Source organism: Marmota monax, unplaced genomic scaffold (genome assembly GCF_021218885.2).
Source record: "Marmota monax isolate L192 unplaced genomic scaffold, Marmota_monax_Labrador192_F-V1.1 WCK01_AAM20220418_F8-fsc00206, whole genome shotgun sequence".
Classification (NCBI taxonomy): domain Eukaryota; kingdom Metazoa; phylum Chordata; class Mammalia; order Rodentia; family Sciuridae; genus Marmota; species Marmota monax.
In genome coordinates, this window is record NW_026694490.1 from 1,045,519 (window position 1) to 1,117,607 (window position 72,089).

The following is a 72,089-nucleotide window of genomic DNA, read 5'->3' on the forward strand; positions in this document are numbered from 1 at the left end:
AACATTTTATTATCTTCATAACAAAACAAACGATGAAGCTTAGAACTGGATCACTTGGCCCTGTAATGAAACAGAAAAAAAAATGTTGAGTTTTGTATTTTGGAAAGAACCACCACTCCATCAATAATATCTTTTCTAAGAGATAATCATGCTATGTATGTTGAAGCAAGTTTCCTCATTCTTCCTTTCCTACTTACAGCAAAACCAACACCAAAAATCTTACACTGAAATCTGAAACTTTCTAAGTATGATACTTAACAAGTGTTAGATTTCAAATACTGGGTTTAAGGATGCTCAACCAGTTAAATCTATGTAAATATTCCCAAATCTAAAAAAAATTTCTGGTCCTAAGCATTTCAGACAAGGGATACATAACCTGTACTGTCAGCTATGGATAAACATAATAGAGCTATAAATAAGATTATTATACCTTTCTCTTCTTATCTCCTCCCAGTTCAAAATGCTTGCATCTCTTAATAGCCAGCATTCTTTTAGATCTGCAGTTAGGCTCAACACACTCAAGCCTCAGCACAATCTTCTTTGTAGTTTTAGCCTGGAAAAAAAGCCAGATCATTCATAAATCATTGCAGAACATCACTTTCTGGCTAGGTATGGTGGCACACACCTATAATCATCACAACTTGGGAGGCTGAGACTATAGGATTTCGAGTTCCAGAATAGCCTCAGCAACTCAGCAAGACCCTGTCTCAAATTTTTTAAAAAAGGAGGGATAGAAATTTGTTAAGGATGCCCAGTGGTGAAGCATCCCTTGGTTCAATCCCTTGTGCTAAAAAAGGAATAAAAAAAAAGAAAATTAGGGCTGGGGTTGTAGCTCAGTGGTAGAGAGCTTCCTAGTACTTGTGTGGCACTGGGTTTGATCCTTGGCACCACATAAAAATAAAACAAAATAAAGATACTGTGTCCCTCTACAACTAAAAAAAAATATTTAAAGAGTCCATGTTTATCTTAAAAAAGAAAAAAAGAAAATTACTTTTTAAAAAAATGAATATGTTGGGTTCAACACTACTTAAAGCTTTGCAAATGATAATTGCCATTTGTCTTTGGCTATAAGGAGAAAGTAATATAGTAATAGCAAAAATGGCAGGTTATCCAACTGTCATCAATTTCTACTAATATCCATCACATCAAATATCCTACAGAGCTTATTAGACTCTCATTATGTCACCTTGAACTTCTGGCCTCTCAGCAGAATGCTGCATAGTTCATATATATTTCATATAATCAAAAAGGAGTAAACCAAGTTTTGTAACTATGTAATAACACAACTTTTCTAATTTATTAAATAGGGTAATATCAATTCTCTTAAGATTGTTTACATCTAAAATTCATGCACATTTGATTGAGTTATCTAACCAAGCTACACTCTCCACTAATAAAACTTTTAGCCTTCCCCTTTAGTCAGAGCTCTGCTGCTCATCTGCAGTTCACAAAAGATCAAGACCTAGACAGAACCTAAACAAGTTATATAAAAGTGAAAAGACATTCAAGTGTTCTTTTTACCAGCTTGTAGTCACACCATTTATTGAACTCAAGTTACTCTTTAATATTTTCTGGAACCAGGCTGGATGAAAAGAAATGTGTTAAGAGATGCAGTGCCGGAGCAAATCCTATGTTCTAGGCACTGTGCTAATTAAGAAAACTCAGCCTGAGAATAATATATTATTCACAAGGCTAATGGAAGCCTAAATGACTATTGTAAAGTTTGAAGGCTTCGTGAAAGAGGTAGCAGACTGAGAAGCCAAATGACTTTTTTTTTTTTTTTTGCAGTGCTGGGGAAATTGATGAACACTGGGCTTCACCATGCTAAGCAAAGGCTCTTCCACTGAGCTATAAACCCAGCCCCAAATAACAATTCTTACTGTACTGAAGAGCTGAGAATTCAGACCTGATGATGCGAAGAGGCAAAATGAATGGACTTACTGATGTACTAAAACTTCAGTTCTTAGGAAACAGGACATAATCCTTGTTTTTACCTCTTCCAAAAGAGGACGAAAAATGTAAACAATCAGTGCAGTCCTATGTCTGTCAGACATCCGGCTCCACTGCCTAGTACATGTCACTGCAGGTATTTGCAATAACTTTGCTGAGATTAATGCTATGTGTGTGGGGTAGAGATGACAAATGCAAGATCCTTACCACACATAATAAGGTCCATGTCAATTCATAATCACCACTAACCTTTTTCCTGAAAATTGGCTTGGTCTGCCCACCATAGCCACTCTGTTTCCTGTCATACCGCCGCTTTCCTGGAAAAAGAAGTTGTTTGTTATGGTACACTAAAGATCATAAACCACAACAGACACATGGAAAAAAGTCCTTTGGGTTTTATCTTGAGCTTCCCAGATTAGTGCCTATGTGAGGGCCAGGTGGCGGACAGGACACCATACTGGGCTCTCCGCACACCCCTTCATAAATACAACATCAACCCCAAATTAGGCAGAAGCCATCTTACCCTGTGCATACAGAGAATCCTTGCCCTTCTTGTACTGTGTCACTTTATGGGGTTGGTGTTTGCCACATTTCTTACAGAACGTCCGGCGGGTCTTAGGAACATTCACCTAGTAAACACACCATTCACAAAACGTATCAGACCAAAATGGCCCAATTGCCTCACTGACTCAGCTGCAGCTGAGGAATCCCACGCCAACTTGATTCTAACTCCTTGCTAACACGCAACGATCCTGTGGCTGCAAAATGTGGTCCAGTCCCATGTGCTTCAAGCACAGCAACCTCCATTAGGCCCCAAAGAGGGAAGAAAGCTTATTAACCTCACCCACGGCTAAATCTACCTCATAGACCCCATCACTTCAATTTCAGCTCCCAGAGCCTGGTCTCTTCAGGATCTATCCCAGTAATGCTGGGTTTCATTGGGATATCGGGGCCACGCAGGGGCCTGGAGCCACCACAGGACAGTACCGTCTACTCGGCGGTAAGGATTAAGCTGGATGTTACCGGGTCCAAACCCAACGTCCTACCATGTTTGCGACAGCGTTATCGGCAAGGAAAGAAAGAAAGAGGGCCGGAAACGGAAGTATATAGGTGGTTCCGGCTAGCACTTTCTCGTGGGAGTCAGAGAGCGACGAAAGAGTATCAGGTTCATGGTGCAGCGACCTCTGGCGGCTGAGAGGACTGGATTCCTAGCCGAGGGTGGGAGCTTCAAGGAAGGGCTGGCTCTCTTCTCCTCAATTTCCTCCAGCCTCCTGACTTTGCAACTTTTCATTTTTGGCGGGCGTTGCTACGTAGTATCGTTAAGTGAAGGAAGCAGGGCTCTTTCCAGATTTTCTGGCCTCCCTTTCCCTGAGGGAAGCCGAGACTAGGGTAGAGTGGAGGGGCCCTTCATTTCTGCATTTTATTCCTGTTCCACCTCAGGTATGCTGGGAGCATGTGTCACAGTGAATGGTTCAAAGAAGGAATTGGAAAGAGCCAATTGCGCCAGTTAATTTATCACGTGGTCAGTAGGTCTATTCAACAAATGTTTATTGAATGCCTATTCTGTGTCAGGCACTGTCAAGGGAGGGACACAGTAATATACTCAGAAATATAAAATTATGGATTGAGTTCTTCAAAGAAAAGGAACAATGATCCATATTAAAGCAACACTTTTAGCTGATGGAGTTAGTTGGCTGCTGTAGGTTAGGATAAGTGAAATTGAAATTGTTCAGCTCCTGCAACAGTAGTTAGCAGGAGATGTACTCTAAGTTTCAAGGCAGTTCAGCAGAAGAAGACAGAGGGTGTTGAGCTTCAAAATGGATTGTCTCCTACAATTCTCATAGTAATTCTAGGTTAACAAATTGAGGCCATGTAATGTTAAGTGATTTACCCAATGTCAACAGTATTTAATAGATCCAGGATACAAACCTGAGTAGTCTAACTCCAGAGCCTGGGTTCCTTTACAATTAGGCAATACCGCTATTGTGGCCTGCTAATTATAATACCTAACAATTATGGATCACTTATGTGCTAGATATCTCCCAACCACCTTGCATACAACCTCTTGAAAACCACCACAGGAGTCTTGTGCCATTATTAATATTTATCAGGCGAGAAAACTGAGGTATAAGGAGCATTAAACTCACTTACCTGAAATCACACAGGTGGTTATTTTTTAAGCTGGAATGTGATCTTAGGTCATCTAACACTATAGCCTTGCACTTAACTGCTATACCACACAGGTGAAGCAGGGATGTCAGAAGGGTAGAGAATAGTAAGGACAAAGAGTTGGATTGGGATGCAGGAGGAGGTGGCAGTGGATTAGGGTATAAGGAACTATGAGAGCCTAAAGTATCCTGTTTGCTCCAGGAATACCAATGAGTCCTGAGCTGACTCTCTAATCACTCCTTTTTTTATGATCTCAGGACTAAGTTATTAAAAACATTACCATTACCTGCTACATTTTTTTTTAAGTTTCTTTGCCAAACTGCCAGCTTGAAACCTCACAGCATCTTCTCTCCAGACTTTAAAGCAACGATACCGGTCTTTAGGGAATTTCTAAAGGTTTGTATGTCAATTACATGGAAATATGAAGATAGAAAACATGGGTCCTCTTCTTCTAATCAACCTTTGTTCTATCATTCCCTATGTGGCTTGACTTAAAGTTTTTTTTTTATTGCTGTTGTTTATTTTAAAATATTTAATTGAAAAATTACATATATTCAAGATATCCAGTGTGATTACTTGCTATTCATATAAATTGTGTAATAATTACCAGAGTCAAGTTAACACATCCATCATTGCCATTTTGTGCATGTGTAGGAGGAAGAACACTTAAATCTGTTATCAAATTTCAAGTAAACAGTATAGTATTAACTATCATCACATGCTATATATTAGAGCCCCAGAACTTATTCATCTATACATCAATCCTGATCTCTGTTTTGGAAATGATCTTGTTCATTAATTTTCCCATAAAGTGAGGCACTCTGAATTTAACACAAGACTGTAGGTGTGGCCTGGTCTTGCAGAATAGGTAGCATGTTCACTTTTCTCTTTCTTAATTCTACAAGGAAATCTAATGTTACCTTGGGTTTTTGGGCAACCATCTAACTGATGTGACATATCTCTTGATAAGTATCTGCAAAAACCCTGAACCATTTTTACAAATGTTACTGCTCCCCTAGTTTTACTTGGAGTCATTTTCTTGGAATGGGAGGATGGTAACTGGGAATTGAAACCGGCAGCACTGGGCTGGGGATGTGGCTCAAGCGATAGCATGCTCGCCTGGCATGTGTGCGGCCTGGGTTCGATCCTCAGCACCACATACAAAGATGTTGTGTCCGCCGAAAACTAAAAAATAAGTATTAAAATTCTCTCTCTCTTTAAAAAAAAAGAAACCAGTGGCACTTTACCACTGAGCTATATCCACAGTTCTTTTTATTCATTTGTTTATTTTAATTTTGAGACATGGTCTTGGTGAAGCTGGCCTCCAACTTGAAGTCCTCCTGCCTCTTTCTCCTGAATTGCTGGGATAACAGGTGTGCACTACTGTGCCCAATTTACCTGAAGTCATTTGAATTTCAAAGTTTACACTCAGTTATGGGGCATCACCCTTAGGCCTGGTAAAATACCCTTTGTTGAATTTGACTTCTCACACCAGGTGGTCAAGGATCTTTTTGGACCTGAGTCTGTCATCCCAGGTAGTTCATACAAACTTGCACTACTCAGCACTATTCAGACTAGATAGGCTACTTTATCTGTCTTTCTCAAAGAAATATTGATCAGGATAGCACCAAGAACCAAACCTTAATATTACATTGGGAATCTGAGGTGACACTTAGCCATTTATTTGCACTATTTGAGTACAAGTAGTTTGATATGGACAAGTGTGCTAGGGAAGCAGTTATGGGCATTGGGTGAAGAGCCTAGGTTCACTTTGTCCTTTCCCTAGTCCTCCTCTCTGTCTGGATTTCCGTTTTGTGCATATCAACTCCCAGTTCCCATCCCAAGATGAACCTGGGCAAAAGATGAGGCATGTGATAATAAGCAGCATCTGGCTGAAGAAAAAGTGAGGCAAGGTAAAATGCAGTAAGTACCTGTGGCCAACACTTAGGCAGTGAATGGAGCAGCTATTTCAGGAGACTAATGAAAGAATATATATATAATTTGTCAATAAAGTAGGGAGATCTGTACAACACTCACTGCCCATCTGTCTTGTGCAGATATGAAATTAATCATCCTACCAAAGTTTATCTTTTTAAAATACTGTTGCCTTAAAAATTCTGATGGACTCATGGGAACTGTGATCTGTTTCTACATTAGGGTACAGCACTACAGGGCAAGAAAATATGGGAGTGCCACATAAGTTAAGGTGGGCAAGCAGTTCAGTTACAAGGGGTTCTGCCATCACCAGGGTCTGCAGGCAACACTGTTTGCATTTCCTCAGAGAATCTTTAGGGAGAAGACTGTAGGTGGAAACATAGCCTGGAAGGCTTCTGTGGAAACATCCAGGCTTCAAGTAACACACACAAGTCTTGTTTCCTGTTTTATAGGATTAAAGATAAAAGTGTTATTTGTTAATCCTTGAGGCCAAATCTTAAATGGAGAAAATCAACATTCATGGAAAATGGGGAAGGGCATGAGTCTTTGTGTGGGTTTACATCTTGGCATTTTTATCTGTAGAAAAAAAAAGTGCTTTCTTAGAAAATGACTCAGCAGGGGAAGTCTTGTCTGTACCTTTGTCAGGCTGCGTACTTTTGGGTCCCTGTCTGAGCACTCTCCTTCCTTTACTATAGAGTTTAATTGTGTGACCCTGCATCTCCTGCCTCAAAGGAGGTAGACTCTAAAGACACCCCTCTTGGCAGTCCCTTTGTTCTGCACCATCTTTGGCACACACACACCCCCAAGCCTCCTTTCTCTGTGCTATTTCCATAATCCTTTATCTCTAGGAGGGCAGCCTGATGATCTGTCTACTCATCCCAGCCCCTTGTAGAGTCTCAGTGGTCCTAATAATGTTGAGAAATGTTCTTTCAGAGCTGGACTCAAGATAGTAGTGTCAGAGGTCCCAACCAAATGAGGGGCGGGGACAATTGTGGGGGTGGAATAAGGACAGCAGCAGGGAACCAGATACCATGCTGCTGAGAAGAAGAAAAAAAAGACATTGGTTTAAGTCAGGAAACAAAAAAAGGGAACTGAGTGGCTGTGAAAGGGTGGGGTTTGCTCAGACTGTCCTTCCTCTCTGGACTGTAAGAATATGTCTCCAGAGCCAGTGTCTTCGGAGATCGAGTGCCACCTTCCAAGTCCTGGCATCTCAATGCATCTGGGAAGCTACCTCCATTAAGTCAGGACCAAGGTGGGTCTGGGGAATGGCAGGGGCTGTACAGCAGCAGCAGCAAGTACCTCTCTTGGGACCCCTTAAGACCAGAGAGAAAGCATGGCTGATGCCATATATTTGCTGGTAGAATAGGCTGGTGGAGGGTGGGAGTGTCATCAGCACAAGGCCCTAGCAGTCTGTTCCAGTGATGAGAGGGGCTATATGGGTCCTTTCCGGAGAGGGCTGTGGGGGGAACAGGAAGAGAAAAAAGTTATCTGAGGTGATCATCTGAACAGGTAGCGAATGTTGGAAGGGAACACCTCTGCAAAACATGCTGGAAAAGAGATATTGCAGTTGGCAGTAAGGTTAAAAAAAAAAAAAAAAAAAAAAAAACTTTGGTCAAATATCACTTGAAGACTTCAAATATATATTGGGTCAATGAGGCCCTTAGATGAAATTCTAAGAGGCAACCTATCTAGGAAAATGGTAAATGCTCACATGCACAATAGGCAGTGCAAGCTGGGGAAAGGCCCTGGCTAGACTAAGGTGCTAAGCTACAAGCCTTGGTCTGCATCAAGCCAAATATCGCCAGGATCAGATCTGGCTGGTTGAAAGGATTGTGTGGATGCTGTACCAACCTCATGGTAATAGTGGATAAGAGACTGGACCAGAATAAAGCAGCCTCCACCTCAGCCCAGGCAGTGTGGCCAACCCTGAAGATCATGGTGAAGATTTATCTTCCTACCATTGCCTACCATGTGCACAGCGTACTTTTCTCCTGTCTTGATTATTTATCCTCTCATTTCCTCTCCATTTCTCCTTTCCTTCTTCTTCTCTTCCTTTCTCTACCTTTATTCCCTCTTCTTTACATCCTCCTTTATTTTATTCATCACCATATCCCTGATGTAGAGTCAGCACTTAATAAATAATCGTTGAATTGAATTGAATTTTACTTGCCCCTTTCTCCTCTGGCTCTTTACCATCCCCCCCTTTTGCCTAGTACCCTTCCTACTGACTTATTGGAAGTAGTTAATGTATAAATAAATGTAAATACATTAAAACAGGGCCTGATAATAATAAGTACTCTATCTCAGCATTTGCTATTATTTTTATTATGCCTAGGGCCTGCCAATGTCTTCACAAATCATATCCAGAGCAAGTAGTTTAGCATTTAGAATAAAAGGTATTGCTGACCCTGATCAAGACATTCTTGGAGGGGTTGTCAGACCTCCAAATGGAATCACAATTTCCTGGCTACCCAGTTCTCAAAGACAAAAAATTCCATGTGTGCATTTCCAGAGACAGGACAGCAGCAAAGTCCAAAGGCTGGGGTAGGGGAGTTTATACAGCTCAGGGGATGTCTTCTTTGCTGTTAGTTGTGTATTAGTTCTGCTCCTTCTCTCATTTTGTATGCCAAGCCTCTGAAGCAAGAGTGCTACATCCTCTCTGGAGTCTCAGTTATTTGATAAAAGTGTCACCCTCAAAATAAGCCATAAAATATAGATATTTGTGGAAACTTAAAGCATTACACCTAAACAATATTTCTTAGGGCCTGCCCTATCTACTCTATTCTGGCCCCTTTATATTCATGCTAAACTACTGCTTGTGTTAAAGTCTAAATTCCAGTTGTGTATGGCTATTGGGGTTTTTGCTTAGAATCCTTTGTAAATTCCTTATGGTAAGAACTAGTGTAACTTTCCATCCACTTCTAGGGTATTCGTGCAGTTTTAAATTATCACTATGATTTATTATTTCCATTCAAGCAAATTTCCTATATAGTTTCCTTTCAGTGGACTAGACCATACCAGGAAGTCGCTTAGATATAAGGGGAAGATATGGCTTTTGAAAACCAGTTTGGTTGTTCTCCAAAGAGTCATCAGATACCTGATACTTTTCCCTCAGTAATGCTGAGATCTGATTGCTAACTTCTGAGAATAAGGGAGAACTAGGTTTTTCAGTGAGGCAGTACACAATAAGAAGATAGAGACCTCAACTCCAAAGCTGCTTCGTTATGCATGAAGCCATCAAGGGGGAGGGGAAGGTAGAACTCCTCTGAGGACCCTGAAACAATTGGGCCACGTGTGACTTTCAGTTTCTATGGAGATTCATGTTCAGTGACTGTGGGGGATTTGAGAGCATTACAAACCTAGAAGCTTTAATCCCACACTTTCATCCCCACTCTTTGAAAGCCCTCACCATAAACCTCCGTGAAATGAAAATAAACTACAGTCTAATAACTGTATGGAAATTCTAGACTCAGGAGTAATTAAATTGTAGATAGGTGTAAGATTGGAATATACTAGAACTGGAGATGATTGACTTAATGAAAAAAACAAGTTAGTCTGCTATAAAATCAAAATTTAAAAAGTGATTGCAAATGGAGCAGAAAAGAGATAAGGATGGGGGGCTGGGAATATAGCTTAGCTGGTAGGGTGCTTCCTCACATACACAAGGCCCTGGGTTCAATCCCCAGCACCACATACAAAAAAAAAAAAAATGAATGTTTGCTGGGCACGGTGGTGTATGCCTTTAATTCTAGCAGCTCAGGAGGCTGAGGCAGGAGGATTGCAAGTTCAAAGCCAACCTCAGCAAAAGCAAGGCACTAAGCTACTCAGTGAGACCCTGTCTCTAAATAAAATACAAAATAGGGCTGGAGATGTGGCTCAGTGGTCAAGTTCCTCTGAGTTCAATCCCCGGTACCCCCCGCCTCCCAAAAAGAAACAGATCTTATTTAGAAACAGATATGTTGAATAGATGATGGATAGATAGATTTTTTTTAAAAACAAGCAAATCATAAATAGTATGTGCGATGATTTCAAATATAATAAGAAAATGCACAGAAAAAAATATAAAGAAATATGCCAAGAGATTATTGCATCTGGATAATAAGCTGATAATTGATTTTTTTTTCTTTTTAATACTCCTGTGCTTGAAACTTGTCTATAATGAATGTATTATTTTGATATGGAAGGACAAACAAATAAAATGTTTAAACCAGCTGGGTGTGGTGGTTTTCACCATAATCCCAGCAAGTTGGAAGGCTGAAGCATGAGGATCACAAGTTCGAGGTCAGCCTGGATAACTTAGCAAGAGCTTGTCTCAAAATAAAAATAAATAAAAAAGGCTAGGGATGTAACTCAGTGGTAGAGTGACCCAGTTCTATATCCAACATGCCACAATACACACACACACACACACACACACACACGTTTAAACTAAAGAAAACAAAAATAAACTGGGGGATAAAAAGGCCAAAGAGGCACACAAGATGGAATACCCTAGCAGTGACCCTTAGTACAGAGGGACAAAACTGAAAGTATGACATCAATCTGACACTGACTGTAAACTTGTGGATTGAGTGTCTGTCTCTTCTTCCAGGATCACTTGCCCAGAAGCTATTGTTTCTAGTGCAGGGTAAAAGAGATGATGAATCACTGAGATTAAGAAATTTCCAAAACAACAGAATAAAAATGTAAAATGTCAACAACATAAAATGGTATGGAAAGAATCAGAACCCCCAGACCTGTTGGAAATGACTATTGCAGATCAGAACTTTCCTGGTTAGCATGCAGCCCCAAATCTAACATAATGTCAAGCAACAGGAGAATGGGAAAAATGGACTGTATTCACCAGAAATATTTTATGTGCATAAAAATTAATTTAAATGAGCTGGGTGCAATAACCCACACCTGTAATCCCAGCATTTCAGGAGGCTAACACAGGAAGATCACAAGGCCAGCCTCAGCAACTTAGTGAGATCCTGTCTTACAATAAAAAATAAAAGGGTTGGGGATGTAGCTTAGTGGTGGAGTGCCCTGGGTTCAATCCCCAGCAACCCTCCTCCTCCAAAAAAAAAAAAAAAAGAATTAAAATGTGTGAATTAGAACTACATGATATAAATAAATCATAAAACTTTATATTGAGAAAAGAAGACAAGTGATGGAGAATACATACCATTTAGATATAAAATTTAAAACAGAAACCAATACTAAATATCTTTTGTGGATACGTACACATGTAGTAATAATATAAAAACATGCCTAAGTATGACAAACATAAATTCAATATATTGCAAACCTAGGTATGACAAACAATATTCAATATATTGCATGATATAGCAGGGGTATAGATGGTAAGTTTAGACAAGTCATGTAATCTCTCTGAGTCTCGGATTTCTTATCTGTTTGTTGTGAAGAATAAATGAAATAACACATGTGAAATGTCTGTCAGGGGCTAGGGAGTTGCAGATGCAGAGCTTGCCTGCTGTGTACAAGGCCCTTGGCTCAATCTCCAGCATTGCAAAAATATAAATAAATAAAAACAAAATAAAATGCCTGACAGGTAGATGGCGCTCAGAGAAATAGGAGTTCTGTTCCATCCCTCTACAGAGAGAAAGGGAATGACCAGAATCTTTCTGGCCAATTAAGTATACTTTAAAAGAAAAATAAAGAGAAAACATTGCTTCTTGGAAATTCTAATTAAGTAGTTATTTGAAGTACTATTGTACTAGATATTTCTAACTATCCTCTCATGGACTCTCCCAATCATAAGCAGGCTATGTAAGTTTTGGAATTTTACTCTAGTGTTGTCCTTAATAGTGTTTTCTCTTATAAGCAAGATAATAGCCAATGATGGTTTAGTTTACTGATTGTGTAACTGCCATTTATATTAATTCCTTGGTATAGGGCAGTTATATGATGGCTGAACTCATATTTTAATAAGCTTTGTCTTTCTGAATTCTGTTGCAAAAGGTGGCTATGTGAAAATCCTTGCATTTGTAGTTTTTTTAAAATCACAATACCTTTATTTTATTTATTTTTATGTGGGGCTGAGGATCAAACCCAGGGCTTCACACCTGCTAGGTGAGTGCTCTACCTCTGAGCCCCAGCCCGCATTTGTAGTTTAATACAAAGAACATTGCAAGGTGTTGTGGAGTATGTCTGTAATCCCAGCAGCTGGGGAGGCTGAGGCAGGAGGAGCACAATTTCAAAGCCAGCTTTAGAAACTTAGTAAGGCCATAAACAACTCAGTGAGATCCTGTCTCTAAATAAAATATAAAAAGGGGCTGGGGATGTGGTTCAGTGGTTAACTGCCTCTGGGTTCAATCCCTGGTACAAAACAAACAAAACATTATCACACTGATGGGGCTAGGGTTTTGGCTTGCCTAGCATAAGTGAGGCAGTGGGTTCGATCTCAGCACCACATAAAAAAATAAATAAACAAAATAAAGGTATTGTGTCCACCTACAACTAAAAAAGAAATTCTAAAAAAAGCCATTATAACTCTGATACTGATACTCTATGCTTTAAAGAATTTTGTCTTTCTCCTCTGTCTCCTCTTTTTTTCTCTATATTAACAACCATGTGTGTGTGTATGTGTGTGTGTGTGTGTGTGTGTGTGTATGAGACATTATGTCACCTCCATTTCCATCTCACCTCACACCCCTTGAATGAGGTTCAGGGTAAGCCCTACTATGCATAATTTATGGTCAAATTGACTGTACACTGCTAATATTTTAGAGGAAAAAAACTGGGACCTTCCACAATGAGTACCCATGGATGCTCTGCCTTCTAATGCAAAACCAACCATCCAGAAGACATAAAGATGGACATTTATATTTTTACATTATTGGTTGATGGACTGGTGGTGCCTACAGAAGAACTACCACACTTTCAAGCTACATGACTCTGTACTAAATCACAAGGGATAGGAGAAAAGTATCCAAAGAAGGAGATACCAAACCATGGAAACCCCAGTAATACTCTGGTTCAGTGATCTAGATGTTGATGCCATTTCACTTCTTTCTCAGAGGGATGATAGCTAGTGAAAAGCTTACTTACTTCCTCATACTTAGACCAGCACTAAACCCTATCCCAACACAGACATTTGAGATGGAAGGCTTCCTCTTGTACAAACCGGATTTATTCTAAAAAAGAAAAAGATAAAAGGTAGCATCCAGAAGGACCTGTCTTAGAGGAAATAAGAGCAGAAGCTGAGACTAAAGCAGATGCTGAGTCTCAGCAGGAATGTATCCATTAAGATCCTGCAAAAAAATTAAGGGTAAAATGTTAGATGTCCTTTATTTGGCTATAAGAAGCACAACTGTGGTTTGTTGGGATGATTTTGATCCCATTTGCAGTTATGCTACTCAATATTTTTAGGGTTTTATTTTGTGTTCTGTAATTTAGGTCTTTGACTGTGAAGAGGTACTTAATTATAACTCACCATGAAATAAATGTGATGGTATTATAGGGAACTCAATGAATTAGCAATTCCTGAGAATAGAGTATTATTACTTGGTCACCACTGCTTCTGGGTAAATAAAGAAACTTGAGAGGAGGACTAGTGGTTTTTTTTTTCATCACTCACTTAGTGCTCCATTTTTATGACAGTATTTTTTTCACTGTACTTTTTAAATAAAGATTTGGAATTAATAATAAGATTGTCCATAACTTTAGGTGAAGAACGGATGTAAAGTTGTTTTTTTTTTAAAGAGAGAGAGAGAAGAGAGAGAGAGAGAGAGAGAGAATTTTTTAATATTTATTTTTACCTACATCATATCACATATCTTTATTTTATTTTTATGTGGTGCTGAGGATCGAACCAAGTGCCCCGCGCATGCCAGGTGAGTGCATTACTGCTTGAGCCACATCCCCAGCCCCCTGTACAGTGTTTTATGTGAATAAAAGAAGTAGGGGCTGGGGTTATGGCTCAGTGGCAGAGTGCTTGCCTAGCACATGTGAGGCACTGGGTTCCATCCTCAGCACAACATAAAAACAAATAAATAAAGTAAAGGTATTGTGTCAGTCTACAACTAAAAACAATTTTTTAAAAATCATTTTAAAAAACAATTGGTAGATTTGAGGGACTTCCTTTGCTTTTTTTATATTTCATGTACCTGAACTGAATCTTTCTGGAATATTGAACTTTTGGGAAGGTTAACCACATTATTGTTCATAAATGAACACTGCTCGCTTCCATGCCACTAGGACGGTTGCATTACTTTTGCATGATGCTGTCTAAAATAACTAAGGAAAAAGGGGGGAAAAACCAAAAGAGAAAACACAACTGTTCCTCCACCAAAAAAATCTGTGTTTTCAACTTGAGAATAAAGTATCTACCTTTTGTAACTCAATCAGTGGGTAACGCACAAAGTCTGTTGGGTGACAGCATGTATACACAACTACAGGTATACTCTCCATGTCCTTATTAGACTCCTTGGTTGACAGACCCTAGTGGAACAATATTTGAAAAATTATACTCACTATCTAGGAAACTTGGAACCAAAAGGCCACTATCTGCCTCCATGGAGTTCTGGAACTTGCATTATACCTTTTGGGAACATTAGGGTCAACAGCTGCACAGAGACTTTTGCTGTTCACAAATTCTATACACATCATAAAAAGGTGACTAGTGTAAAGCTGCCTCTTGACATTACCAAACACACAGGTACATGTCATTTGACATCTAATGCATTCCATTGATTTATATAAGAACCCCATTTTTGTGAACTCACAATGTAAAATCAACCCCCCCCCCAATTCAGTGTGCATCTATTATTCCTGAGGATTGACAGACCTTAGGGACTGTGTAAGGAGGGTATTAAGGTGGAAATAAGCCTCTTTGCTAGTAATGCATACTTTTGTTCCATTTGCAATAGATAGCTAGGCTGAGGGGGAACCAGGAGGGATGAGAATTAATGCACTGGAATCTCAAGAACTTTCATTATCAACAGCACACAAGTGAGCCCCAGAAAGAAGAAGTGATGGCTGCAGTGATACTGGAGAGCATCTTTTTGAAGCGCTCACAGCAAAAAAAGAAAACATCGCCTTTAAACTTCAAGAAGCGTCTCTTTCTCTTGACTATGCACAAACTTTCCTACTATGAGTATGACTTTGAACGTGGGGTAAGTTTCTCAGCTGTGAAGCCTGAGTTTCAAGATTTAAAGATCTTAGATCTTCTTTGGGGAAGTTGTGCATCTTCCTTGGTAGAAGAAGGGAGGTAGAAATGACCCATGTATATTCAAGGTCAGCAAAATATTTCCTAGATTAGAACTAGCTACAGCCCTGCTGGGACAGAAATTCAAAGGTGCTAAGAAGCCACAGGGGAAGTCTTACCATGGAATCTTGCAATCGGTGAATGCTCAACAAAGGATTCTCAAGAAGGAAATCCAAAATTTGAAAATTGCTTCATTGTTTCTTATGGCTGATACAGTCCTTAACACTACCATAATATTTGTCCTCTATCTGGTAGTCAAAAGTTAGATTAATAGATTTGGAAGGTTTTCTTTTTCCAAAATAACAGGTCCTGATATAGAGTGTGGGAGCCACCTCACCATGCTGAATGACTAGATAAGAAAATCTAGTCATCTGGTTGCTTAATCATTCTTAATCTTTCTCCATTTTCTTCCTCATTCTCTTTCTCAGAGAAGAGGCAGTAAGAAGGGTTCAATAGATGTTGAGAAGATCACCTGCGTCGAAACAGTGGTTCCTGAAAAAAATCCTCCCCCTGAAAGACAAATTCCGGTAAGAGGAGGCTAACTGATTTTGAGTTGATTTTTTTTTTAAATGTTGTTTTCTTGGGGCTGGGGATGTAGCTCAGTTGGTAGAGTGCTTGCCTTGCATGCACAAGGCCCTGGGTTCAATCCCCAGCACAATAAATAAATAAATAAATACAATGTTGTTTTCTTTTTTTCCCTCCCTGATTGCAAGAGTAATGCAAATTTATTATAGAAACTCTGGAAATATTTTAAAAGCACAAAAATAAGAAAAAATGGTACAAAATCCCATTGTCCAGCTAAAACAACTATTAACATGTTCATATACATAGAATTGCAGATGCTTTTCTCTACTAAAAATGCATAAACATACATGAATATATGTAATATATTTAGAACATAGAATCATACTATACATCTTTCCTTATAATCTACCTTTTCAATTTAACAATAAATAAGAAGCTTTTCCCAAAGACAATAATAAAAGTACCAAACATTTATGCATGGATATTATCAATGTGGTATATGCTGTTGAATAATTGGAAGAGTGTAATTACACTGTGTGTAATAATAGATTATTTAGCTGGGTGCTGTGGTGCACACCTATGATTCCAGTGACTTGGGTAGCTAAGGCAGGAAGATCACAAGTTCAAGGCCAGTCTCTGAAACTAAGAGAAACTCTCAGCAACTAAGCAAGACCCTGTCTGAAAAAAAAAAAGAATTAAAAGGACTAGGAGTCAGGTGTGGTGGTGCAGTCACAGCAACTGGGGAAGCTGAGGCAGGAGGATAGCAATTTCAAAGCCAGTTTTGTTTTGGTGCTGGGGATCGAACCAAGGGCTTCTTGCATGCTGGAAAGTGTTCTACTAAAATTAGATATTTTTAATTACATGATTTTAATGACTGCATGATGTTAGCTATCATGGATATATTATAATTTGCTTAACTAAACTTTTTTTTGATACTGGGGATTGAACACAGTGATGCTTTACCACTGAACTATACCCACTGTTCTTTTTTATTTTATTTTATAATAATAATTATTATTTGGTGCTAGGGATAGAACCCAGAGATTTTGCTACTGAGCTACATTCCTGGTCCTTTTATTTTTATTTGGTACTGGGGATTGAACCCCAGGGTGCTTAACCACTGAGCCACATCTCTAGTCCTTTTTATTTTTTAATTTTGAGACAGGGTCTCACTAAATTGCTTAGGGCCTTGCTAAGTTGCTGAGGCTGGCTTTGAACTTGCCAATTTTTCTAATGATATATTTACTGTATTCCTAGTTCTTTCAACAAGATCTTGATATAAGAATATTAATCTTTTAGCTATATATTGAGAATATTTTCCAGTTTATCATTTATCTTTGATTTTTGTTTATGGTGTTTTTGCCATACAGGAATTAAAAGTCTGTGTCATCAAATAAGTCCATCTGTTTCTTAATAACTCCATCTTTATCATTATTATTAGAAAGGATTTCCCTCTGACAAGATTATGTAAAGAGGCATTTATATTTATTATCTGTCACTCGTAATTTTCACTTTTTATATTAAGCTCTTAAATCCATCTGAAATTTACTTTGGTGTATGATGTGAAATAGCTAACTACCTAATTCCCCTCATGCATCTAATTTTAGTGGCTAGATGTCCCAGCACCAATTATTGAGAAATTTTCCTTTCCCCAATGATTTTAACTGTCTCAGGCTTTCTTGACTGAGTATGCACTGGATCCTGTGGATATGGGTTCCAACTGGGTAATAGGAATTAATTACTAAGAATTGGCATTGTCTATGTAGGAGATGCTTCTGAAGACACAGAAAAAGACTCCCAATTCCTAGCTGGGTGTGGTGATGCACAGTTGTAATCCCAGTGATTCAGGAGGCTGAGGCAGGAGGATTCCAAGTTCAAGGCCAGCATGGGTAACTTAGTGAAAACATCATCCAAAGTACATGTATGAAGACATGAATTGGTGTCAACATACTTTATATACAACCAGAGATATGAAAAATTGTGCTGTATACATGTAACAAGAATTGTAATGCATTCTGCTGTCATTTATTTTTTTTTAAATAATCAATATATAAAAAAAGAAAACCTATCTCAAAAGAAAAAAATAAAAAGGGCTGGGGATGGAGCTCAGTGGTACAGTGCCCCTGGGTCTAATCCTCAATACTGCAAAACAAACACTCCCAATACTTAAAGAAACCCAAGAAAAAGTAATGTATAAACTAATAATCATAACCATACCTTTTTCTTTCATCATAGAGAAGGGGTGAAGAGTCCAGTGAAATGGAACAGATTTCAATCATTGAAAGATTTCCTTACCCTTTCCAGGTGAGTTATTTTCCCTCATCAACTCTGGGAAGGACTTTGCAATGTAGTTGGTAGGGATGGGGTGCAGGCCAGATGGAAATATACTAAATCCCAGTCTATTGAAATTGAAGTGAACAAGGAGGCTGTGCTACTAAACCAGGCCCATTTGCCCACTGCACAGTGTGCTAATCACTTAAACAAGGAGTTTTGCAAAAGATCTTATTTTCAAATATGGAGGTGGGAGACCCAAGTCTCAAATCTGCTTCTACAACAGGTTTAGGGATATTTATGGAGTAGAGATACAGGGTGGTTGGAAGTGAAGCAATCAGTAGTCTGCACATGTGCAATCCAACTCCATGGTTCTTCATGGGGTGCATGTTCAGAAAATGGCTGTGTAAACATGATCTGAAGGTGGAGTTTTGGGTCTCCCGATTTGGAAAGGTCACCCACTGGACCCTTGCAAAGAGTTAGTGGTTTCCACAAACATGGCCTTCCTGTTCCTGAAAAATAACCTAGGCATCCTGTCATCATGACCCACATTTCAGAGGTGTTATCTACAGCAAAGCTAGTGGGAGACTAACAGCATATAGCTCAGCTGTGTGACCTCCAGAGTTAGTGATATTTTTTAAAGCCAAATAAAAGCAAGTAACTAAGGTTGAGCACTAGGGCTCAGAGTCAGAGAAGTAAAAATTACGAAGGGTTGGTTAGTGTAAATGATAATAGACCAGTTGTGTTTGTAGACTGGTAATTGTCAAAGATAGGATTTTATACTCCCATGGAGTCTTGAAGAGTAATGCATTATTGTTTTGATGATTACATTCTTGAGAATGGGTCTCAGATCTTTAAGAGATGTTTCTGACTTGTAAAAGATACATATTTACAATTGCAAGCCCTTCTTTTAGTAAATGTTCAATGTGGCCTACAAAGCAAGTGTTTGGTTTTAGCTAGACCAAGAAATTAGACCAACAAGGGTTGAGAATATTTGTTTTGCTATTTTCCTAATCTAATATTGTTTCTTTCCATATTTACACCTCAAAAAGAATACATAGCACCAATTCTATTATGTGTGCATTGAGAAAGATGCTCTACTTGTTGAGTGAGCATTTCACTTCCTTCTGGTTCTGCCTATCTGTCTAATGGTGGTTATGTGGGTTGAAAAGACAGAAAAGAGGAGGGAAGGAGTAGTATTAGGAAGTTCAGTATGGGGAAGGTTTATTAGACTTACAAATAAACCTAAATTCTATTCTAGTGTGAAATAGCTGAAGAACCAGCCACATAGATATCTGCCTGGTAGATGGAATATAAGCCATAAAGGAGAGCAAAATTTGATCTTCAACATGGCTTGCTTATGTCCTGAAAACTCAGGCCACATGTCATGAAAATAGCAGACTCTGCAACAGTAAAAGCCAGAAAAGGAAGTGGAAAGTCTCAGGGGAGGGGGCTGTCATGGATTTCTGAGCACAGCAAGATTAACAAGCCAGAAAAAAATGCAAAAGGATCTTATTCATGTCCATGACTGTTAGAAAATCTGTAAAGGAAGGGTATTTTAGATATAATTTTTACTACCATTTGTCTTTCAAGAAGATGACATTGTTTGGATGTGCTAGTGGATAATGTTAAACAGCAGCTAATTTAAAATTAATTTATTTTGGCTTTAGAATCCATTATGTGCTGGCTATTAACTCTGAGAGTCAGAGCCAAATCTTTTATATTTCATGCATCTCCATAACACCTAGCATGATGTCTTGATCATGGTAGGCATTCAAAAATACTAATAGATGATAGTACTTAATTTATATTTTATTTTTTTAAGTAGGTTTGTGGTTCCAAATTTGATTTATTTGGGCTAGTGTTAGTGAGGGGTGGCCATTAAGTGTGTGTGTGAAAACCATGAATTAAAATTTTGCTCCATCTTGTCCACGTGAATAACCCATACGTACCAACCAAGACTTAACTGCTGAAGTCTATGTGTCCATTGCTCCAGGTTGTATATGATGAAGGGCCTCTCTATGTCTTTTCCCCAACTGAAGAACTGAGAAAGCGTTGGATTCATCAGATCAAAAATGGTGAGCATTATTTGGAAATTAAACTAGTCTTCAAAAGAAAAAGGCACAAATGGGGAAGAGAGAGAGATTGGGAGAAAGAGAAAAAGAGAGGGAGGAAGGGAGAAAGAAGAGAGGGAAAGGAGAAAGAGAAGAAGGAAAAATGAGTGGAAGGAAAGAAGAAGACAGAGGGAAGATAAGGGAGGGAAGAAGGAGGGGAAGAGAGAGAGAGAAAGCCTATATTTTGCCTCAATAGTAGTGCTACAATTGAATTTAGTATTCCATCATGTGAGTGAAAGATAACATATTAGAATAAGAGTTCCACCCAGTTCTACCACTATCTTTCTATTGCAATTTTGTAATTGCAGGCATCTCTATTTCTCTATTTATAAAAAGTCCCATTCTTTACACCAGTTACAAGGGTAGTGTGCTGTTCAATGATTACACAATATCTAGAGTTCTAATTATGAAATACATAGCTCCAAAAATTAAATAATGTGATGCATGAGAGTACTTAAAGTCAGAGTTAAAGAACCTGGTTTCAAGATCCTTCTATCACTTATAAGCTGGGTGACTTTTGGCAAGTAGGCCAGTGAACTTTTTTGAGGTTTGGTTTCTTCTCCTGAACAGAAATAACAATAATGCTTCCTATACCCACTTTCAGGGTTATCCTGAGGATCAAATGAAGCAGTAATGTATGTGAAAGCATGTGAAAAACTATAAAGCACTGTATAAGAAAGCATTATATGTCTCTTCATTGTGGTTAAATATTTCCCAAGGAACTATTTTTTTGTTTCTTGCTTTGTGAGGACTTGCACTTGAACATCATTTTAGCATTTCACGTAGCCCACACAGTGTTTTAAGATAAACTTCACTGCAAATGTTCGCAGCACAGGATGCATGAACATATATTTGTGTGTATATATAGCCACATGTCAAGTGACTAAGAGATTAACTGGTTGAGTTGACATAAGGAAAGGCTGCCTAGAGAAACAGGAAGGAGGACAGCCTGATAATGGCATGGTTGGGTTATTGCATGACAGCCCTTTGTCTTAATAAACATTTAGATTCTGATAGCGGTTGGCTATACCAGCCTTGATCACTCTCTTGAAAACAAGTATGATTGGTAGAAATTGTGATCACCAAATCTTTCAAACTGAAAAGGAAGAAAGGGATCACTTACTGAATTTTTGCTGTGTGTCAGACACTGAGCTAAATACTTTATATTCATTATCTCACTTAATTTTCACAACAACCTGGGGCAAAAAATAATAATAACTAACACTTAAGGGCACTTACTATGTACTAGGTTCTGTGTCAAGAGCTTAAAACATAATAGCACATTTAATCCTCATGATAATTTTATGAATTATGTATTATTCCCCTATTTCCAAATGAAGGAACTGAAGCTTAAACAGATTAAGCAAGTTAAGTAACTTGCTTACAAGCACATAGCTAATGAGTAGTGGATCCTGGATTCTTACTACATCCCTGGGCGTGTGCGTTCCGAAGTCTAAGTTCATTACATAGTTTTATGTTGCTTGCTTTCCAAGTCCAGAAATTCCACATGTAATTAGTTACAAAATATTCTTGAGTAAAGCTATGTTGAGTATTACAAATACCATAAGGTTCAGTTCTTGTCATATTTTGAGTTAAGGGACCTTCTTTATCCCTGGGGATACAAAGTAAGCAAACTCATCAGTAGTGTTTATTAAGATCCAGGCTCTTCTCTTAAGTTCTTTAATGTGTTACCTCACCTATTCTTCACATTAACCACATGAGGCCGTTATTTTCATCATCCCTATTTTACAGATAAGAAAACTGAGTTACAGAAAGTTTAAGTAACTTGCCCAAATACATTCAATTTGTGCTCTTTCTAAGCCAGCAACTGAGATAGGAGCTCCGGAAGGCATATATATGTGTACTTCTTTGGTTCCCTCCACAGTGCCTGATACAGTACTTTGCATACAAAAACAGATCTATAAATAGTTGTATTGATTAATTTTTCTTGGGCTCTAAATTGATAGATGACTGGGATTTAATTTGGAAATAAAAGGAAATGAGGAAGAGTAGCTGAGGGAGAAGCAAAGGAGAATAGTGTGGTGTGTCCAAGTTAGTACCTCTTTACACTTCAAATACTAATTTCAAAATTAGTCTTAGTTTAATGCAACAAATAATTTTGACTGTCAACTATATTCAAAGTATGAGTAATGACCAAGGATAAGAATATCCCGTTTGTAAGCTTTGTTTATTAACTCATATGTTAACATTGCCATGTTGATTATGCACTACTATTAAAGTTCATTAGCCAAGTAAATTTACAATAGGCTAAAACAAATATTAACACCATCATTTCAGTTGTGCCATTGGCGTGGGTAGATAAGTGTGGCTACGTGCAGTTTTGCCATCTTTTCCCTTCTGTTTCACTAAAGGCATTTTTTCCCAGTTGTTATACCTGCGTGCATGCCATGTCAAACTTGCCTGGAGTAATCTACCACAGGAGCCAAAATGTAGGCTCCCCTTCTTTTTTTAAAAAAATTTCTTTTAGTTATAGATGGACACAATATCTTTGTTTTTAGTTATTTATTTTTATGTGGTGCTAAGGATTGAACCTAGGGCCTCACATGTGTGAGGCAAGCGCTCTACCGCTGAGCTATAGCCCCAGCCATAGGCTTGCCTTCTAACAAATACCACGACTACAGGAGATTTAAATAGGCTTCCTAACAACATCAGGATAGCCCAAGTGTTAGCAATGCTAATAGTAAGTTTTCCTAGGAGCCATCAAATCCCACTCTAGTGATGCTATCTTTCTCTTGAGTAAAATGCACTGATTAGAAATCATTAATTTGAAAAAGCAACCTCGTCAGAATACATATTACCTCTGCAGGGGTATTGATCATGATGGGGCATGAGGGAGCCTTCTGAGGTGCTGGATCTGAATCAGGGTAAAACGGTTGCAGACAGTTAGGCATGCTTATAATCCTAGCTACTTGGGAGACTGAGGCAGGAGGATTGCAAGTTTAAGGTCAGCATAGGCAACTTAGCAAAACCCTGTTCAAAATTTTAAAAATGTATTTTTTTCAAAGCCTGAGGGTGTAGCTCAATAGCAGAGCTCCCCATTCCCACACACAAAAAAAAAGAAAAACAAAAGAAACAAACAAAACAAATGATTATAGACAAATGTAGCTCTCACTATATACTTTAGACCTGTGTAATTTCTCATATGTAAGTTATAACTCAATTTTAAAAGTACAGCTTAAGTTACCTCCTATTCAGCTGTCACATTTTCTCAATGATACTTTCTTTGGAAAGGTTTATCCCTGAGGACTTAGTCATAGATTCTCTCCTTCTATTTCCTTGAATATGGTAGTGGGCATTTCTATGTTACAGTGCCACAGGTATTTGTCTACACTCATTATTTCCTTCCTTCCTTCCTTCCTTCCTTCCTTCCTTCCTTCCTTCCTTCCTTCCGCTAGGGATTGAACCTGGAACCTTGCTCATGTTAAGCATGTGCTCTACCACTGAGCCACACCCCAGTTATACACTCATTCTTGAATCTTTGTTTGGTCAAGTTCAATAGAGCCTATCTTAATTGTAACTTCAACAATAAGCAAAGGCTGGCTTCACAAAAATGAACAGAAGAGTGGCATCAGCAAAACTCCCGTGACTAATATAAGGAGGAATGATTTATGCATGCCTGAAATAATTTTAGACATTATCCTGATAAACATGGATAGCAATGATCAGTACATGGAGAATGTATACCCACCATTAGTGCTTCACAGACAATACAACTGTGCATTAGTGAAACAAAAGTCTCCCCTAAACTCTCCCACTTGTGCACTCTTCTTTTGTAATCCTCCTCTAAGAAGCTGGAAATACCAGCTCTAGATTAACCAACAAAAGGGGTGGCATCTTCAAGGGACTTCAAAAGAGGCAACCATTATTGGGGAATGTAGGGAGGGTTCTAAATTGTGCTAGGGGTGGGGAAGGAAGGATGCTTTATTTCCCCTTATTAGCACGTTAGCATAGTTTAAGGATGAGGTAAGTCACTAAGCTATGCTTACTGGTGCTCAGCCCTGCAGAAAGTACAAAGGATGGGAGGGTCTTGAAACCCCTGGGTGAAGGGGACTCTCACAGCAGGAGAGGCAGAGGGTGGAGATGGTGAGAACAATCAATCCTGGAAGAGTGAAGTATCACTGACATTATTCAGAGTTGTCAGTGCCTGGTAGTAACTAAAGGCAAACAGACTTTTATTTATTTTTTTTGGTACTGAGGATTGAATGCAAGCGTGCTTAACCACTGAGCCACATCCCCAACCCTTTTTTGTATTTTATTTAGAGACAGGGTCTCACCATTTTGCTAAATTGTTGAGGCTGGCTTTGAACTTGCAATCCTCCTGCCTCAGCCTCCAGAGCCACTGGGATTATATGCATACACCATCATGCCTGGCAAGGCAGTGGCACCCCCTTCTCCACAGGAAATCTTAATTAAGCTTCTCCAGAAATCTTCACCATAATTGATCTTAGGACTATCAGCAAAAGAGTCTCTACAAAAGGGTTCAATGTAGTTAAACTTCCTATTTCCTGTTGCTCTATCTTACTTGGCCACTGGCCAGGTGCTGAATACCCTTTACTACTTTTTCACAAACATTTTTCCAATAGAGTAGTTTGTAGAAGTGTGTTTGCAAATGCAAAGTGTGATAACAAAACAAAACAAACAAAAAAAAAAAAAAAAAAAAAAAAAAAAACAAGGCCTCTGGCCTTGAGCCAGACCTTCACAGAGATGTTTACATTTCTAAGAGAAGAAGTTACTGATTGGGCTCCATGGTAACAGCTGGCAAGGGGAAGAAAGAAAGGGGAGAAGAAGCTCGCCCCTTTTCAGGCACCTTCTCAGGCACTGTCCTTGAAGGGTTAACTTGCCCAGAACAATGAAAGAAAAAGCTGCTTTTTTAAAAAAAAATTTTAAATTTATTTTTTATTATTAGTTGTTCAAAACATTACAAAGCTCTTGACATATCATATTTAATACATTTGATTCAAGCAGATTATGAGTAGAATACAACAGACACTAGTATGGCAGTATGTAAAAAAGTGTATGTGTAACCGATGTGAATCTGCATTATGTATACAGGGTAAAAATGGGAGTTCATAATCTGCTTGAAAAAGCTGCTTTTGTGTGAACTTCTGCAGACTGTGAATTTCTGAGCCCCTCCCCTTACAAGCTGGGTATTAAGTTCTGAAACTGCCTGAACTCAGGTTCAGGGGGATTGATTGATTACAGCAAAAGCTTTGCCCTCTGAACCTAGCTATAGCCAAATAAACCTGCTTCCTGTTTCCTATTCGGTGTCCTGCTTTGTCTTTCCCCTGAAACAGGTTTTATTATTGTTTTAATCTTCTTTATAGGCAATGTAACCCCTTAGAGCCTAGATTCTATCTGAACAGCTCCTCCCTTATGCCCTTTTAATGGTGAAAAAGAGTACTGAAAAGTGTGTAGGGGGGTGAGGGTAGGCAGGGGAGAGTTGTTAGAAGTCTTTAAATCCATGTTGAGAAAAGCATCAAGATGTCACCATTTGAATTTAAAATTTTGACAAGTTTTGATGTGATTACACAATCGTATTTGTATGTTGGAAAAAAAAAAAGATGTCACTGTTTTTAGAAGGTAGTACTTTTTGTTCATCTACCCGTAAAAAGCACCTGGCCACTAGAACTTCTAGGCCTCCTCCAAAGCCTTAAATGAGTGAACTGTGACTAGCAAGCTTTTAAGGACTTGACTTGTTTTCTACAGCAGAAGTTTTTGTTTTGTTTTCATTCCTGTCTTTTTTTTAAAGATTATTTGGAATTCCTCTTAGTGGTAAATGCTGAAATTTGTGTGTCTTCAAATGTCCATATTCCTAGACTAGCCTTTGTCTTTACCCTAGTCTTGGTACTACTGTTATTTAGTTGTCTTTGCTTTCCTAAATTATCTGACATTTTGATCCCTGAATGCCTTTTCTAGTTGACTTCCTGATAAGGTTCTGGAGATGCCACAGTATTTAAACAATAATGCTAATTCCTCCTATCTGCAAACCACTGTTCTCAAAGTACTTCGGCTTCTAGATATTTTTTGTCTCACAGTCATGTGAAGGAAATTGAGCTGCTGTGTTTATATATGGCAATGAGCTCAACCTACTTCAATGACCCTAGTAAGATTGGAACCATGTATATCCTAGAGGCCGACTCACCTTCATTTACCTTTGAGCTCAGCTCTGTTGAATAAACACAAGAAGCCTAATACTGGAAGTTCTCTCTAAGGCAAATATCCCTAAAAGATCACCCAGGAACTGGGAAATTGGTGTGTTAAAAAATGGAGGTGAGAGTTTGGTTTCCACACATCCTATTGTTTCCCTCATCTGAAAAACATACCATAGTCAACACCTGCCTTAGAGGAAGATTATAATGGCTGCTGGGAAAGCATAGATAATATTTTTGTTGTTGAGCTCTGGTGTCACCAGATATTCTTATCATGTTGGTGGAGATACTCACCATGGCAGATCCCTGAAGATAACTGCATGAGAGCTGTTTGGGGGCCAGGGCACATGGGCAGGCAGGACAGTCATGTGAGCCAACTGGTATATGGTCTGCTTTCCTTCAGGCTGTCTGATGAGGGGTAGGTATTTGAAGCTCACCACTAAGCTCAAAGAGGAAAATGTGCAAGTTGTGAATTCTGCATATCAGATATGATCTCTCTTCCTTCTCTCCTGCTACAGTAATCCGATACAACAGTGATCTGGTACAGAAATACCACCCTTGCTTCTGGATCGATGGACAGTATCTTTGCTGCTCTCAGACAGCCAAAAATGCCATGGGCTGCCAAATATTGGAGAACAGGAATGGAAGTAAGAGATCTGATCAGTAAAGTTTCTCCTTCTCTTCCCCATCTCTCCCATCCCAGTGCTGGGTATAGAACCAGGGCCTCACACACACTAGGCAAGCACTCTGTCCCCAGTGAGCAATATCCCCAGGTCAATTTCTTCCTCATTTGATAGAGATATGGATATGTAGATAACCACTACACTCCCAAGGGTTCATTGAACCCAAGAACACAGCATAAATTTGTATATTTTGGCCACTGCAAAAGAAAGTTTGGGTGAAGGGATTAGTGATGGCTAAAATCCAAATGGTAATCTGCTCTTTAAGACATGTGACCTGGAACCCATACACTTTTTCTAATTTGCCTAAAGGTTCTGTGTACAACAGCAAAATCTCTGGTGAAATCTGTCCCTTGGCGCTTTCCTAAAATGCATTTCATATCATTTCTGGCTTCTTGTTTTACAGGCTTAAAACCTGGGAGTTCTCACCGAAAGACAAAAAAGCCTCTTCCCCCCACACCAGAGGAGGACCAGGTATAGAGGAAATTACATATTGCTACTGCTTAAATGGAAATTTATAGGCAAACACTGAAAATACACCAGTCTTAGAAGTCCCTAGAACTTGGTAGTGTGAACTGGCATTCTTTTTTTTTTTTTTTTTTTCCTTTTTGGTACTGGGGACTGAACTTACGGGCACTAGACCACTGAGCCACATCCCTAGCCCTATTTTGTATTTTACTTAGAGACAGGGTCTCTCACTGAGTTGCTTAGAACCTCACTTTTGCTGAGGCTGGCTTTGAACTCGTGATATTTCTGTCTCAGCCTCCAGAGCCACTGGGATTACAGGCAAGCGCCACTATGCCCCACTTAACTGGCGTTCTTGCTGAGACAGGATTTATACTTCTACTTAAGACTTCCTCTCCAATTAAAAGATAGAGGGCCATAGGTAGTTCTAGGCAACCACTTAATTCAATCATCTGTTTAAGCATTTTTAAGTACAATTTATTTTTATTTTTTAATGAAAATAATTTTCAAAAATACAATAAACTTTAAAGAATTTAGCACTGAACACCCCTATATCCAACTTCTAGATTCTACCACTAATATTTTAGTCAATTTTTTAATTCATTCTTTTTAGAGATATGTGACAGTAAAGTGTATTTTGACATATTATACATAGAGTATAACTTATTCTAATTAGGATCCCATTCTTGCAGTTGTACAGGATGTGGAGTTTCACTGGTTTTGTATTCATATATGAACACAGGAAAGTCATGTCCAATTCATTCTTTCTTTCTTATTCCCTTCCCCCCTTCCCTTCAATCCCCTTTGTCTAATTAAATGAACTTCCATTCTCCCCCATCCTTGTTGAGGGTTAGCATCCATATATCAGACAGAATATTTGACATTTGGTTTGGGGGGATGGGATTATTTCACTTAGCATGATAGCCTCCAGTTCCATCCATTTACTTGAAAATGCCATAATTTCATTCTTCTTTGAGGCTAAGTAATATTCCATTGGGTAAGTATACCACATTTTCTTTATCCATTCATCTGTTGAAGGGCATCTAAGTTGGTTCCATAGTTTGGCTATTGTGAATTCAGCTGCTATAAACATTGGTGTGGCTGCATCACTGTAGTATGCTGATTTTAAATCCTTTGGGTATAAACCGAGAAGTGTGATAACTAGGTCAAATGGTACTTCCATCCCAAGTTTTCTGAGGAATCTCCATACTGCTTTCCAGAGTAGTTGCACCAATTTGCAGTCCCACCAGCAATGTATGAGTGAACCTTTTGCCCCACATTGTCACCAAAATTCATTGACTAATATTTTACTTTAAAACTTTATTTTTTGTTCCTTCTTAAGATCTAGAAATCTCTTTGTCATATATTATAAGGAGGACAGTTATGCTCATTTTACAAAAAAGGAAACAGAGGTTCAGAGCCACTTAGTAGATCCATGTACTAGTTCAGTGCCAAGTAGGTTCCCTGATGTTGGCTGTGCATGTTTTTTTCTGAGAAGCTTTAAAAATACTGATGCCTGAAACCAAGTCCCAGAAATTTTAATATAGTTGGTATGTGTAAAACTGCCTAGGCATTGGGATTATTAAAGACTCCCTAGGTGATCTTCATGTGTACCCAGGTTGAGAAGCCCTACATGGGTGCTTAAAAGTGGTTGTGGAATGAATGCAGAGTAAAGTTTTTATTATGCCTAATTTGGGTTAGAATGGTGTCTCTAGTAAACCAGAGAATTGGGAGAAAAGAGAATGCTTAATTAGCCAACTCCACCCCCTATTTTTTCCTACCTATAAAGATCTTGAAAAAGCCACTGCCCCCTGAGCCAACAGCAGCACCAGTCTCCCCGGGAGAGCTCAAAAAGGTTGTGGCCCTTTATGATTATATGCCAATGAATGCAAATGACCTACAGCTGAGGAAGGGTGATGAGTATTTTATCCTGGAGGAGAGCAACCTACCATGGTGGCGAGCACGAGATAAAAATGGGTGAGTTCATGCCATCCCTTCCTATGTCTGTGCCTGACTTGACCACTACATATGCATGCAAAGTGCTGTAGCTTAATTCCCTTCAGCATCCTCATCAGAGATTGTTCTTCTCACATCAAACTGAATATACTCCCAAGTACTTCCCAATGTACAGCTCCACATGTGGCCTCTGTCACCTCTTGGAGTCTCCGTTGTCATACATATAACCAATACCACATGTTCAAAAGCTCCACCCTTTACTGGCCTAACCATGCATCAGATACATGGTCCTTTTTGAGGGAGGGCCATGATCTCTCTCTCTCTCTGTTTCCATTTGAGATTGATCTGAGCTTGGGGGTACAGGCATATAAATCTGTCTAAAGATGGGAAAGTGCTGGATGATCTACCACACTGTCTCCTCTACAGGCAGGAAGGCTACATTCCTAGCAATTACGTCACTGAAGCAGAAGACTCCATAGAAATGTATGAGTGAGTATGCTTACATGCCCACGACACAATCTTCCAGAGGTACAAAATAAAGTCTATGCTCCTTTTATACTTTCAACAAATATTTTTATTTCAAGGCACATATTAAAATTAGTTACAGCTGGGTCAAATGGTGCCACCCCAAGATTGTGCTGAGTTTTACTGTGACCCCAGTGTTCTCAGCTTATGAATGCTGGAGAGGTTTCCACACTCCCAAATCCAGAAGAATCACACTCAAAGGAGACTTGACAACCTGATTAGAAAGGATATCACTTGAAAGGATAAAAATGCCAAATTTGTGCTGACATCCTCATCATAGAAGTGGACTGTCCTTGAATGACATAGTCTCGGATCTTGTCCCTGAAAACCCTGCTTCCTTTCTTTGCCCTCTACTTTTCATTTCAGTGCCAATCTGGGCGTTGGAAAGGGATACAATGTACAATCTGCATGATAGGGTCTCCCTAAATAGGGTTTGAATGAATCAATTGCATCATACACATGGATGAATTTGGAGCTCTAACCTCTGAGTCACTAAACATGGCTCAGAGCCACTCAAAAACTCTCTCCCTTCACAGGTGGTATTCCAAACACATGACTCGGAGTCAAGCTGAGCAACTACTAAAGCAAGAGGTAAGTGTGGACCACAAGCTAATGACATTCTCTGTACATAATGAACAAGGATCCTGAATTAAGGGCCTATTCTGCCCATCACCTTCAGATAATACAGAGTCAAGGTGGCCTTCATCTGGGCTCCCAATTACACTTTTCAGTATTAAAAGCAAGGTGGCAAGACTGGGTGCAATGTTTCATGTCTGTAATTCCAGCAACTAAAGATGTTGAGGTAGGAGGATGGCAAGTTTGAGGCTAGTCTCAGCAAGTTAGTGAGACCCTCAGCAACTAAGCAAGGTCCTATCTAAAAATAAAAAGGATTGGGAATGTAGCTCAGTGGCAAAGTTTCCCTGGGTTCAATCATCAGTTACAAAATAACAATAAATAAATAAGCAAACAAGCAATCAAGGAGGTTGAAGCTCAAGCATGGAACTTGACAGTGAAATCACAGGTTGTTCTATTTTCTCTCAGGTTTGGGCAGGTGGGTTCAAGTGTGAGCACCACTCCCTCCTACAGTCAGCTTCATTTTTATTGTTTCAGGGGAAAGAAGGAGGTTTCATTGTCAGAGACTCCAGCAAAGCTGGAAAATATACTGTGTCTGTGTTTGCTAAATCTACAGGGTGAGTGCTATTCCAGGACCCTTGGGATTAAAGATCAGGGTGCCCTCCTAGCAGCTCCTTAATGGTGTGCCTATCCCATTTCTTCTGTCCCCTAAAGTCAAACTCATCTTACTTCACTTTTTGGGTCCTTCCAATCCTTGTGCCCAGTTACTGACTATCCACTTCTTCAGGGACCCTCAAGGGGTGATACGCCATTATGTTGTGTGTTCCACACCTCAGAGCCAGTATTACCTGGCTGAGAAACACCTTTTCAGCACCATTCCTGAGCTCATTAATTACCATCAGCATAATTCTGCCGGTGAGTACCAGTGCAACTGAGAAGGGTGTTATAAACACTAGAAGCAATTCAGGACTAAGTGGTGAGAGAAAGAATATACCTCATGGGGCAGTGTGGATTAGGTGTAAAAATAAACCTCTGTGAGATGAGTAGGACTCTAGTCAAGAGGTGGTCACATTTTACATCCAATAGGGGAGGAATTATTTGGTTATTGATGCTTGGTGCTAGACAAGACACAGAAGAGGCTAATGAATAAATAGTCAGCAAGTATACATTAACAATTATTCAAGTTCCTACATGTACTCAGCAAGTTCCTATGTTCTAGAAGAGAACAAAGGAAAATTCATAGTTGAAGTCTTTGTCCTAAAAGAACATACAGATTAGATAATATCAGAATACAGTTTCTAAGTAGTGTAGAAATTATAAATATTGAGAAATTAGTAAGGTATGAATACATGGGAAAAGATTCATTGAGAAGGTAGGATGTGAATTAAGTCTGGCTGGAAGGTGGGAATACATTTAATAAGGGGTGTATTTCAATTAGTATTTTTTCTCCATTGTCCCTGAAAACTCTTTTGTGAGAGGAAAAACTTCCAGAAAAATGTGGGTTCATAGAGATCTTTTAGGATTCAAAATGTACTAGAAGGATGCACATTGGAAGTATGAGGCTTAAAGTGAGGATGTCCAACCCACCTTACCCCCATGGTGAATCAAAAGCATGACCCCTCTGTATCTTTCAGGACTCATATCTAGGCTGAAATATCCAGTGTCTCAGAAAAACAAGAATGCACCTTCCACTGCAGGCCTGGGCTACGGTAACTGCTTATTTATGTAGGGTAGTGGGGCTGGCTAGTTGCAAGACTACCTTTGCAGAGCTTGCCTTAGAGAGCGTCCTTTGAGGTCTGCTGTTCTGCACCAGCTGCCTCAAGGTCAAAAGAGCCAGTTATTTAATGATTTTTCTCCCTCTAGTGGTTCATACGGGTACTGCAGAATATAGATCATTCATAAAAGGATTTGAAGTTTAGGGTCTTTTGTCATTTAATTGTGGTAAAATTTTTCAGCATCATTCCTGAGTTTGTTAATTACCATAATACAAATAATAATATAGGGCTTTGGGAATATTTTTAGTCTATTTTCCCTTATGATTAACTTCCACCTAAAATTCCCATACTCCTCTAATAACCCTCTGCCCCTGAGATTTACCTGAGTAAATGTGGATTAGTACTTCTAAGCATTTCCCATTTACTGTTTTTCCTATTTTTACCCTAGTAAGCCTTTATATATGTTGTATGAATTATATATACATGACCCCCATAGAATCACACCAAGACTTTGTTGTTAGGATCATGGGAAATCGATCCAAAGGACCTGACTTTCTTGAAGGAGCTTGGAACTGGACAATTTGGAGTAGTAAAGTATGGGAAATGGAGAGGTCAGTATGATGTGGCCATCAAGATGATCAAAGAAGGCTCCATGTCTGAAGATGAGTTCATTGAAGAAGCCAAAGTCATGATGTGAGTTACAACCTAAATTCAACTCTTAATTCAGTTGCTGAAGTCTAAGAATTATTAGGAAAACCCACCATGGTCCAAGGTGTCTTACAGTGATAGAGATTTGGGATCATGGCCTGAGGTCAACCCATGATTGCTGGGAATCATAACTGCTAAGGTAATCATTTCTCTGCCTTAGATACTGTTTGAGAATAGTGTTGATCATGAGTGTGTATCATCTCAGTAGCATTTCGGGATAGATGTAGAAAGTGAGACTTTCAAAGAAAAGATGATTCTAATTTAGCCTGAGTGATTTTTCAACCCTGGATTTATTTCCTGTTCAATTGCTAGGCTCCAAATCCCTGTGCACCCCATATATTAGACACTTCTGGGGTTTGAGTTGGAAAGGAAATAAGTAAACTTGCTATTATGCTACCTTACCTAATTATCTATCCTAGGCCAAACCCTTCCCTCCCCAGCCCCATTATGACTAGTATGCAGAGCCAAAAGGGGAGGACTAGTTCCTTGCCTCTTCTATAGGAATCTTTCCCATGAGAAGCTGGTGCAGTTGTATGGCGTCTGCACCAAACAACGCCCCATCTTCATCATCACTGAGTACATGGCCAATGGCTGCCTCCTGAACTACCTGAGGGAGATGCGCCACCGCTTCCAGACTCAGCAGCTGCTGGAGATGTGCAAAGATGTCTGTGAAGCCATGGAATACCTGGAGTCAAAGCAGTTCCTTCACCGAGACCTGGTGAGACATCAGAAGGATTGGCCCAGGATCAAGGGGTTGGAAGTAGCCATGGAAGATATACTGTGCATTGTTAAGGAGGGTTGCTGGTGCCAGCATTTCAGTTATATCTAGAAAACACTACAAGTTAGGTATGCCTCTACCTAGTGGTTAGCTAGTCTAGAATCTCCAGCCTCAACTCCATGAGGCTGGCTATGGTGAGAGCTAGGCAGCCACTCACCCCAGCTTCTTGCCATGTAAGAGGAAGTGGTCATTGGCCAATGAGGAAGTCCTTCTTTGGCCATTCTAGACTTGTAGCAGAAGGGCAATCCTGTGCTTCCCAATTGGACTGCTCCTGGCATGGAATCACCATTTACTTAGAGCGGAGTTAAAAACTGGGGGCTCATGGCTGCATTTGCCCACATGGTGTTTTAAAATTGTCTTAGAATAGTTAGTAAAAACTTTAATATAAACATATCATATTAAAAAATTGGACTCCAAGTGCAATGGCACATGCCTATAATTCTGGAGACTTGGGAGGCTAAGGCAGGAGGATTGCAAACTCAAGGATAGCCTGGGCAAGTTAGTGAGACCCTGTCTCAAAAAAAAAAAAAAAATTAAAAGGGCTGGGAATGTATCTCAGTGGTAAAGTGCCCCTGGCTTCAATACTCAGTACTTCAAAAACAAAATAACAAAGAAATTGGGCTGGGGATGTGGCTCAAGCGGTAGCGTGCTCGCCTGGCATGTGCACAGTGTTGGGTTCGATCCTCAGCACCACATACAAATAAAGATGTTGTGTCTGCCGAAAAAACTAAAGAAAAATAAATATTAAATTCTCTCTATCTCTTTTTAAAAAAAGAAAAAAAAAACAGAAATAAAAAAAATAAAACCAGGAATTTCCAGCTTCTCTTGGGAATCTAGGTCATTTTGAAATACTGGGCCCGCATTCTCACAGACAATTGGATAACATTCATTGATAACACTGAGTCAGTTGGCGCTGAGCAGCTGCCTCCTTTAGATCAGGCTATCTATTTCCTGCAATCTCCACTTACCCTACTTTACTCTTCCTGCCTGGTTCCTAGAGACATCAGAGTTGTGTCCCTATTTCTTTCAGCCAGGACAGAATTTAAATAATACTATTTCTATTGGCAGCAAGGCAGAAAGCAAAATTACCTCCTGATCTCCCTTAATTCTCTTAGCATTTCAACAAAGGAAGCAGTGTTGTGGAATTTCTCTTGTGAATTAAATCATGCTATATGTTCTCAGTACTTTATTTAGGACTGAATACTAGGTCACTTTCCATGCAGTAGAAATGCATCAGATTTTCACATTGGCAGCAACCGACTTCTATTAGATGGGAAGGTGTCTTTGGTGGAAGGGGATGAAGTATTTCTGGCTTCATTTCACTGATAGGCAGAAACTTATCTTTAACCTGTGTCTTTAACTTGTGTGTCAGAGACAGGATCTCACTGGTATCTGTTGTTGTACTACAGGCAGCTCGAAACTGTTTGGTAAATGATCAAGGAGTTGTAAAAGTATCTGACTTTGGCCTGTCCAGGTAAGTATGCCTTTTTCATCTTTCCCTTTAAAAGTTAAAGTTGCATGCTACAAACATGGCAAGGTGTTTTTTTTCAGTTTGTTCTTTTTAGTTATATGTAACAGCAGAATATATTTTGGCAGATTATATATACATAGAGTATAACTTATTCTATTTAGGATCCCACTCTTGTGGTTGTACATGATGTGGAGTTACCCTGGTTGGTACAGTTTTAATTTCCTCTTCCTTTTCTGTTCTCATTGTGTGTTTTTCTACCATCTTTCTATTCCTTTTCTTCCTCTGAATTCTTTAGGTCACTTCTTTCATCCTTTTGCTTTATTATTACATTCTTCTCTCCTTTTCCCCTTTACCTCTCATCCCTTTTTTTAAAACTATATTTCCTCACTGGGGAATTATATTGGACAAATCATATTGTGGGCATGTACAAATATGTAGCAACAAACTCCACCATTATGTAGAATTATAATGCACCATTGGTGCATTATAATTATTATTTTTATTAAAAATATGGAAACACTTAACTTGACCTGTTAATTCTGTTGACCTTCCTCCATCTCTCCTTCTTAATTAGTCTAATCTCCACTGGCAACAGTAGAAGGAAGGGAAGAAGAATAGAGAAATGAAAAGGAGATAGAGAAAAGAAAAGGAGTACCTATTAGATCTTCTTTTACCTCATTTTTCCTATAACCAGACTGTCAATGAGGAAAGCTGAATCAGTAATGAAAACAGGAATTTTGTTAAATGTAACATTTGTAAAAGACATTGGCTAACCCACAGAGACTTTTCAGAAAGCCTGTAAGTGTGTATTTGTGCAGCTCTTGTGATTGTACCAAGAAGACTTAAGCAAATATCAACTTCTCTAAATCCTAACAGTAACATGTCTTGAATCCCTTACAGATATGTCCTGGATGATGAGTACACCAGCTCAGTAGGCTCTAAATTTCCAGTCCGGTGGTCTCCACCAGAAGTCCTTATGTATAGCAAGTTCAGCAGCAAATCTGACATTTGGGCTTTTGGTAAGTACATAAGATTGTACAGATTATACAGCTCAAAGGAAGAGGAATGCAATGGGTAAATTCAACTTTGCAAACTTCACAGAAAGACTGTTCTTGCTTTCATTAATCTAATCCTTAGAGAGGGCTTACTATGTGTCAGAAACCTCAGGGGTTTCTGAGGACACAAACAGTCAACTGGACATGATTCCTGCCTTCTTAGAACTTACAATATATTGAGGGAAACAAACAATTCATTCAGTATTCAACAGCTTCTGAATACTGATTATGTACTAGGCATTCTGCCAGACCCTATAACTACAAAGACAAATAAGATGCTGCCTCTCTTCTAGAGTAGCTAATGGTCCAGTAAAACTCCAACAGCCATCCAGTGTAGTCAGTACTATTGCAGAAGTTTGGACAAAATGTAAAAAGCACAGAGGGGGAACAAGCTGATTCTAGTCTTTGAGATTGATCTTGGAACCTATTCTAGGTAGACTAGTACACCTACTCTTCCCAAAAGACTGAAAACTGTTTTAATACTGTTTTTATTATCTTCTAGGGGTTTTAATGTGGGAAATTTACTCCCTTGGGAAAATGCCATATGAGAGATTTAATAACAGTGAGACCGCTGAACATATTGCCAAAGGCCTACGTCTCTATAGGCCTCATCTGGCTTCAGAGAGGGTATATACCATTATGTACAGTTGCTGGCATGAGGTAAGTATTTTACTGTGACCTTTTAAATTATTTCCTTGAACTGAGTTTCTCATTTAGCTGGCCAGTCTCCACTTTCCATGGCTGTATGGAAGCTGGGCACAGACTGATAACTGCACACATTCCCTGACCCTGTCCTGCACTCAAATCCTCTGTTGACCAGAGACTTCCCCAGGCCCACCCCAATTCTCACTACAGTATCATTAGCAGACCACAATGCCAACTCAGCTTTAGTGGGAGGGGCTGTTGTATGGTCATGTCATCTAGCCTACCACAGCCAGTCAAAGACTCTCAGGTAAGTGTGTGGGCAGTGCAAAAGAAAAGTCATTGAGGTTTGTGTTCATTTGCTAGGAGTCATTGGCGCTACCACTGAGCCACAACCCCAGCCCCCCAAAATGTTTTTATAACCCTAAGACTTAGAAGGGACCACAAATAGGTAGTTATTGTTTATTTGTATGTATGTGTGGGAGGACAGTTACTGGGCTTGAACCAAGAGGCACTCTACCCCTGGGGTATATTCCCCAGTCTTTTTAAAAATTTTGAGATAAAGTCTGGTTAAACTGCTAAGGCTGGCCTCAGTTCTCCTGCCTCAGCCTCCAGAGTCACTGAGATTATAGGCATGTGACACCTCTCTGTTTTTGCTTTTTAATATGTTATACTGTGGAGTTTGGGGGAAGGTGTGTTATTGTGGACATAAGAAGCCTGTCCCGCTATTACAAAAATGCTTTCCTGATCTCATCTTGGATTTTTTCTTAGGTGCTTTTTTCACTTTTCAGTACAAAACCTTAATTTGACAACATAAATCTTTAGTAGGAAGTAAGTGCTCAGCTCTTAGTTCTGCCCCACTAGAAATAGAAATATAGTATCCAATAAACACTGATGTGAATATGGAGTCCTCTTGATGAGATGAAAATTAGGATCAGAACATTGGCTCCTTTCCTTTGGGACAAATGACAGAGATCATAAAGAAAGTATAGAGAAATGGAGAATCCCTTGGAGTAATTCCCCTTTTTTCCTGTATAATGAAGGATTGGGGTAATGAGCTATGATTCCTTCTAACTAGGACATCCTTACTCTGCTAGCTAAAAAATATTTCAGATGGCACTTTCTCAATAGCTTATTTAAAGTAGTGGTCAAAAACCAGGGTGCACAGTGCTGGGGTTGTAGCTCAGTGGTAGCATGCTCACCTAGCACGTGTGGGGTGCTGGGTTCGATCCACAGCACCACATAAAAATAAAATAAAGGTATTGTGTCCAACTACAACTAAAACCAAAATATTTTAAAAAACAACAAACAAAACAGGGTGCACACCAGAATCCCTGGGGAACTTTTCAAAATGTAAGTTACTAAGGCTCTTACCCAGAAATTCTGATTAGGTAATATCTGAAATGAATTCAGGAATATTTTTAAACTTCCCTAGAAATTCTTATATTTTGCTCATTTTGAAAACCACTGATTCAAAGGACTACAAAACTGATGACCTTTTGGTTTTGTCAGATTGAGACTATTCTGGCATAAATGTTCCCTGAATCACTAAATACATCAGAGGCTTATGGACCATGGCTGTCAAAAAGAACCTTAGCTTGGAAGCCAGACTAACAAAAGATCCCAGGTGGTTCAGATTCTCTGCCCAGAGATATAGACTGTGGCTCTGAAATATTAAGCCCTTTGTTCATTTTGGCTTTGAAATGACAGAAACAGTGTTTGAAACCAAACTAAACATTACCACATTTTGTAGGATTTCTGTTCTGCCAGCAACTTAAATGTATTTGGTAGCCATTTTCATTTGAAGCTACAAAATAAAAAATGCATTGTAATTATGTAAAGAACTTCCCCTCAATTTTAATCAATGTTTTTCAGTTTAACTTGTAAATTGTTTTTATCACATTAAATAACCTGAGTTACTAAAGATGAAAAGTGCACAAGCACTTTTGGAGAGCCTGCTACTTCTTTTCCATTTTTTGGCAATCAACAGGGTATGTTGCTGGATATACAATATATACTTAATAAACATTTGCTGTTTACTATTGAATTTCCCTTAGACTCTAGTCACTGTAACACTTTACTTTTTTCTGTTTTTAGAAAGCAGATGAACGTCCCACTTTCAAAAATCTCCTGAGCAACATTCTAGATGTTATGGATGAAGAATCTTGAGCTGGCCCATAAGCTTCTTAGTTCTACTCCTCTCTTCCACAAGCCCCAAATTCATTTTCTCTGAAGAAATTCCAGGCTTGCAGGCTCTAGAGCCTTTATGCTACCACTGAATACACAAAGGCTCTTCTACATCTAGAAATATAACATCTCTTTTTCAATTTCCCTGGGATTGAGCTTCTTAGTAAAGGCCAAGGAGTTTCTGTGCCTGGAATTAACCCTCCCTCCCCACGAACCCCACGAAGAGAGGAAATTTCCCAAGACTATTAAGACAGACTGAATTTGGGAAGGAAGTTTGGGGAGGAGGAAGGCATGTAAATAACCTTGCAAGGGGTCCAACAGCTCTCTGGTAGGCATTAGAGCTTGGGGTGGGGCAGAATTTGGCAAAATGAAATGGTGTCATAAAAGTGGAGGGGTGTTTGGATAAAATAAAATTACTGGAAAGAGTGAAGGTCTTTCAATCGTGCAGCCTCCCTAAAGCGCTCTATCTCGGTATTGCAAAAATTGCTGTGTGGCATTAGTTTGGCATATTTCTACACTGAGAACTCGATAGGATCCTCCACATTCAACCTCTTTTGCTCTTGTTAAATCCTACCTCGGAACGTGAGATGAATTCACAAATTCACAATGCCTGGCACTCAGAAGGCATGAGGATATCATGTGAATGGATTTAAATTTGGGGACAAACACTGCCAGATCCTCATTTCCCTATGTCAAGATAGGAAAACCCTCAAATAATTAGAGGCCAGAGATGTAGGATGGCAAACTTACCGGCCAACCGGTCGCAGCCCTGTGCAACGACACAGCAGGGAAAGCGCGGGTCAATTTGGAAGCTGGCAGGGGCGGAGCTGTTGGGCTGGCCCGCTACGGGCCACGTGGTCTGAAAGTAACTTCCTCCCCACCAACCCCCACTCCCTACACTCTTTTCCCTTTGGAGTAACGTCCTGTCAGCGCCTCGGCGCTGGTGGGTCAGGCTAGGTGCCCCCCGGGAGTTGTGGCTGGGAGGGACCCAGCGGGCGGGGAGAGCGGAGCACGAGCGCTGGGCACCAGAGGCGACAGGGCGGGCTCCAGAGCCAGCCTCGCGCCGACGCAGTGCACTCACGGGGCGGTCCCCGAGGCGGCGGGTTGTGGTTCCGGTTCCGTCGCTGAGACACGTGAAGGTCGGTGAGTTGGTGTGGAGTCGGTCTCTGCACGCGTGGTCGCGCTGGGATGGATTCTTCCTCGTCCTCCTCCGCGGCGGGTTTGGGCGCAGTGGACCCACAGTTGCAGCATTTCATCGAGGTGGAAACTCAGAAGCAGCGCTTTCAGCAGCTGGTGCACCAGATGACTGAACTTTGTTGGGTGAGGATCCTGGGGCTGGGATATGGACACTGCACCCACTTTCCCTCTGCCCTTGTCCCATAGGACTCGCTACTTAGTCGGGGAGAGGGTAGACCCGGTAGCGCTACCCCGCAGAGCCGGAAGAGAGAAGAGTGACTCCACTTCTCAGTGGACAGGCACTCCCTGGACCTTGGCTTTGTTGGTGCAGTGGACTGGGGATCACAGACTTACTCTGGTATCCCACCCAATACTTTGATGCACTTGAGGTTCAGCTACCTAGTACTGATCACCAAAACCGGGCAGAGCCTCCAGTACAGGGATTTTATTTTGGGGAGCCTGAATCCTGGGGAGTCCATGAATCTGATATTCTTGTATTCCTTGGGATTTACCTTGATTACCCAGTTGTTCTAACCCTTCCTGGTGAAAAAGGAGTGTCTCTAGCCCGCTGATTACAAAAGTGGCGTAATCTCTTCCAACATACACATTTATTTGCCTTCTTTTTGGGTTGTTGTGTAATACCAAGCCGTTTCGGGTCTGAAGGTTGAGGAATTTGGTCTGCCCTGTGAGGGGACTTTGGCAAAAGGGTGGAAGGCATTTGCAGCTTGAGATCAAAGTGTTCTGGTTGCCAAGGACAGCATACTGCCCTCCCTCGACATACAAACTCACAGAATTTAGAGGCCAAGGATAATATTTATTGAAATTGGAGGGTCTAAGGCTTGTGTATGTAGAAGAGAATCGTGAATAACATTCATTTGAATCCCTTTGAATTATATACAATCATCAGATTCTACAGTTCCTTTCCCATAAACTTAAGGTAGTGCTGGACTATGATCCTTATCAAATGCTTAACTTATTCTGGTCTGCCTTGGACCAGAGTACTTTGATTCTTTCTTTAAAAAATGATTCATTACATTTGGGCCAGGAGTGGGTGTGGTTAAGGACTCCTTTAAGAATCTGTAAGCTATGGACCTTTCAAGAAGATTTATAATTTTTCATTCCTTGTGACAGGATTCAAGAACCTCTGGCTTAAGTAGACAGGGTTATACATTCTCAGTTCCTGAATTTTCTTTTGACAGGTGTTAGGGTACCTTACTATGATGATTCATCCTTTAATCCTTTATTCTCCAATTAATTTAATAGCATTCAATGCAGATAGTATTAGTTACAAGCAAATTCAGCAAAATATTACTTCATTCATATTTTGTTAATTTTCTTGCCCTGTGATATCTCAGCTCCACCATTTTCTGGCCCTTTAATTTTGGGTAAAGGATTTCTGTACTGCAGTTTCTCTCTTTGTAAAAGGAAGTTTAATAATAGTGTCTATTCCATAGGGTTGTTGTGAGAATTTAATGTGAGTCTGTAGAATGTAAATTGCCAAATTAGAAATATTAACATTAGATATTGTTTTTAGGTGAAGTTTTTCCTCTAAGCAGTGAAGTTACCCCTACCCCTCTTTTTTTTCCTGAAAGTTCCCTTTGTGATTCTCTGTCTTATTCTGAGCAGGAGAAGTGCATGGACAAGCCTGGGCCAAAGTTGGACAGTCGGGCTGAGGCCTGTTTTGTGAACTGCGTTGAGCGATTCATTGATACAAGCCAATTCATCTTGAATCGACTGGAACAGACCCAGAAATCCAAGCCAGTCTTCTCAGAAAGCCTTTCTGACTGATCTCAGCATTACCTTTTTGGAAAAAGAAGGTAGTTCAAGAAAAGGAACAGCTGTTGAAGGGATGGTTGAAGAAATGGCTATGGGGAATTGACTGGCTCCCACATTTTGTCCCACTTGGACATCTTGTCATCTGATAACGAACAAAGACCAATTTTCTGGTGTGGGGTTTGAGGGTCATATATGTACTTCGTTATGTTTTTTAATGCTAATCTTGTGAAAATAATTGACAGATGGAAAATTATTATATGCATATTACTGTATGTGGGACTGTGCTTTTCTCAAGGTCCCCTTAACTGCTTCCTATGATTTTGATAGTGGAACTGCTTTCTATAATTTGATGGTGGGACCACACAGGTAAAATCTCTTATTTGTGTGACTTCATTTCACATTTTGGGGGAGATATTTCATAAAGGCAGTAGTGGGAGAATAATAATTTGGCACTTAACTCTGGGTCTTCTTATCTAATATTTGACTATTAGTGCTGGGAAAAAAAACCCTATGGAGTGTTTATTCAGTTACACTTCAGCTTTCTAGGTTGTCTCCCTTCCCTATGATTATTTAAATATATCGAAAGTATGGTCTCAAGGTAGACCAGGCAATTGAGGATCTAAAGACCTTTAATTATAAAGGAATCTAACCAGTGAACATAATTCTCATTACTAGATAGCATAGAAAGAGGTTAAGTTACCCTGTATATCAGGGTAAAAAAAAATTGCCTAAAAAAATTATAAAGATTTATGCTAGTCAAAAACTAACAGCAGTTTCAGGTAGAGGTGCATGCCTGATGTTAATCATTATAGGTTCAATTGACTGCATTCTTTTGATCACTGAAATAAAAGCTTCTACTCTGTGATTAAGAGGCTTTCTATTCTGGTTTTTATCTGTAACTCATAGAAATTTAGTGTGGGCTCATTCCAAGCCTGAAATGTAGTCAGTGTATATTCTAGAGGCCCCTGAACTTTTTGTCAGAAAAGAGAGCCTTGAGATGAAATGAGAGGAAGGGATTCTGTGCTGTCAATTAGGTTCCTAAGTACAATAGAAGAGCTTATATTGACTCGATTCACCTTTTGTTTCACATCCTAGTAGGATGGAGTATAGACCTAAAGTGGAACTACTTGCTGGGAGCCTCTAAGGTAAATCCATGGGCAGATACACATTTCCAGAAGCTTCAGGTCCCTGTTTAGCTTTTCCCATACAGATATTATAAGGAATTTTTTTTTTTTTTTTTAACAAATCAAGATGGAAACACGATTCAGCAAACTTTTAAGTGCTTCCTCCATGCCAGTCACTGCTTTCAGTGACAGGATTCAGCAGTGCACAAAAAAGTCCATATCCTTGAAGAGCTATGGAAGACAGAATACATGCATGAATGTAAATGTAATGAGCACCATGGAGGAAAAAAAAAAAAAAAAACACTAAGGGTGTTAGAGAATGTTTGAAGGGCATCATTATTTTATGAAAAATGGTCAGAGGTCTCCTTGGAAAGGTGGCATTTCAGGAGAGTCCTTAAAGAACTAAGAGACCAAGCATTGTGGGTATCTGAGAGAACATTTCAGGCAGAGGTAACAGTAAGTCCACAGGCCCAAAGGTCAGAGCTGTATGGCATGAGGCCATTTACAAGAACAATCAAAAGGTCAATAGGACTAGAGTAAAGTAAGGAGAAAGGTAAAAAGTTTGGAGAAAAAATAATGAGATGGTTTGGGACTGGATGAGTAGTATGTATTGATCATGTAGGGCCTTGGAGGTCATTGTAAGTACTTTGGGCTTTACTAGGCAAGATAGCCATTTGAGAGATTTTAGCAGATGAGTGATATAGTATAATATAAATTTTTAAGATGGTCTGGCTACTGTTTGGAGAGCATGGACATTGTGAAGTAGTAGTATTAATAAGAATAATGACATTTCGAAGTGCAGGAGAAATCAAGCATTTAGAATAGGTGTCTGACATATACTTTGTATCTGTATGCCATGTCGATTTTTTTCCCCTGCAATTCTAATGTGTTCATATAAAACCTCAAGTGATATAGGGGGTTCTTTAGTCTTTTCCTTATTCTTCCTTATTAATATATTATTTATTTTATTATATCATTATTCTTTTTTATTCTTCATTTAGTATTAAAGTATTCTAATTACATGTATACACAAACTTAAAATGTGTTTACATTATTATTGCTTGCTCAGCTAATATAATGCAAAAGAAGTTTTGTTTGATTCATGCAACATATGTGAGCACCAAGTTTGTGTTCATTACTAGGCACAAGACAACGAGGAAGAAAAGGTATAACATTTGCCCCCTGTCCTCAAGGACATCAATATATGAAAGCAACAACTTGGGCTTTTGTTTGTTTTGTGAATGTCAGAAACTCATTTTCAGAATCTTGATAGAAAGATGGTATTGTCAGCTCTGATATTCAAAGCTTTCATTTCACATATTCAAGGTAGAAAATTTAACACTTAATAATAAAACTAAAAGATTGGGTTAGCAGACCCTTCTTCTGAAACAAAATCTTACTTAGAATCCTAATATAGAAAATATAAAAGCCAAGATGTTCTGGTAGGAGGGTATCTATCTGGAAGCCTGCTTGCTTTTGTCTCCTCATCTACCTGTGCCCCTAGTAGTGCCTAATGTACTGTATTCAAGCCTCTAGGGATGTATCAAACATACCGTGAAAACTGGAACTTGTCTATTTCTAAAATCCATGAACATTAAGGATAACAGATTCAAGGAAATCAGGCAAGAACTTCATATTTATTATTGATAACAAATCTCCGTAAGGAATTTGAATTCTATAAAATGTAACAACTCAATAAACCCCATGTAAAATAGCTTTTACACGGAACAATGAAAAGCAATGTTCCTTTCATTTTAAAAATCAATTTTCTCTCATATTAATGCTGTAAAAAATCTTAGCCTAGGGAGTTTAATTCCAAAGATCACCCAATAGCATACTTGTCTTAAAACTTCATAGTCTCCTTCAGCCTTCTTTATTTATTTAATTTATTTCAGTGTTGAGAATCAAGCCCAGAGCCTCACACATGCTAGCCAAGTGCCCCACCACTGAACTACATCCCTAGCTTAGCATTATTTTTGTTGGCATATTCTGTAAAGAAAGGTATCTGGCATCCTGTATCTGAATTCAGAATCACAAGATACATTTAAGTTATTGTTCAGACTCAATGATCTCAAGTATTATGTTTTGGATATGGTTTGAATGTGCTCCCAAGGGTTCATTGTGTTGAAAACTTGGTCCCCACTGTGGTAATTATGGGAGGTGGTGGGACCTAGTGGAAAGTCCTTAGGTTATTGTGGTGGGAGCTGACCTTGGAAGGGATCAAGGTAGCTTTTGTGGAACCCCTGAGCTCTCACAAAGTGAGTTGTTTTAAGAGCAAACCTGACCCATGAATTTTTCTTTGGCTTCCTATTTGGTGTTGTGATCTCTTTCTACCACCCATGGTACCACCAGTGTCATCTGCCATGAGGTCACAGAGTTAAGGGGGACCCTTGCCAGAGCCAGCACTGTACAGTTTGGGCTCTCAGCTTCCGAATCTGTGACCTAAATCTTTTTTCGGTATAAAGTTAGATTGCCTCAGGTATTTCATTATAACAACAACAACAACAACAAAACCCACAAACTAACACAAGTCAAAAGGCAACAGGTGTGTACTAAAAGGGATAATTTGAAAGACATGGAGAAAAAAAGGCCAAGAACCATGATCAGGAAACCACAGATGGTATTAAAATTGAGGATGCATGCTGCTCTTGACCAGGATGGCAAGCAGGCCGTGGTAACAGCAAGGAAGGGACAACTTGGAACTTGATACAGAGCTATTGGAAATAACCAAAGCAGTTTTCAAACAGTTAAATTTTTGTGTGTGTGGTGCTGGGGATCAAACCCAAGGCCTCATGTATGCTAGGCAAGTGCTCTACCATTGAGCCACATCCACAGCCCTATATAGTTTATTTGAATGTCTACATAGGTCGTAAAACAAATCAAGAATATCCAGTTCAGTGCAGAGTTTGTGATTGGCTTCTGTAAAAACAGTTGGCATCAAGGTAGTGCTTGAACCTTTGACACCTAACAAAGAAAGTGAACCAAGAGAAGTGTAGATAAGAATATTCACTGGGAGGTTACTCTGACCATAGTAAAGTCTCACTATGAAGATAAGCAAGGTGGAATTGACCACTACACACAGAATCATATAGATAAATCCTGCAATAAAAGAATCAAATTGTTCTTTAATGCTTATATAAGAAAATCTACAGCAATTTGACAAACTATTATGTTCCTTAATATCATTGAGTGAGTAGCATTTGAGCCATTGGCCATTTATTGTATGAACTAATAAAAATTGTATATCTAAACCTATATATATTGCAAACATCACTCCTATAAAGGCAAAACCTATACAATATGCTATACAGAAATACATAGAAGAGACAGGATATGGCAAAGCAGGATTCAGATGTACTAATTAGGTACTCTGGGTGAACAAAAAAGACTATAAAATGAAAAAGAATATAAAATGAAATAACGTAAAGCACTTGGAATCTTGAGCATTATCAGCATTATAGTGACAAGGTATGTATATTATCTGGTAAGTAGTTCCATACACTGTTACATGTTTTTTATGGATCATCAAATTAAAAGTTCTTTGAGAGGAGCTATTGTTACCATGCCTGTTTCATAGGTGGAAAATCTGAGACTCGGGGAAATTAACTTATTCAAGACCATACTACAGCTAATAAGTTTTAGGGATGGAATTGGAACACAGACAGTTTGTCTCCAGACCTTGTGGTCTGAGCTATTATACCAAACTGCCTCCTAATGTACTTTAAAATAGAAATAAATGTTTCTCTAAAAGACTGAGCCAAAATGTTTAGAACATGTCAATATAGATATAGTGTGGTACATGTTGAGCATCCCTAATTTGAAAATCCAATATCTGAAATGTTTCATAATCAAACTTTCTGAGCTTCATGTCAGCACTCCAAAAATCTTCAGATTTAGGAGTTTTGGATTTTCAGACTGGGAATACTTAAATAGTCCATGCAAGTATTCCAAAGTCTGAAAAACTTTGAAATCTGAAACACTTCTGGTTCCAAGTATTTGGGATAAGGGACACAAAACTTGTATATGGGAAAGACCACACATTTTAGAGTGAGGCAGAACTGGGTTCAAATCTTGATAACACTTCTGTGACCTTAAATAAGCTACATAACCTCTTTGATCAGTTTATCTGTAAAATTGAGATGGTGATATAAAATGAAATAACATGTAAAGCACTTGGAATGCTGTGGATGCTTTGATGGTAACTATTTATTATTATCTGGAACTGAGCATCTTTGATAACCCTAACAGGGACATTATCTTTAAAAAAAAAAAAAAAAAAAAAAAAACTTACCTCAAGTTGGTCAAGTGATGAAGTAGCAGAGCCGGTATATTATATTAAAAAAAAAATGAGTTTTATCATGTGATCAGTGGAAGTTCTTGGAGGATTTTTTTTTTTTTTTTGGTGGTGGTGGTGCTGGGGATGGTACTCAGGGTCACAAGCATGCTAAGTAAGCAATCTACCATTGAGGTATAGCCTCAGCCCTGCTGGAGGATTTTAAACAGTGGAATAATATAATGATATATGCACTTCTGAATAACAAACTACTCCATGTTTTAAAACTTCCAAACAATAGAGACTCACTTTAAAAATGAAAATATTCCCCTTATTTTCACCTGTACATTTAGAAAGATCATTTTAGCAGCTATATAACAATTGGAATAGGACACAGAGAACAGTTAATAAGAATATTTCACTAATTCAGGGAAAAGACTGAGAATTTAGGGTAGGGGTGAAAAGAAAAGGACATATTAGGAATATGGGAGAACTGAGAAATCAGGAGTAAGGTTGAAAGTGAGAAGAACATATGATAGGAAAGGAGGTGAGATATAGAAAAATGTGCCAATGAGAATATACCTTGGAGTTCAAAGGCAGCAAAAGTGACTGGAAAGAAGATAACAGAACTGAACATTTGAAAGGGCTATGGAAAGGAAGTTATACAGATGGCTATCCCCAGTTCCATAGCTCCAGTGTCTGGATAAACCTTGGAATTATTTCCCCCTCCAATTTAAGAAACATAAGCATACTCCTAGATTCAGAAATATGTATAAGATTATACACAAATACAATATCTTATAAACTGTTGACAGGAAATTTTTAAAAGCAAGCCAAGAAAGAAATAGGTAAAATATCATTTGACTTTCAACACTACTCTGATAAGGAAAAGAGGAAGTAGTAGAAAGTAAAAGAAGGAAACAGTGGTAAGTCAGGGACTCGGCAGTATTTGTTAAGCTATACTTAAGCCATGTAAATATTTTTTAAGGTTTAAACCATTTGCTACATAACATGACTGACTTGATCTACTAACCCAGTGTTGTTCAAATTTAATACACTTACGACATTGTTAGAAATACCTTGTTGCTACAAAGTAAACATTATTAGTACTGGCTAGTTCTTTTCTGAACAGCTATCCTTCATTCTTATATAGGAGGATACACCACCAGGTCTAATGAGCTAATCCCCATTTTTTCAAATACTTTTTTTTTTCTACCCTCAAGCACATATCTGGGATACTTAATGCTGCCAATATTTTGGGATTCTCCCCATCAAATTAACTATTATCCCTTATTTATACCATTCTTCACACTTATGACAAATGCAGAAGCACTTAGCATTTTAACTCCACATCTATTTCCCCATAATGAGAATAAATATAAGAAAAATTGCAAAGGTTATGAAATGTTAAAGGTTTCTAAAAATTCCAATTCACATTCCATTTCTTAATAATGTGGTTATTTCCAAGATCCCCCTATCTCTCTACTCTTGAGTGGGATCAAGCTTTGCCACTTGACAGAAAGCTTAGAAACCATAAAATAAAAGGAATTTTTTGTCCTACATAAATCCTGAACAAAAAATTCCATACACAAAGTTGAGAGAAAAAAATGGGAAAATATTTGAAACTTTCTCACATAAGACACATTTCCTTATATAAGGACTCCTACAAATTAATAATAAAAGGTCAATAGTTCAATAGAAATATGAGAAAATGATATTATATCCATCAGGGTTCTTCAGTGAAACAGAACCAAGAGGAGATAGATGATAGATAAAAGGAGATGTATTATGAGAATTGGCTTGTACCATTATGGAGGCTGAGAAGTCCTATTATCTGGTGCCTGCAAATTAGAGAACCAGGAATGCCAGAGGTATAATTCAGCCCAATTTCAAAGGCCTGAGAACCAGAGGAACTGCTGGTATAAGTTCCTGAATCCAAAGACTGGAGCACATGAAGCTCTGATGTTCAATGACAGGAGAAGATGAATGTCCCAGCTCTAGAAGAGAGAATTTGCCTTTCCTTTGCCTTTTTGTTCTATCTGGGTCCTCAGTGGATTGAATGATGCCTGCTCACATTGTTGAAGGTGAAGCTGTTTTCTTAGTCTGATTCAATTTTTTAAAAATTTTTTATTGTAATTTATTATATATGACAACAGAATGCATTACAATTCATATTACACATATAGAGCCCAATTTTTCATATCTAGTTGTATACAAAGTATATTCAAACCTTTCATGACTTCATGCATGTACTTAGGGTAATGATGTCCATCTCATTCCACTATCTTTTCTACCCTGATGCCCACTCCCTTACCCTCCCACCTCTGTGCCCTATCTAGAGTTTGTCTAATCCTTCCATGCTCTCCCTTCCAACCCCACTATGAATCAACCTCCTTATATCAGAGAAAACATTCAGCATTTGTTTTTTTGGGGATTGACCAATTTAGCATTATATTCTCCAATCCATCCATTTACCTGCAAATGACATGATTTTATTCTCTTTTAAAGCTGAATAAAATTACATTGTGTATATATACCACATTGTCTTTATCCATTTTCATCTACTGAAGGGCATCTAGGTTGGTTCCACAGTTTAGCTATTATGAATTGTGCTGCAGTAAACATTGATGTGGCTGTGTCCCTGTAGTATTCTGTTTTTAAGTCCTTTGAGTATAGACCGAGGAGTGTTATACCTGGGTCAAGTGGTGGCTCCATTCCCAGTTTTCCAAGGAATCGCCATACTGCTTTCCATATTGGCAGCATCCAGTTTGCAGTCCCACCAGCAATATATGAGTGTGCCTTTCTCATCACATCCTCACCAACACTTATTGTTTGTATTCTTAATAGCTGCCATTCTGATTGGAGTGAGATGAAATCTTAGAGTAGTTTTGATTTGCATGTCTCTAATTGCTAGAGATGGCAAACATTTTTTTCATACATTTGTTGATTGATTGCATATCACCTTCTGAGAAGTGTCTGTTCAGTTCCTTGGCCTATTTATTGTTTAGGTTATTTGGTTTTTTGATGTTTAGCTTTTTGAGTTCTTTATATACCCTAGAGATTAGTGTTCTGTCTGATGTGCAAGTGGTAAAAATTTGCTTCCAAGCTGTGGGCTCTCTGTTTACCTCACTGATTGTTTCTTTTGCTGAGAAGAAGCTTTTTAGTTTGAATCCATCCCATTTATTGATTCTTGATTTCAATTCTTATGCTATAAGGGTCTTATTAAGGAAGTAGGGGCCTAATCTGATATGATGGAGATTTGGGCCTACTTTTTCTTCTATTAGGCACAGGATCTCTGGTTTAATTCTCAGGTCCTTGATCCACTTTGAGTTGAGTTTTGTGCATGGGGAGAGAGGTTTAATTTCATTTTGTTGCTTATGGATTTCAAGTTTTCCCAGCACCATTTGTTGAAGAGGCTATCTTTTCTCTAATGTATGTTTTTGGCACCTTTGATAAGATAACTATAATTATGTGGGATTGTCTCTGTGTCCTCTATTCTTTACCATTGGTCTACCAGTCTATTTTGGTGACAATACTATGCTGTTTTTGTTACTATTGCTCGGTAGTATAGTTTAAGGCCTGGTATAGTGATGTCACCTGCTTCTCTCTTATTGCTAAGGATTGCTTTAGCTATTCTGGGTCTCTTATTTTTTTCAGATGAATTTTATGACTGCTTTTTCAATTTCTATGAGGAATGTCATTGGGATTTTGATTGGAATTGCATTTAGTTTGCATAATGTTTTTGGTAGTACGGTCATTTTGACAATATTAATTCTGCCTATACAAGAACAAGGTAGATCTTTCCATCTTCCGAGGTCTTCTTTAAATTCTTTCTTTAGTGTTCTGTAGTTTTTGTTGTAGAAATCTTTCACCTCTTTCATTGATTTCCAAGTATTTTTTTTTAGGCTATTGTAATTGGGGTAGTTTTCCTCTTTTCACTTTCAGAGGATTTGTCACTGATATACAGAAATGCCTTTGAGTTATGGGTGTTGATTTTGTATCCTGCTACTTTGCTTAATTCGTTTACTAGTTCTAGAAGTTTTCTGGTGGGTCTTCTAGGTATAATCATATCATTGGCAAATAGTGCTAATTTGAGTTCTTCTTTTCCTATACTTATTCCTTTAATTTCTTTCATCTGTCTATTTGCTCTAGCTAGTGTTTCAAGAACTATGTTGAACAGAAGTGGTGAGAGAGGGCATCCCTGTCTTGTTCCAGTTTTTAGAGGGAATGCTTCCAATTTTTCTACATTTAGAATGATGTTGGTCTGGGGTTTAGCATAGATAGCTTTTACAATGTTAAGATATGTTCCTGTTATCCCTAGTTTCTCTAGTGTTTTGAACATGAAGAAGTGCTGTATTTTGTTGAATGCTTTTGCTGCATCTGTTGAGACAATCATATGATTCTTTTCTTTCAGTTATTGATTTGATGAATTACATTTATTGATTTCTGTAAGTTGAACCAACCTTGCATCCCTGGGACGAACCCCACTTGATCATGGTGCACTACCTTTTTGATATGTTTTTGTATTTGATTTTCCAGAATTTTATTGAGGATTTTTGCATCAATGTTCATTATAGATATTGGTCTGAAGTTTTCTTTCTTTGATGTGTCTTTGTCTGATTTTGGAATCAGGATGATATTGGTCTCATAGAATGAGTTGGAAATGTTTCCTCTTTTTCTAGTTTATGAAATAATTTGGGGAGTTTTGGAATTAGTTCTTCTTTGAAAGTCTTGTAGATCTCACCTGTGTATTCATCTGTTCCTGAGCTTTTGTTGGTTGGTAGGCTTCTGATGTTGTCTTCTATTTAATTGCTTGAAATTGATCTGTTTAATTTGTGTATATCATCCTGATTCAGTTTGGGCAAATCATATGACTCTAGAAATTTGTCAGTGCCTTCGATATTTTCTATTTTATAGGAGTACAGATTTTCTAATTATCTTCTGTATTTCTGTAGTGTCTGTTGTGATATTTCCCTTTTTCATCACGGCTATTAGTAATTTAAGTTTTCTCTCTCCTTCTCTTCGTTAGCACGGCTAAAGTTTTGTCAATTTTGGTTTATTTTTTTCAAGGAACCCACTTTTTGTTTTGTCAGTTTTTTCTTTTCTGATTTTAATTATTTCCTGTCTTCTACTGCTTTTGATGTTGATTTGTTCTTCTTTTTGTAGGGCTTTGAGATGTAATGTTAAGTCATTTATTTGTTGACCTTTTCTTCTTTTAATATATGAGCTCAATGCAATGAACTTTCCTCTTAGTACTGCCTGCATAGTGTCCCAGAGATTTCAATATGTTTGTATCCGTGTTCTCTTTAGCCTCTTAAGAATTTTTTAATCTCCTCCTTGATGTCTTTTGCAACCCATTGTTCATTCAGTAGCATATTACTTAGTCTCCACATGTTGGTAGCTTCTATTTTTAATTTTCTCATTGATTTCTAATTTCATTCCATTATGACCTGATAGAATGCAGGATAGTATCTTTTCTTTTTTATATTTGCTAACAGTTGCTTTGTGGCATAATATATGGTCTATTTTAGAGAAAGATCCATGTGCTGCTGAGAAGAAAGTGTATTTATTCATTGAAGGATGAAATGTTATATATATCTGTCTGTTAAATCTAAGTTATTGATTGTATTATTGAGTTCTGTAAAAAAAAAATTTCTTTATTCAGCTTTTGTTTGGAAGATCTCTCCAGTGGTGAAAGAGGTGTGTTAAAGTCACCAGAATTATTGTGTTGTGGTCTCTTTGACTCTTGAACTTGAGTTTGTTTGATGAACATAGACACTCCATTGTTTGGGGAATATAAATTTATTATTGTCATGTCTTTTTGATGATTGTTTCCCTTAAGCATCATGAAATATCCTTCTTTATCCCTTTTGATTAACTTTGGTTTGAAGTCCATTTGATATGAGGATGGAAATCCCTGCCTGTTTCTGTAGTCCATGTGAGTGGTAAGCTTTTTCCCAACCTTTCACCTTCAGTCTGTGGATGTCTTTTCCTATGAGTCTCTTAGAGGCAGCATATTGTTGGGTCTTTTTTAAAAAATCCAATCTGCCAGTCTATGTCTTTTGATTGGTGAGTTTAGGTCATTAGCATTCAGGGTTATTTGTGAGACATAATTTGTATTTTCAGCCATTTTTATTTATTTTTGGTATTTAACTTGACTTGGTTTCTCCTTTGATTAGTTTTTCCTTTAGTGTAATACCTCCCTTTGCTGATTTTCATTGTTGTTTTTTTTGTTTCCTCCTCATGAAATATTTTGCCAAGGATGTTCTGTAGTGCAGGCTTTCTTTTTTTTATTTATTTATTTTTTAGTTTTCGGCGGACACAACATCTTTGTTTGTACGTGGTGCTGAGGATGGAACCCAGGCCGCACACATGCCAGGCGAGCGCACTACCGCTTGAGCCACATCCCCAGCCCCTGTAGTGCAGGCTTTCTAGTTGTAAATTCTTTCAACTTTTGTTTATCATGGAAGGTTTTTATTTCATCGTCAAATCTAAAGCTTAATTTTGCTGGATATAGGATTCTTGGTTGGCATCCATTTTCTTTCAGAGCTTGATATATGTTGTTCCTGGGTCTTCTAGCTTTCAGAGTCTGGGCTGGAAAATGTGCATGTAATCTAATTGATTTTCCCCTATATGTAATATGGTTCCTTTCTCTTGTTGCTTTTAAAATTCTCTCCCTATTCTGTATGCTAGGCATTTTCATTATTATGTGCCTTGGTGTGGATCTGTTGTGATTTTGTACATTTGTTATCCTATAAGCCTCTTGAATTTGGTTTTCCAATTCATTTTTCAAGATGGGAAAATTTTCTGATATTATTTCATTGAATAGTTTGCTCATTCCTTTAATTTGGGACTCTAATCTTTCCTCTATTCCAATAACTCTTAAATTTGGTCTTTTCAAGCTATCCCGTATTTCTTAAATGTTCTGCTCATAGTTTCTTACCATCTTCACTGTGTGATCTACATTCTCTTCAAGATTATATATTTTGTCTTCATTGTTTGAGGTCCTGTTTTCCAAGTGATCTGCTCTGCTTTCTGTTGAACTTTTAATTTGGTTTATTGTTTCTTTCATTTCAAGGATTTCTGTTTGTTTGTTTGTTTTTCAGACCCTCTAGCTCCTTATTGAGGTAATCTTTTGCTTCCTGTATATGTTTATGTAGCTCTTTAACGAAATGATCTTTTGTTGCCTGTATCTGCTCTCTCATATCATCCTTTAATTCACAGAACATTTTAATCATGTGTATCCTGAACTCCTTCTCTGTCATTTCTTCTGTTGTGCTGGCCATGAATTCTAATAATGTGGTATCTTGATTTGTTTGGGGCGCTTTCTTCCCCTTGTCTTTTCATATTGCTTTTGTGTCTTCCCTTCTAGCACTGTGAATCTGAGGCATTACGGTTTTTACCCTGTAGGCTTACAGTGCTCCTGTAGGGATTTAATACCTCTCCTTTGAAGTGAAGGACAATGTTATCAGATCCCAATATAAACAGTACATACCTTATAAACAAATGTTTGCTATTAAGATGTTTACAGTTCGGTCTCTATGTACAGAAATGGTGAATTCAATTATTATCCATAATGTACTCAGTGGATTTGTAAAAGGGTTTACAGTTTCTTATGGTGGATAAAGAACCAGGTGAGGAGTAGGATGATATGCTGAGGAGGTAGAAGGTGAGGATATAGACTTATTATATCTTACAAAGTGTGAAAGAAAAATTTAAAGAGGAAGATTAGTAGCAGGAGAAGAGAGAGGAAGTAATTTTGGTAAACAAGTAAGTGGGAAGACAGTAGAGTACATAAAGCTAATATACACTAATATATATATATATATATATATATATATATATATATATATATATATATAATTGGTGGGAAAAAAGAAAAAAAAAGAATTTACAACACAACTGCAATATACTATTCAGACATCCCAGTCCTCAAAATCCTAATTCATGCAAAGTACTTGGTTTCACATATGTTGGGGATGTGAGGGTGGGAGAATAGAGAGGGAGAGAAAAAAATATCTTATAGGAATAAGCAGGAATTGTTTTGGTTGGAGATCAATATCTTTCTTGCTTTCCTTCCAATCCAATCATCTGTTGTTAGCTGGTATCTCCACCCTCAGGATGGTGAAGGTAACCAGGGTGGGAGAGTTGGTCCTGTTTGGAGGGCACCTGGAAGTGGGGTGTGGAACCTGCCGATGCCCGAAGGGAGACTGCACTCAAAGATTTCTTTGGGGGCCCACTCGTGTGATGTGAGCACCTGGTCTTTCTCCTTATCTCGCCTAAAGACTTCCCAGTTCCTGGTCTCTGTGTTAGTCTCTAAACTGTATCACATTCACCCTCTCCCTTACTATTTCCTAATGAGGGACCTTTCTCTGTGGGGCTCTTGAGTGTGGTCTTTGGGAATGCTGTGCACCTGCCTCACTGAGAGCTGTTTTGTTTTGGGCATCACTGTGCCTGGTTAGCAGCTGCTGGGGAGGAGGGGAGTTAGAAACTGGGTACTTGGCCAGCTGGAGTACCAAATTGGGAGTTTCTCCACTTAAGATGGTGATGAAGGTGGCCCAAGATGGAGGTGGTTGCTTTCAGTGATGGGGTGTTGAGTCAGGTGGGGGGATCCTGGCGATGGCGTTGGACAATGAGTTCAGAGACTAGCTCTGTGGTGTGCAGTGTGTGGCTGTCAGCTGACTTCAGAGCCTGTGTGAAGTTCTCCAGTGCAGGCAGGCTATTGCACATAGGGGACTATCTCCACTGCTGCAGAGTCCCAAGATGGCGGCAACTAGGGGAGCCCCACACTGATAGATGGGAATCCACACGGGAGTGGCGGCCAGAGTGCCTATGCGTGGGAAATTGCCAGGTGTCCTGCGTGTGAGCGGCATCTGTGATTTCTGCTTCTGTGGGTGGCTGAAAGTTCTGCGTGGGTGCTGATGCCAATGGTCCTGCTCTGGTACCCAGTAGTCTTGCGTGGGCGAATAGTTGGGAGACCTACTCTGACACTGAGGCCTGGACTTCTGGACGGGCACAGTGGCCATGATTCCTGTGTGGGAGCAGGAATATTGCTCAGAGAGAAGCAGTATTCTCACTGCTTGAGTCCCAGGCCATAGAATGCTGCCTCTCTCTGGCCCACAATCTTGGATCCTCCCAGGAGTCTATCCTGATTCAAATGTTAATCTCTTCTGGAAACATCCTCACAGACACAAGAAGAAATGTTTTACCAGCTATTTGGTATCCTTTAATCCAGTCAAGTTGACATAAAATTAACCATATCAGATACGAGAGTTCAAAAGCATGGAATACAAATGCTTCTTGAACATGTGAAAAGATGTTCATATTCAAGAGAAATTTTAGAAAGCTAAACTAAGACTACATTATAAGGTTGTCAAAAATGTGATAACATACCTTTGTGTGTGCATATAAGGAAATGGGTACTCTCTTATATTACTGATGGGAGTGTAAATTAGTACTATCTCCTGGGACAGAAGTTTAGGAATGTCTGTGAAATTATAAATGTAAAAACCTTCCATTCCAGAAAACTGACTTCTAGAAATTCATCCTATGCATATACTCACACATGTAAAATGAAATATACATGTGTTTGTAATCAAAAGGAATTGAAAAGAAACTAAAATATCTCTGTTATTGCTTGGATAAAAGTTGTTCCTCCAAAGCTCCTGTGTTAATGATCAGAGGTGAAATAATTATGAGAGCTGTAACCTAATCCACGTATAATCCCTTTGATGGATTAGTATTTGAATGTTTTTAACTGGGTTCTAACTGTAGATAGGTGGGACAATGCTGGAGGAAGTGGGTCATTGGGGGAGGCATGCCTTGGGAATTGTACATTTTGTCCCTGGCTCCTTCCACGTTCTCTCTGCTTCCTGGTTGCCATGAACCTGAGTAACTTTCCTCCATCACACCATTCTGCTATGATATTCTACCTTACCTCAGGCCCATAGCAATGGACTCAGAATGGACTGAACCTCTAAAACTATGAGTCCAAAATAAACTTTTCCTCCTCTGTGTTGTTCTTGTCAGATATTTTTGTCACAGCACTGAAAAACTAACAGTTTCTCAATATGGTATTAGATAAATAATCTTACAATGAAATACTATGCAACAGTAAAAAAAGAATGAGGATCCTCCTTATGTACTAATATAGAATGAGCTTCAAGACATATTATTAAATTAAAGCAAGGTTCAAGACACAATATGGGAGGGATTCAAGATGGCAGAATAGAGGAGGTCGCTTTCCTGGTTGCTTTATGGCGTGAAACCAAAAAAGCAGACAGTCAACTTCTCTGCAAGTTAGGAGAACCAAAGGGAGAGCAGCTTTACTGGAATTTAGAGCTGGACATTCAAAGCAGATCGGGGACTCAAGAGGTTGCATATAATAAGGAAGAAATCCACAGTGGCACAGCCATTGCTAGGTTCAGGCCAGAGTGGTCCCTCCATGAGCAAAGTAGAGGTATAAGGGAATTAAAGGAACCCATATTTTTAGGAGGCTCAAGGCATGTCTGGGTACAGAGCATTTAGAGATCAAGGACATTGCCCAACAAACCTGAAAGGCATGCTACACAATATCCTTGTGCAGGAAAGAAATCACCATTTTTCCAGGCAGTGTGCAGAGGACAAAGGAAGAAACTATTTTCCATCTGCAATGCGGATGGCCAGCAGCTGAGGGGGCCAATTCCTGGCAAACCCAAGTTTGGCCCATTAACACACACTGTATGACATGGAGTTAAGTGACCAGATGAAAATCAAATGTGGAGAGAGATTTACACAGGGGACAACTGGTCATGGAGACCCACCCAGCTCTACTACTCCCCCTCCAATCTGAGGGCTTGCAGGATGAGCTGGGAGAGACATCTCTGGCAACTCAGAAGGGTGGGGCCAGAGAAATTGGAGACTGAACCCAAGACCAGAAAACATGGGTTTCATAGGTGACATAGGGGACTAAGAATTGGCTTGCCTACCACACAAGTGGAACCCAGGGGAGATCCCTGGGGTGCAGTTTTCCAGCGTGAACCAGCAAGTACTGGGCCATGGAGGTGTGCTGATTTAAAATCTCCAGATTAATTGGCATTCAGGAAAGAGCCTGGAGCCCACCTAAGCTTAAACCCTGCCTCCAGGAATTCCATTTATGGGATTTCCTCTTTCACTCCAGTAATCCAGAGGTGGAGCATCACACTCCAGAAGACACCACCAAAAACTGTTAAGAAAAGAAGCTGAGAATAATTTCAACTCCATCATAGTCTTTAAATTTTCATCAAGACTTTTTCTTTCTCTTTTTAATTCTTTTCTCTGTTCAATTGTGACCTTAATGGTACATGGGCAATTACGTATATTCATTATTGTTTTTTCTCATTTCTAGCACTTTTGAAGCCAGTTATTTTTCATGGATTAGTTTTTTTGAGGACTAGGATGTTTGATTAGTATATTTTAGTTGTGTTTTGTATTCTTTTATTTTTGTTTTTAATTTTTTCAAAAAAATTTTACTTTATATATATTTTTCTCTTACCTGTTTCCTTTGATTCTTTCTCTCTTCAGCTAACATCAAATCTATTGTGCTCTCTTTCACTCTTCCTTTAATCTTTTACTTCTGTTTTCTTTCCTCCTCCCTCATAATCATCGAATTCTATATCACATCTGTTCACTCACAATCTCCCATTTGAAAATGTAAACCCTCTGCAAACATGCTGTTTTTATTGTAGGAAAAAACTGATTGTATCGTTACTGTTTAGTGTGATAATTAACATTGTAGACATCATAGTGGGGACTATTTGATTTAATACTGTATACTATTTACATTGGTTGTTATTATTACTTGTCTCCCTAAACAGTGAGGTACTGGAAACCTTCAGGGGTACTGTAAGTCCACAGGGTGGAAACTACTGCCTTAGATCCATACTGTTAGATGGGTAAATAGAAAAAACAACATGAAAAAGCAATGAAACAAATTGCCCTCTAATAAGAGAATTCATTGACACCACAGTGGAAGAAATATCAGAGAAGGAGTTTAGAGTGTACATAGTTAAAATTATCTGTGAAGTAAAGGACAACATAAGGAATGAAATCAGAGAGAAAATACAAGAAGTGAAAGATCACTTCAACAAAGGGGCAGAGATTCTGAAAAAAAAAGCAGAAATTCTCAAAATGAAGGAAACAATAAACTAAATTAAAAATTTAGTTGAGCGGCTGCCATGTGGCTCAGTGGTAGAGAATTTACTTGGCATATGCGAGGCCATGGGTTCAATTCTTAGCATCAAATATAAATGAATAAAATGAAAGTCCATCAACAACTAAAAATTATTTTTAAAAATTCAATTGAAAGCATCACCAACAGAATATATCACTTGGAAGACAGAGTTTAAGCAACGACGACAAAATATATAATCTTGAAAACAAAGTTAACCATGAGAAAAGATGTTAAGAGACCAGGAACAGAAATTCCAATAAATATGGGTTAATGTGAAAAGACCAAATTTAAGATTTATTGGGATAGATGAAGGCTCAGAGATACAAATGAAAGGAATGCACAATCTTTTCAATTAGATAACAACAGAAAATTTCCCAAACCTAAAGTATGAAATTGAAAATCAAATACAGGAGGCCTATAGGACCCCAAATATACAAAATGACAACAGACCCACATCAAGTCACATTATTATGAAAATGCCTAATATACAGAATAAGGATAGAATTTTAAAGGCTGCCAGAGAAAAAGAACAGGTCACGGGGCTGGGTATGTGGCTCAAGCAGTAACGCGCTCTCCTAGCATGCACAGGGCACTGGGTTCAATCCTCAGCACCACATAAAAATAAAGATGTTGTGTCCACCGAAAACTAAAAAAAAAATAAATATTAAAAAAATTCTCTCTCTCTCTCTCTCAAAAAAAAAAAAAAAAAAAACAGGTCACATTTAGAGGAAAGCCAATCTGTATCTCAGATGATCTCTCAACCCACACACTCAAAGCTAGGAGGTCTTTGAATAATATGTACCAAGCTCTGAAAGAAAATGGATGCCTGCCAAGAATACTAACCCAGTAAAATTAAGCTTCAGAATTGATGACAAAATAAAAACCTCCATGATGAGAAAAAAAGTTAAAAGAATTCACAACTAGAAAGCCTGCACTACAAAACATACTTAATAAATATTTCATTAAGAAGAAATGAAAAATAAAAGTTAAAACCAGCAAAGATAGGAACTACACTAAAAGAAAACTGGCTCAATGGAGAAACATATTCAAATTTAAAACTAGAAATAAATCAAAGTGACAAGACATAAAAATAATTTCTCAGTTAATAACATTGACTATAAATAGCCTAAACCCATCATTCAAAAGACATAGACTGGCATATTGAATTTTTTTAAAAGAAGACCCAACAATATGCTGCCTTCAACAGACTCACCTCATAGGCAAAGACATCCACAGACTGAAGGTAAAAGGATGGGAAAAAACATATCATTCATATGGATTTTGTAAACAAGCAGGGTTTCTATCCTATCAGATAAAGTGGACTTCAAGCCAAAGTTAATCAAAGGGACAAAGAAGGACATTTCATACTGCTTAAGGGAATTACACATCAACAAGATCTAACAATTGTAAATATTTATGCCTCAAACAATGGAGCACCTACATACATCAAACAAACATTTCACAATTTCAAGAAGCAAATAGAGCACAGCACAATAATACTGGATGACTTTAACAAACCTATCTCACCACTGGATAGATCTTCAAACAAAAACTTAATAAAGAAACTATAGAATTAAAAAATACAATTAATAATTTAGAATTAACAGACATAAATGGACTATTTCATCCATTGAATACACTTTCTTCTCAGCAGCACATGGATCCTTCACTAAAACAGACCATATCTCAGGCCACAAAGCAACATTAGTAAATATAAAAAATTAGAGAAAATACCTTGCAGCCTATCAGATCATTATGGAATGAAATTAAAAATCAATGATAAAATAAAAAGTAGAACCTACTCTAACACCTGGAGGCTAAATAACATGATATTGAATGATGAATGGATAGCAGGAAAAATCAGGATGAAATAAAAAATACTTAAGAGGTAAATGAGAATAGTGATACAATATATCAATATCTCTGGAACACTATGTAGGGCAGTGCTAAGAGGAAAATTTGTTGCATTGAGCTCATTCACTAGAAGAATAGAAAGTCTGGCATGGATTCAAACTCAAAAGCTTCTTCTTAGTAAAAGAAACAATCAGTGAAGTGAGTAGAGAGCCTACAGAAATGGAGCAAATTTTTACCACACACACATCAGATAGAGCACTAATCTCTAAGATATATAAAGAACTCAAAAATCTTGACACCAAAAAACAAATAACCCAATCAATAAATGGGCCTAGAAACTGAACAGACACTTCTCAGAGATGATCTATAATCAACCAACAAATATAGGAAAAAATGTTCAACATCTCTAGCAATTAGAGAAATGCAAATCGAAACTCCTCTAAGATTTCATCTCTCTCCAGTCAGAATGGCAGCTATTAAGAATACAAACAACAATAAGTGTTGGTGAGGATGTAGGGGGAAAGGGCACACCCTTACATTGCTGGTGGGACTGCAAATTGGTGCAACCAATCTGGAAATCAGTAAGGAGATTCCTTGGAAAACTGGGAATAGAACCATCTTTTGACCCAGGTATCCCACTCCTCAGTTTATGCCCAAAGGACTTTAAAACAGCATACTACAGAGACATGGCCCACATCAATGTTTATAGCAGCACAATTCTCAATAGCCACAATTTAGTGGCTCCAACCTAGATACCCTGCAGTAGATGAATGGATAAAGAAAATGTGGTATATATATACACAATGGAATATTATTGTTAAAAGAGAATAAAATCATGGCATTTGCAAGTAAATGAATGGAGTTAGAGAATATAATGTTAAGTGAAGTAAGCCAATCCCTAAAAACCAAATGCTGAATGTCTTCTCTGATATAAGGATGCTGATTCATAATGGGGATGGTGTGGGGGAGCACAGGAGGAATGGAGGAACTTTAGATAGGGCAAAGTGGAGGGAGGGGAAAGGAGGGGGCCTGGGAGTAGGAAAGATGGTGGAATAAGATGGACATCAGTACCTTAAGTACATGTATGAAAACACGAATGGTGTGACTCTACTTTGTGTACAATCAGACACATGAAAACTTGTGCTCTGTGTAATATGAATTGAATTGCATTCTGCTGTCATATATAACTAATTCGAATAAATAAAATTTAAAAAAGAGAAAAAAAATAGAAAGTCAACAAATAAATAATCTAACATTCCATTTAAAGCCCCAGAAAAAGAAGAACAAATCAACACCAAAAGCAGTAGGAGACAGAAAATAATTAAAATGAGGGCTGAAATCAATGAAATTGAAACAAAAGAAACAATCCAAAAAATCAACAAAACAAAAAGTTGGTTCTTTGAAAAAAATGAATAAAATTGACAAACTCTTAGCCAAGCTAACAAAGAAAAAGAGAGAAAAAACTCAAATTACCAAAATTCATGATGAAAAAGGAATATCACAATGGACACTACTGAAATACAGATGATAATCAGAACTTATTTTGAAAATTTGTACTCTAATAAAATAGAAAATCTTGAAGACATCAACAAATTTCTAGAGACATATGACCTACTTAAATTGAAACTGGAGGACACAGAAAATTTAAACAGATCAATTTCTAGCAATGAAATTAAAGACTCCATCAAAAGCCTACTGAGAAGGAAAAGCCCAGGATCAGATGGATTCTCAACTGAGTTGTATCAGACCTTCAAAGAAGAACAAACACCAATCCTCCTCAAATTATTCTGTGAAATAGAGAAGGAGGGAACCCTTACAAACTCATTCCATGAAGCTAGTGTCACCCTGATACCAAAAATATATCAAGGAAAGTAAATTTCAGACCAATATCCCTGATGAACACTTATGCAAAAATTCTTAGTAAAATACTGGCAAATTGTATACAAAAACATATTTAAGAGATAGTGTAGGGCCGGGGTTGTGGCTCAGTGGTAGATTGCTTGCCTAGCATGCATGAGGCACTGGGTTCATTCCCCAGCACCAAATGAAAATAAACAAATAAAATAAAGATATTGTGTCCATATAAAAAAATATAGTGCACCATGAACAATTGGGGTTCATGCCAGGGAATGCAAGTTTGGTTCAACATATGGAAATCAATAAATGTAATTCATCACATCAACAGACTTAAAGACAAGAATCATGACTATCTCAATAGATGCAGAAAAAGCATTTGATGAAACACAGCATCCATTCATGTTCAAAACCTTAGAAAATCTAGGGGTAGTAGGAACATACCTCAACATTCTAAAATCTATATATGCTAAACCCAAGGTCAGCATTATTCTAAATGGAGAAAAATTGAAAGCATTCCCTCTAAAACTGGAACAAGACATAGATGCCCTCTTTTACCACCTCTATACAACATAGTCCTGGAAATTCTAGCTACAGCAATTAGACAGAAGAAAGAAAATTAAAGGAATACAAAACAGGAGAAAAATAATTCAAACTCTCCCTATTTACTGATGACATGATTCTATACTTAAAAGACCAAAAAACAAAACAAAACAAAACCTCTGCCAGAAAACTTCCAGAACTAATAAATGAATTCAGCAAAGTAGCAAGATATAAAATTAACACCCACAAATTAATTATATGGTTATACATCAATGATAAATAAACTGAAATAGAAATTAGGAAAACTATTCCATTCACAATAGCCTCAAAGAAAATAAAATATTTGGGAATCAATCTAACAAAAGAGGTGAAAGACCTCTACAATGAAAACTATAGAACACTGAAGAAAGAAATTGAATAAGACCTTAGGGATGGAAAGATCTCCCATGTTCTCAGAAAGGCAGAATTAATATTATCAAAATGGCCACACTATCAAAAGCACTATACAGATTTAATGCAATTCCTATTAAGATTCTGATGATGTTCTTCCAGAAATAGTAAAAGCAGTCATGGAATTCATTTGGAGAAAGAAGAGACCCAGAATAGTCAAAGCAATCCTCAAAGAGAAAAGTGAAGCAGGAGGCCTCACAATACCAGATCTTAAATTATACTACAGAGCTATAATAACAAAAACCAGCATGGTATTAGCACCAAAACAAACACCAAAGACGAATGGTACAGAATAGAAGACACAGAAACCAACCCTCATGAATACATTTATCTCATACTAGACAAAGCCACCATAAACATACATTGGAGAAAGATAGCCTCTTCAACAAATGGTGGTGGGAAAACTGGAAATCCACATGTAACAAAATGAAATTATAGCCCTATCTTTCACCCTGCACAAAACTCAACTCAAAATGGATAAAGGACTGAGGCCTTAGGCCAGAGACCCTGTGTCTACTAGAAGGAAAAGACGGCCCTCATCTCCATCATGTTGGCTTAGGAAATGAATTCCTCAACAAGACCCCTAAAAAGCAAGAAGTAAAATTAAGAATCAATAAATGAGATGGAATCAAACTGTAAAGAAATTGCTTCTTTATACCAAAGGAAACAGTCAAGAATGTAAACAGAGAGCCTACATAATGGGAGAAAATCTTTGCCACCTGCACCTCAGATAGAGCATTAATCTCCAGGATATATAAAGAACTCAAAAAACAGAACTCAAAAGACACCAAAAAAATCCAAATAACCCAATAAATAAATGGGCAAAGGAACTGAACAGACACTTTACAGAAGAAGAAATACAAATGGCCAACAAATATGTGAAAAAATGTTCAACATCACTAGAAATTATAGAAATGGAAATTAAAACTACACTAAGATTTCACCTTACTCCAATCAGAATGACAATTATCAAGAATACAGGTAACCTGGGGTGCTGGGGCTGTATAGCTCACTGGCACAGTGCTTGCCTTGCAAGTGTGAGGCCCTGGGTTTGATCCTCAGCACAACACATAAAAAATAAAGATATTGTGTCCATCTAAAACTAAAAAATATTTTTTAAAAATACAAGTAACAGGGATTGGGATTATAGCTCGGTGGTAGAGCACTTGCCTCCCATGGGTGAGGCCCTTGGTTTGATCCTCAGCACCACATATAAGTAAACAAATAAAATAAAGGTATTGTTTCCATGTATGACTAAAAAAAATTAAAAAAAAAGAATACAAATAGCAATAAATTTTGGTGAGGATATGGGGAAAAATGTACACTCACACATTGCTGGTGGGACTACAAATTGGTACAACCACTCTGAAAAGCAGAATGGAAATACCTCAGGATACTTGGAATGGAACCACCATTTGACCCACTTATTCCATTCCTCAGCCCATACCTAAAGGACTTAAAATGAGCATACTATATTTATGTGGCCACATCAATGTTCATAGCATCAAGAATACAATTCACAAATAGCTAAGTTATGGAACCAACCTAGATGCCCTTTAACAGATGAATGGATAAAGAAAATGTGGTATTTATACACAATGGGATATTACTCAGCCATAAAGAAGAATGAAATTATAGCATTTGCAGGTAGATGGTTGGAGCTGGAGAATATCATGCTAAGCAAAATAAGCCAAACCCCAAAATCAAAGGCCAAATATTCCCTCTGATATGCAGATGCTGACTCACAATAGGCAGTCGGGGAGGGAGGAGTGGAGGTTCACCAGATTGGGACAGTGGAGAATCGAGGAAAGAAAGGGGGTGCATAGGAATGGGAAAGACAATAGAATGAATCGACATAACTTTCCTATGTTCATATGTGAATACACGACCAGTGTAACTCTCCATCATGTACAACCACAAGAATGCAGTTATACTCCATGTATGTATGATATGTCAAAATAATACATTGTACTGTCATATATAACTCAAAAGAATAAATAAAAAATTGAAAGAAAAAGGAGACAATATGCTACCATTTATGTAAAAGGGGGGATTATAATATAGGTACAGTTATTTGCATTAATAAGCATAAATTATTCCTTGAAGAATATGAGTAATATTGGTTACCTTTGGGGAAAGGAACTTGGATGGTTGGGATATGGAGTGGGAGGGAAACTTATTATTATAAAGTGGGGACATATTATTATCTTTTATCCGTATCTTTTGAACTATGAATCATGTGAATCAATTACCTATTCAAAAATATAAATTACTTTGTGTGTATGGTGTTGGAGATTGAACCCAAGGCTTCATGCACGCAGGGCACATGCTTTACCACTGAGCTATGTACATCCCTGGACCATCAAAAATAGTATACATTATTTTAAAAATAAAATAAAAGTTCTTCCCATTTCAGCATTCTGAACTCTACAAAAAAAGGAAGGAAGCATCATGGAAACCACTTCTGGGAATAAAAACCCTGCATTTCAATTATAGACCTTCAGATGCCCTCTAGTCTCATGTAGATTATTTATATCTAAGGAACTCAAACAGGACTGGGATTAGGGTGGGGTGAATGAGGCAATCATTTTATGTGGAAAATGTAAGGACACTAAAATACTCAATATTAAAGATGAATAATATTTAATGCAATATCTTAAAAATTAGATTAACACAAAAATCCATGATTAAACTCAAATCTTTAAATACAGACAGGCTTACTAAGAGTGTCATATTGGAGCCTGAGGTAAAAGAAAAAATGTGGTCTCTCTCTCTCTCTCTCTCTCTCTCTCTCTATATATATATATATATATATATGTGTGTGTGTGTGTGTGTGTGTGTGTGTGTGTGTTTATGTATTTTTGAATGGTTAATATTTTTCAAAACATTAAAGCAATTGAAAAAATATTTAAAAAATTTAAAAATAGGCTGGGCATGGTCAGTGGCTTGGGAGACTAAGGCAGGGGGATCTGGAGTTTAAAGCCAGCTTCAGCAACTTAGTGAGAACCAAAGCAACTTTGTGAGACCCTGTCTTTAAATAAAATACAAAAATAGGTTTGGGGATGTGGCTCAGTGTTTGAGTGCCCCTGGGTTCAATTCCCAGTATCCTCCCCAAAAATTGAAAAAATATATATTAAAACTCACATAATTTAAGTTTAAAAGAATTCTATCAAACCAAAATTTATTACATTTTACTTTCCTGCCTTTAATGGAAGAAAACACATCAAAAATGTTTTCATTAAAATCAGAAGCTTAGATCTAATAAGAATGTAGAATTTGGGGGACACCCTAGTAATATGTTGCAACTTAAATGCAAGGTAGACATTGGAGAATCTCTAGAGGTTAGAGTCAGTAGATAGACATGGACTTCATAGTTATGTCAGATAAGGAGTTCGTATTTTCTTTTGAAGATGGTAGGAAACTTCTAAAGTATTTTAAGCATGTGTTTTGGGAAGATTGTAATCGTGAGTACTGAGGACTGAAAAAAAGACAAGACTGAAAGTAGAGACCTGTTTAGACTTTTAGGTAGAAATATAATTCCATGTTCAGGTTCTGATGACTAAAATGAAGAAAAAGAGGAAACAAATAAGGATGACCAATTGCTAAATATTCATTATATACAACCTGTTCTTCATCCATATCATGTTACGTGTTTATTTCTGAATATGTAAAAGGAAATAAATTAGTCATCACTCAGTGTCCATTATCAATACAAGGTATTATCAATGCAAGACAGACTAGAATTTCAGAGAGAAAGGACTAAAAGAAACAAAGATGGATATTTAATATTTAGATTATGGTTATATTACTTAGATAATATAGTACTTATATTTTTAGATAATGAACAATAAAGCTTCAAAATATAATATATGGTGAGTCTTTGGTATTGGGGATTGGTTTCATGAACCCTTGCAGATACCAAAATCTATGGATGCTCAAATCCCTTACAGTAAATGATATAATATTTGCCTATAGCCTAAGCATATCCTCCTAAATCTTTTATTTTTATTTATTTATTTATTTATTTATTGGTATTGGGGATTGAACCGTGAGGAGCTTAACCACTGAACCACATCTTCAGCCCTTTTTATTTTTTTTTTTTAATTTTGAGACAGGATCTCGCGAAGTTGCTTAGGCCCTGCCTAAATTGCTGAGGCTGCATTTGAATATCCTCCTGCCTCAGCTTCCCATGCTACTGGGATTACAGGCATGAACTGCTGTGCTTGGCTTCCCATATATTTTAAATCATCTCTAGATTACTTATAAAAACTAGTACAATGTAAATGTTTTGTAAACAATTGTTATTCTGTATTATTTAGGGGATAATGACAAGAAAAAGTCAGTATGTGTTCAGTACAGGGAGTTTTTTTCCAAATATTTTTAATCAGCACTTAGTTGAACCCATGGATGTGAAATCCACTTATATAAAGGGCAGACTATACTCTCTCCTTTCTGAGAAACATGTAAACCAGCTTTGATCTTTGTATCAGAGCTCACCAAAAAGTTAAGAAACATGAATCTGATCAATTTTGTCATACCCATCCAGATACATGCACATATGTGAGATGTATCCTTTTCTTCATCCTCACTATAGTCTATTTCAAGAAGCGTGTATGTGAGATGTATTCTTCTCCTCATCCTCATTATAGTCTATTTCAAGAAAGTCTTTTTCAAGAAACTAGGAAGACATTTGTTATTCTGCCAAAAGTACCAAGAGTCACATTGAAAAAACACAAGCAGCATCAGATCCCAGTGACTATAGGTCAAATTTCTTTCTTTCTTTCTTTCTTTTTTTTTTTTTTTAGGCAAGCAAAAATCTTCAGAGATAAAATGGGGCAGAATGAGAAAAAAATCCACACATTCTTTTATGAAAGAAAGAGGGATGGCCTTTTGTGTAAAACATTTTTTTTCATGCTAGGGATAAAACCTAGGGCCTCACAAATGCTAGGCAAGTCATATACCACACCCAAAGTCCCCTATTTCCTTTCTTTTTTAAAAATATTCTTTTTCTTAATTTTTAAAAAGTTGTTGATAGACCTTTTATTTTATTTATGTATACATGGTGCTGAGAATTGAACCCTGTGCCTCACACATGCCAGGCAAGTGTGCTACTGCTGAGCCCCAGCCCCAGCACCCCCTGCTTTCTTTTTAACATAATCTTTGATGTCTATTTCTAGTAATATGGTGACCAAAATGACCTGAAAGTCCTCCGGCACTGCAAAACACTTAGAAATACCAAATAAAACAACATTATTTTAAGTATACAGCTGAGCTTTCAAGTAAATAAAGGAATCACCAGGGGTCCAAACCAGTGGAAAACCAAAAACCAAAGCATGTGGTGGGAGTTGAAATTTCAGGTGGTTCACAAGTGGTGTGGGGGCAGTTTGCTTACTTCACTAAGAAAGGTGCTCAAGTTAGATGGCCTTGTAGAGGACAAAGGCAGAGCCTTAGTTCTCAGTAAGGAAGAGATTTGAATCTCAGATATCTATTGAAAGCTGGGACTTTCCCCGCATACCTTCCCTAAAGGTGAACTAAACAAAAATTCATTCACTAGCATAGAGAAACAACCTACAATCAAGGAAGGTAAAGATCTCTCTTATGAGTATTTGTAACCTCAGGGTTGCTTTCACAAGGGATTCAAAATGTATATCTCCTATAAGTTCCAGGGACCCTCCAATTAAAAATCAACATAAAGTGCTTCTTGGCTACTGCCATTGCCTGTTTCCAGCAAAAACAACATAAAGCAGCTCTAGAAGGTTGAATCCTTCATGGGGTCCCCATAGGTAAAGCCTGATTGAATTTCTTTTTTGAGGCACTGGGAATTGAACCCAGGGGTGCTCTAACACTGAGTTACAGTCCCAGCCCTATTTTTTAAATTTAATTTAATTTTATTATTTTATTTTTTGAGATAGGGTCTCACTAAATTTTCCAGGCTATCCTGAAGTTAACAATATTCCTGCCTCATCCTCTGAGTAGCTATGATTACAGGAGTTTGTCACTGCACCTGCTCTGAACCAAACTTAATCCATCAAGTCCTGAGCTTACAATTCTGTGAAAATTAAAATGAAATTGACACAGGTACATTAAGATAGACTGGAAATAATAATCTAGGGTTGATATAGATTATATTTATATACATTATATTAATTAATATAATTGTATTATTGTTAGATATTATATGATTATATTATACATCATATACTATATTTAAGTTTCCATATCTGGGATGATGGGACAAAATGAGTTAAAATAAAAAATTACAAGACACATGAATAAGCACCTTACCATAAGCGATTGTCTAAAGATAAAACAGCAGGATTAGATGCCAGGGTCTTCAGATAATAAATGCTTCTGGTACACACTATAAGATAACTAAAAGTTATTAAAAACATAATTTATACCATTAGAAAAGAACAAGACGCTATTTTTAAAAAGACTGGGTCATGTGAAAAAATAATTCTAGAAATGAAAAATTGTTTTAAAATTTAAAAACTCGATTGTCATATTAAGCCACACATTGGGCATAGCTAGTGAGAAAAGTGATAAACGGAAATAGAGATATACAGAATGCAGCACAGAGCAATAAAGAAATAAAAAACATTAAAGAGAGGTAAAGAGACATAGGGGACAAATGGGAAAAGAAAAGTAATATTCAAAAAAAGTAATGGCTAAGGCGGGGGGGCGGTAATTACATGAAAAGCAAAGGAAAATCCGTAGAATAGAGGAAAAAGACCATGGGGTATGAAAAGGGAAGGGAGGAGGAATGTGCTGGGAAGGGATATTGGCCAAATTATATTGTTATATTTTGTGCATATTCTAAAATGTAACAACAAACTCCACCATTTGTATAACTATAATGCACCAATAAAATGTGGAGGAAAAAAAAGTAATGGGTGATTGTATTCCAGAGCTGATGGGTTAAAATGCAAATCCTCAGATTCAAGAAGTATGAGTCCTGAGCAGGATAAATACAATTAAATTCACATTTGGATAATTTAGTGAATCTTTAGAACATCAAATGATCATGATGATAATACTTAACATTTTCTATGTGCTGTCAGTGTTCTAAATACAAAAAGAAGTTGAGATGATAATATCAAAAGATAATGATTTTAATATATTGATATTTTCCCAGTATTTTATTCATTCATTGTTTATGCACAACACAAAAATTTCAAAGCAAAATCAGAATAACACTATACATAAAATGTGGTGTTCTACTTTTTAAAATCAACATTTTACTATAAGCATTTTTCTATGTTATTAAGCACCACAGCAGCAGAAGTAGCAGCTAATGGGCTGGGGTTGTGGCTTAGTGGCAGAGCTCTTGCTTTGTGTATATGAGACACTGGGTTCAATCCTCAGCACTACATAAAAATAAATAAACAAAATAAAGATATTGTATCCATGTATAACTAAAACAATTATCAAAAAAAGAAGTATCAGCTAATATTTTAGCATTGTGATTATAAGCCCAGGTTTTCAAATCACGCTTTCTGGGTTGCCACTTACTGTGTCATTGGTTAAGTGACACATACACTCTGATTCCATTCCCTCAGTAGTAAAAATCTACTCCATTATTATGAGTTGCTACTACTTGCTGTCTCCTGGCCACTGTGCTGAACACAAGAATAATCTCATTTATTTGTCACAACTCCCAGACAAGCTGTTTTTGCTCCTATTTTACAGATAAGTGGGGCTTAGAAAGATTTAGATGATTTGCTCAAAATTATATAACTAATGATAGTG

General features: G+C 38.0%; 3 protein-coding genes across 3 annotated transcripts in view; 2 read left to right on the top strand and 1 right to left on the bottom strand.

Moving 5' to 3' along the window:
- Rpl36a (ribosomal protein L36a) overlaps nucleotides 1–5,060 on the bottom strand; it is a 5,078-nt gene extending 18 nt beyond the window's left edge. The window contains exons 1-6 of the mRNA XM_046419209.1: nucleotides 5,040–5,060; nucleotides 2,997–3,158; nucleotides 2,474–2,579; nucleotides 2,200–2,267; nucleotides 431–553; nucleotides 1–60 (exon numbers count right to left, since the gene is read on the bottom strand). The exon at nucleotides 1–60 is cut by the window's left edge and continues 18 nt beyond it. Of these exons, the coding sequence (XP_046275165.1) occupies nucleotides 40–60; nucleotides 431–553; nucleotides 2,200–2,267; nucleotides 2,474–2,579; nucleotides 2,997–3,158; nucleotides 5,040–5,060 (501 nt within the window). The 3' untranslated portion in view covers nucleotides 1–39. The remainder of the gene's footprint in view (nucleotides 61–430; nucleotides 554–2,199; nucleotides 2,268–2,473; nucleotides 2,580–2,996; nucleotides 3,159–5,039) is intronic.
- A 2,089-nt stretch (nucleotides 5,061–7,149) lies between these two features.
- Nucleotides 7,150–39,526, top strand: Btk (Bruton tyrosine kinase). The gene is made up of 19 exons (XM_046419188.2): nucleotides 7,150–7,306; nucleotides 15,003–15,173; nucleotides 15,694–15,792; nucleotides 18,026–18,094; nucleotides 20,058–20,139; nucleotides 26,864–26,992; nucleotides 27,432–27,499; nucleotides 29,280–29,467; nucleotides 29,873–29,935; nucleotides 30,508–30,562; nucleotides 31,082–31,161; nucleotides 31,332–31,459; nucleotides 32,179–32,253; nucleotides 32,781–32,952; nucleotides 33,469–33,685; nucleotides 35,155–35,219; nucleotides 36,117–36,235; nucleotides 36,774–36,931; nucleotides 39,011–39,526. The coding sequence occupies exons 2-19, from the start codon at nucleotides 15,033–15,035 to the stop codon at nucleotides 39,080–39,082; spliced, it is 1,980 nt and encodes a 659-aa protein (XP_046275144.1). The 5' UTR covers nucleotides 7,150–7,306; nucleotides 15,003–15,032; the 3' UTR covers nucleotides 39,083–39,526.
- A 571-nt stretch (nucleotides 39,527–40,097) lies between these two features.
- Nucleotides 40,098–42,921, top strand: Timm8a (translocase of inner mitochondrial membrane 8A). Its single transcript, XM_046419189.2, has 2 exons — nucleotides 40,098–40,420; nucleotides 41,903–42,921. The coding sequence occupies exons 1-2, from the start codon at nucleotides 40,289–40,291 to the stop codon at nucleotides 42,062–42,064; spliced, it is 294 nt and encodes a 97-aa protein (XP_046275145.1). The 5' UTR covers nucleotides 40,098–40,288; the 3' UTR covers nucleotides 42,065–42,921.
- The last annotated feature ends 29,168 nt before the right edge of the window (nucleotides 42,922–72,089 follow it).

Excerpts from the sequence above, each read along its gene's own strand:
- Timm8a (XM_046419189.2), top strand. The coding sequence starts at position 40,289 with ATGGATTCTTCCTCGTCCTCCTCCGCGGCGGGTTTGGGCGCAGTGGAC. Across the intron at positions 40,421-41,902 it reads AGATGACTGAACTTTGTTGG|GAGAAGTGCATGGACAAGCC; the intron begins GTGAGGATCCTG and ends TATTCTGAGCAG.
- Btk (XM_046419188.2), top strand. The coding sequence starts at position 15,033 with ATGGCTGCAGTGATACTGGAGAGCATCTTTTTGAAGCGCTCACAGCAA. Across the intron at positions 15,174-15,693 it reads AGTATGACTTTGAACGTGGG|AGAAGAGGCAGTAAGAAGGG; the intron begins GTAAGTTTCTCA and ends TCTCTTTCTCAG. Across the intron at positions 35,220-36,116 it reads TCTGACTTTGGCCTGTCCAG|ATATGTCCTGGATGATGAGT; the intron begins GTAAGTATGCCT and ends AATCCCTTACAG.